Source organism: Eptesicus fuscus, unplaced genomic scaffold (genome assembly GCF_027574615.1).
Source record: "Eptesicus fuscus isolate TK198812 unplaced genomic scaffold, DD_ASM_mEF_20220401 scaffold_74, whole genome shotgun sequence".
NCBI classification, from domain to species: Eukaryota; Metazoa; Chordata; class Mammalia; order Chiroptera; family Vespertilionidae; genus Eptesicus; species Eptesicus fuscus.
Genome location: NW_026557638.1, coordinates 34,896 through 106,984, shown reverse-complemented (window position 1 = coordinate 106,984; position 72,089 = coordinate 34,896). Strand labels below are relative to the sequence as shown.

The following is a 72,089-nucleotide window of genomic DNA, read 5'->3' as shown; positions in this document are numbered from 1 at the left end:
CTTTCAAAGAACCAACTCTTGTTTTGTTGATTTTTGGTGTTGTTTGTTTGGTCTCTATGTCGATTATCTCCGCTCTGATCTTTATTGTTTCCTCCCTTCTGCTTACACTGGGCTTTTCTTGTTGCTCTCTCTCTAACTCTTTGAGTTGTTGGGTTAGGTAATTTATTACTATTGTTTCTTGTTTTTTTGTGGTAGGCTTGTAGAGCTATGAACGTCCCTCTCAGGACTGCTTTCACTGTGTCCCATAGATTTTAGATTGTTGTGTTTTAATTGTCATCTGTTGCCATTATGTTTTTTATTTCTTCCTTGATGTCTTTGGTAACCCAGTCATTGTTTAATAGCATGCTGTTTAGTTTCCATGTGTTTGATTTCTTTAGATTGTTTTTATTGTAGTTGATTTCCAGTTTTATGCCACTGTGACTTGAGAAGATGCTTGATATTATTTCTATCTTCTTAAATTTGGAGAGACTTTGCCTATGTCCTAAGATATGGTCTATCTTTGAAAATGACCCATGTGCACTTGAGAAGAATGTATATTCTGTGGCTTTGTGGTGAAATGTTCTGAAGATGTTGATTAATTCCATCTGGTCTAGTGAGTCATTTAGGATTGATGTTTCTTTGTTGATTTTTGTTTAGAGGATTTGTCCAATAGTGATAGTGGGGTATTAAAGTCTCCTACTATGATTGTATTGCTGTCAATCTCTCCTTTGATATCTTCCAGGAGTTTTTTTATGTATTTGGGTGCTCCTGTATTAGTTGTGTATATGTTTAAAAGAGTTATTTCTTCTTGTTGGATTGCTCCCTTTAGTATTATGAAGTGGCCTTCGTTATCTCTTGTTATGTCCTTCACTTTGAGATCTAATTTGTCAGATATAAGTGTTGCTACCCCTGCTTTTTTTTCATTTCCATTTGCCTGGAAAACCATTTTCCATCCCTTCATTCTCAGTCTGTATGTGTCTTTTTTTCTGAGATGGGTTTCCTGTAGACAGCAGATATATGGGTTTTGTTTTCTTATCCAATCAGTTACCCTGTGTCTTTTGATTGGGGCATTCAATCCATTTACATTTAAAGTTATTATTGATAGGCACTTATTTGTCGCCATTTTTATTCTATACTCCTGTGTTTCTTCTTCGCTTTCTAGTTGTTGTTGTTTTTTGTTGTTGTTGTTGTTTTTTTACAGCAAATCCTTTAGTATTTCTTGCATTGCTGGTTTGGTGGTGATAAACTCCCTTAGTCCTTTTTGTCTGTGAAGCTCCTGATTTCACCTTCAATTTTGATTGATAGCCTTGCTGGGTACAGTATTCTTGGATTCAGACCCTTCCTTTGCATGACTTTGTATATTTCATTCCATTCCCTTCTGGCCTGATGAGTTTCTGTTGAGAAATCAGTTGCTAGTCTGATGGGGGTTCTTTGTATGTAACTTTCTGTCTCTCTCTGGCTGCTTTTAAGATTCTTATTTTGTTGTTGGCGATTGCCAACTTAATTATAATGTGCCTTGGCATCAGTCTTTTGGGGTTCATTTTGCTTGGGACTCTGTGAGCTTCTTGGATTTGTGTGGGGTTTTTCTTCCCTATATGAGGGAAGTTTTCTGTTATTATTTCTTCAAACAGGTTTTCTATTCCTTGATCAGTTTCCATTCCTTCTGGTACCCCTATTATTTGTATGTTGTTTTGTTTCATGTTGTCCCGAAGTTCCCTTAGGCTCTCCTCATGCTTTCTATTTTTTTTTTTTTCTAGGAGCTGTTCTATTTGGGTATTTTTTTCCATCTTGTCTTCTCGCTCACTTATGCGGTCCTCTGCTTCTTCTAGTCTACTCTTGATACTTTCTGTTGAGTTCTTTACAGCAGTGATGTCATTTCTCATTTCTTCTTGGTTCTTCTTCATTTCCTCTTGGTTCTTACTCATATTGTCGAATTTGTCTTCCATTCTTTTGAGCCACCTTATGATCATTTCTCTGAATTCTTTCTCTGATAGGTTGCTTGCCTCGAATTCGTTTACTTCCTTTTCTGGTGATACCTGCTTTTCTTTCCTATGGGGGCTGTTTCTTTGTCTCCCTATGGTCTCTCTTCTCCGGATGTCTGGTTATATAGTTCTCTCTCTCCTGCATTGATTTAAAGGTACAAAATACAACACAACCAGGTACAACACACAAGGCACTGAACAGAATTGTATTCACGATATTAATAACCTCCAATAAAGGTGTCCCCCAGAGAAAGACAAATTAGGGGATAGGAAAGGAATAGGAAGAGTAAAAAGAACAAAAAAAGGAGTGTGGAAATGAATTTGGGAAAAGAGGAAAAAAAAAGAAACGAAAAAATAAGAGAGACAAGAATGATACTAAGAGAGAAAAGGGGAACAGACTATAAATATGGTGAGTAAACTCCAATTGAACAACCACTAATCCCAACAAATGCCAGCTACACGTCTCTGGAGATTAAAACAAACTACAACACCAACTAATATCAAGTGAGGCAAGGGAAAACAGAAGTAAAAAACAAACAAAAACAAAGCAAGCAAAAGAACCAACCAAACAAAAAAAGAATAAGCAAAACAACCTCATAAAAAAGCATACAAATTCAATCTAATCAACATTTAAGGAAACAACAACAAAAGGCCGGTAGAGAAATATATATATATATATATATATATATATATATATATATATATATATATATTTTAGTTAATGTAGCATAGAGAGAGGTGTGTATGGACTTCGGGCAAGGGGTTGGAAATTAGATATATAAATAGGCTGAAATCTTAGCAGAGGGTACACCGAAAGAGTAGGGAAAATCTAAAGCCAGAAAGGATTAAGATAAACAGGAGACCAAAAGGGGAAAGGTTAGGAAGAGAGTGATGGCATAAAGTTAGCGTTGAGATAGGGTAAAATGATGCTAAAGGAAAGATGCAAATAGAATGTAGGACACTAATCTCAAAATAAAACGGAGAGAAAATTAAATGACACTTAAAAAACAAGTAAAATAATAGTAATTTAATGCTGATTGAAAATAAAAATGTAATAATTAAAAAGGTGAAATTCGAGTGAGGAAAAAGAAAAAAATTAGTTTCTTAAGTAAAAGATGCAAAAAATGAAAATAAAAAATTAAAATTAAAAAATTTAAAAAAATACATTTAAAATAAAAAATAAGAATAAAATGTGCAGTAGCAGTGGTCATTCACTTCCTCTATCGTTCTGTTTGGTACGCCTGTTTCCCAGTCTGGGCTGTATTGCAGTTCCCTCCGTTCCACTGCAGTGTTGTAAGCCAGTCCTGATTTTAAAGCAGGCAGTGTCTTAAGTTCTCATAATTATTTTTGACTAAACCAGAGACAATTTGTGTTTCAACCCCTGGGTGGCAGTGTTTCTGGATTTACTTCCGGGCCTCTCTAGATTTTTTTTTTTTTCCTTTGGCACTCACTACCGGTTTGTGGAAGTGTGCGCCTCAGAGCTGCCTCTCCGATGGTCACTCCCAGCTCCGCTCCCCAGGTTCCGGAGAAACAACTTCCCCCTGCAGTCTCTCAGGGTATTCTCCAACTGAGTTTTCCTATGTATAGGACTTAGTAATCAGAATCAGAAAAAGCCCAAGTGTGTGGACAGTGGATCTCAGCGCAAGACTAAGCAGCCTACACTCCTTTGAAAAATTCTTAGTCTGACCCTCCTCGTCAGATCAAAGTGGGTTTCTTTTTAGAGATCCCTTCTGTTAGAAGCTCAGAGGACCCCCTTTCACATTCAGGGGTCAAGGCAGCTCGGATTTTTTTAGGCACAGACTTCCCCGGTCCTGCAGTTCCCGCTGTTCACTTGTTTCCCTCTCCCACCACCAGGATGAGAAACCTCACCTTATCCCCGCAAAATCTGACCTTTTCTTGGTGCAGTGAAGAGTTCCTTTGAATTCGTGTGTTTGCGCAGATTAGGGACCAGAGTTCTGGTGCTCACAGCTGTTCAGTGTTTGCTGTTGTCACGGAAAGTCAGGCCTCCAATAAAACCCTCCTTCCCTTGCAAGATGGTGAGGTTTCCTCCTCTGAGCCCACAGCTCTGGGAGGGAACCCAGCCGCTGTGGGTGCTGCACGGTTAGGGGAACCCTGCCTAGCACTCCTCCACCTTCTCCCGGAGTTTAGCTGTCCCTTAGCTTGCTAACAGACACTCCCCGTGCGAATCTCAGCTGTTCTTACTCCCCGCCCCAGGACCAGTCTTCAGTTCTGTGTTTAGTAGTGTACTCAGAACTATAAGTCAGCTTTTGTCTCCCCCTCCCCCACCCCGGTGTATTGGTGACACATAATCGTATTTCATGTGTGACAGTTTCAGTTTTATCCTTATGTCAAAGCTCACCAAGTAGTATGCATTAGAAAAGTGCCCTTTGTTGCATGTCAATTCTAATTCCTGGGCAGAAGAGCCTTGCCTCAGTGGCAGCAAATACTGGCAAACAGTAAAGACTACTGCTATCAGAACCAACAGGAATGCTGACTGGCTACAAAAGACATATTCTGAGACTGATTACAGGATTATCCTTCCTCTAGCATTGAGGTCTTCACTGTAGAGTAAATTTTGAGATGAACAAACTAGAAGGGCCAGGGGAATAAAAACACAAAAAACTGTTAGATTATGTTTTCCTGCCAATGACTTCAGCCACAGGAAACAGGTATGGAGGTCCTGAGAATGTCTGTACACAAAGATCACACAAGCCACAGACCTTTGATCATTTGTGGAAAACGTTCATAAGAGGCACTTTTCATCTAAGTCTGTAGTTTTTCCACTCACTATGAATACAATGTTTCTGTTCTAATGATGGTTCCATCTAAATATCAGAGTCTTACAACAAATCATACCAGCATATGAAATTCCGTACATCATGGCACATGGCACCTTTCCAATATGTGGGGAGGATTTCTGCTAAACATTATTAGAAATATATAATACATACTGTGACAGAGAATACAATCCACATTGTTCACAGAACAACAGCAAAGTCCTCCTCTTCATGGAGAACATTGACCTCACCAATAAAAGAGGCACCAGATTGCAAATTATAACCACAAAGTAATGCAATCTTTCTCTCAAGACCTTGGGCAGCAATATAAAAGAAGCTAACATTTGACAAAGAGGAATTTCCTGCTATCATGCTGTGCCTTCCAAAGCACAGAAAGTTTGGGAGCTCACCATATTTGTTTACTTCTACATGCTGACAGATCACAAGTTTTCTTTCAATTGTTGTATCGTAAACCAGTGAGTGAGACACAAGACACCTTAATTAGCCAATTAATTAGGATGTGTTTATTGTGCTCGGCCCAGAGGGAGGTGTTACGTTCAAATCTCTGAGTGAAGTAACACGTGAGGTTTTTCACATTTATACCTTTTGAGTTTCTCTATCTGGAGATTTTACAAAGGGCTCTGAGTATGTTATTGTTACAAACAGTTGTAACCTTGAATACGTAATGAGTTAGTACTTGGCATAAGAATATGGGATTATCAGTATTAGTCTGTTACGCTGGAAGGTTAGACACTTAAGTTTATCTTTTTATATTATTCCAACTAAAAACAAGTCATTTAATAAAATAAGAGACTGTCTTAAAGGGACATAGTTTATAATGACAGAGTTTACAGGACAAGGGACTATCTAACAATAGCAGAGAATTTCAAACAGAAGTTTTTATACAAGATGGAGGTTACTATGCTTCACAATCATCCCAGGGAGTGAATAGAACCAACAAAACTAATGATACAAAAGAAAAAAACAAAAACAAAAACAAAACACCTTTACAAAAAGATCATAAACCAGAGCAAAGGACAGCAAGAGGTTTGCATGTTAGTGGATTGGAACCTGAAACAATTCATCACAACATGATGTGAGAAGCACAATGTCCATAACAGACAAAGCACTTCTTATCTTAGGACAGGTGCCCTGGATGAAACCTGGTTCAGATCACCCTCCAGTCATAGAGAAAGGAATGAAGATCCAGCCAGGAGCGCAGAGTATTCGTACTTTTCTCAAGCAAAACTCCTGAACATGCAGGGATTGTGAATGCTACATACTCTTCAGGGGCCAGTTGGTAAAGGTGAAATAGCTTCTGCACAAATACTCCCAGTGACATCAGTAGGCTTGTAGGCAATGCAGCTCCTTAGAGCCCCACTTGTACCTGAAACTTATGAGGACTCTAGCAGAGGGTATGTGCTGACAAAAAGGGGCTCATATTCAGGTAAATGGGTCTAAAACCTTCTCCTTCGGTGTTGTTATCCTGAGTGAGAAAGATAAAATACTCCCTGTCCAATTAAAGCTTTTCTCCTATGTGAACTCTATGGTGTTTAATGAGGTTAGAGCTATCACTGAAGTACTTCCCACAATCACTACATTCCTAAGGCTTTTCTCCAGAGTGAACTCTGCAGTGTTGACTGAGGGCAGAACGTTGTCTAAAGGACTTTGCACAATCACTACACTCCTAAGGCTTTTCTCCAGTGTGAACTCTGTAGTGCCGAATGAGGGTAACTTTTTGTCTAAAGAATGCCCCACAGTCACTACATTGACATGGCTTTTCTCCCATATGATTTCGGTGGTGTTGAATGGTTGTGAGGATTTTCACTGAAAGAGAAGATTTTCACACATGAATCCCCAAAGAATGCTTTCTGTATAACAAATTCTGCTTGTAACTAAGTCAGGTGCAGGGTATATTTTAACACTGAGAAACAATGCTTACAACAGAAGGGCCTTCTGGCTTGCTGGAGCTGTCTTAGAAGCCCTGATCTGTGCCTCTCCTTCCACAGATACACTCTGCTCAGAAGTTGCCACCTTTTCTTCCATTGTATGACAAAAACCTAAAAACACAGAATGATAAGGAAATGAATGTTGTCGATGGTACCATGGGGATGATCTGATAGAAACATGTATTCTACATAATACACTGTTTCCATGCAATTGTCTGAAAGTAAGCAGCATGCAGGAAAGATTAATAAGAGGTTCCAGGGTCCCCAGGTCCAAGGACTAGAACAGATGTAAGACAGTCCCAGGACACCACAATTTCAGAGGTCATAATTTCAGGCAGGCAGGCAGAGTGGTTAGGGGCAATCAGGCAGGCAGGTGAGCAATTAGCAGCCAGCAGTCCCGGATTGAAATAGGGATGCCTGACCACCAGTTTAGGCCCAATTGGACCTTACTGGCAGTGAGACATCCCCCGAGGGGTTCCAGATTGTGAGAGGGTGCAGGCTGGGCTGAGGGACTCACCCCCTCCCCATGCACACATTTCATGAATTGGGCCTCTAGTTGAATATAATCATTTGCTACTGAAATATCTTATCATATCCTTGTTCAGTGTCATCATTTTGGCAGTTTAAAACTAACCACAATAAGGGTATTTACATGAGGGAAATTAACAAAGATTATGAACTTAGACTTCATTTAATGTATTACTGAATGCTTAGACTTATAAAAGAGTGGTGTAGAATGATAACCATGCATGTAAAACCTGTAAGTACAAGGTACATGTGGGTTTAAATTGTACATAGAATAAAAATTGAGAAAACCAGTTTTCCGTAGAGTATTCAAAACTTATCGTTCCATATAGCAAAGAAGTCAGTTGAGTTATAGAGGAATGAGTGAAATTCAAATATATATCTCAGATTGTGAACTGTCCTCATATTGGTTAAATAAATTATTTTAAAATAGGCAAAAATTCTGAGCCAACATTTTATCTTTATCTTTATCTTTATCTTTATCTTTATCTTTTATCTTTGTCTCTATCAAAAGAGATAAAGACAATATAAATAAATGTATGAAAAAATGTTCACCATCAAAAATTCTTATGGAATAGAATTAAAACAAAAGCAATTTCACATATAGGCAATTCCAGGCCTCCTATCTACACTAAAAGAGAAACATGCAAATTGACCATCACTCCGCTACACCCACCAGCCAATCAGGAGTATGCAAATCAGAAGGACAAAGATGGCCGCCACCCAGCTGCACCAGGCACTGAGTGGCCAGGCAGGGCAGGACACCTGTTATGAGAGAGAGGGCGGGGGTGAGGGTTCAAGGGATCTAGAGGAGCAGCATTCTGGCCGCAGCACAGATGAAGATGGCAGACTCTGGTTTGAGTCTACAGTGAAGATGGCAGACTCCAGCCAGACTCTGCAGCGAAGATGAAGAAGGCAGACCCTGGCCAGAGTCTGCAGCAAAGGTGGCAGACAAAATACCTGTGGCTTATACTCCATATAAACAAAGAATCGAAGGCCTGGTCCCAGGTGTCGTAGGGAAACCAATGCTGGAAGCCAAGGGAAGGAAGGCCTATTGCACGAATCTCTTTGTGCAACCGGCCTCTAGTTTAAAAAGATTAACCATCACATGTGATGCCAGAGTTGAACAAAACTCTGGAGTGAATTTTTATATACTGTGCCTGGGTGGGAAGGCAAAGTGCATTAGCATTTCAGATCACAGTTGTGCAAATGTTAAAATGTGAAACATTAGCCCTAGCCGGTTTGGCTCAGTGAATAGAGCGTCGACCTATGGAATCAAGAGTCCTGGGATCAATCCCAGTCAATTGTACATGCCTGGGTTGCAGGCTTGATCCCCAGTGGGAGGAGTGCAAGAAGCAACCGATCAATGAGTCTCTCTCATCATTGATGTTTCTCTCTTTCTCTCTCTCTCTTCCTCTCTGAAATCAATAAAAAAATACATACACAAATTTTTTTAAAAAAATATAAAATATTAACCTAGACTGCAAATGTTTGATTAGTAAAGATCTATAAAAATAACTGAACACAAATATTCCAGATTTATTTATAATACCCCAAATCTGGAACTAACCAATTTTATACAGAGATCAGTAGATAAGTACTTATCAATAGAATACAATACTACTCAGCAACAAAAGAAATTCAATCTTCACATAAGCATTTGTATTTTATCTCAAAATATCTCTGGCATTAAGGAAATCAGTATTTGTAAAAAAGTATACAGCTTATACTGCATATAAAATTATGAAAAATATGAAATAATCTATAGGATTCAAAATGAATGATTGCATGGAAGGCTGGAAAGTCAGAAAGAGAGATTATAAAAGGCCAGGAGGAAAATGTAAAGTGTAGGAAATGTAGGAGTAGAGTTGTTGGTATAAAAAAAATAACTAATATGTAAAAATATCAGAATAAACTCTGCTTCCACCGGGCACCTCATCTGGGTGGGTGTCATCCAGTGCACTGAAACATCCTGGTTCAATTCCAGGTGAGTGCACAGCTCCTCCTGGGTCACCAGTAAGTGTAGTGCAGGGGGAGCTCACGTATGTTTATCTCTCACTCTCCCCCTTCCCTCCTCTTTTCCTAGAAATAAATAAATAAATAAATAAATAAATAAATGGTATTTTTAATTTTTTTAAAAGCATAAGTGGTGTTGTTTGTGTACTCACAACTGAAAGTCTACTTTTGCCACTCCTTGAATACAGTGTCAGATTTCACCTGTGGTGGTTTCAAAGCTTTATTTCTAGGTCAAGTCTGTCAAAATAACACACATTAGAAAAATTAACTTTCTTGCATGTCAGTGCTCATTTCCTGAGAGGAACAGCTTTGCCTCAATGGCAACAAATAGTGCCAAACAGTGAACACTACTGGCATGGAAGCAACAGGAATGCTGACTGGTTACAAAAGACACATCCTGGGACTGATTACAGGATTATCCTTCCTCCAGCCTTGAGTTCTTACATATTGAGAAGTGACCTTGAGGGGAACACCTTATAGAAACCAGGGGAATCCTCAAAACAATTAAATTATTTTCTCTGCCAATGACTTCAGCTACAGGAAACGTTTTGGAGGTGCTGAGAATGTCTGTACACAAAGGACACAGCCAATAGGCACAGGAATATTTTTGGATTTACGTTCAAGAGACATTTTCGATCTAATTTACTGCAAATAGGCACAGGAATATTCTTTGATTTACGTTCAAGAGACATTTTCAATCTAATTTACTGCAGTCCCTCCCATCACTATGAATATAGTGTTTCTGTCTCAATAGTAGTTTATCCTCAGAGTCTTAAAACAAATATCACAAGACTATGAAATTTTGTACTCTATGGCACATGGCTCCTTTGGAGTCTGTGGGGAGGAGTTCCCCTAAACCAGTGATGGCGAACCTATGACACGCATGTCAGCACTGACACGCATAGCCATTTCTGATGACATGTGGCCGCATGCCGAGGATGAAACGTTTGCTGCTCCTGAGGATGAAACATTTGCGACTAGAGTCTTGGAGTTAGTTTTTTCCTCAAAGTGACACACTACACGAGTTATGCTCAGTTTTTTGTCGAAGTTTGACACACCATACTCAAAAGGTTGCCCATCACTGCCCTAAACACTGCTGATATGTATGTAACACATACTGTGAACAGAACATAATTCCTTTTGTGAACAGAAGGACAGCAAAATCCTCCTCTTCTGGGTGACCACTGACCTCACCAACAACCAAGGTACTGGGATGTAAATTAAAACTACAAAGCCATGCTTGCTTTCTTTCAAGGCCTTGAGCAGCAATGCAAGATAAGCAGGTTTTGGACAAAGAGTGATTTTCTGCCATCATGCTCTCCCTTCAGAAGCAGGGAAGATTTGAGGTCCCCACAATATCTGTTCACATCTACATGCTGACAGATCACAACAGTGCTTTCAAATCATGGCATGCAGTAAATAGAACCAACACAATGAAAGGGACAACAGAAATAACACCTTTACTGAAATATCATAAACCAGAGCCAGTGGGGTTCAGATTGGTTACTAGAACATAAGCTAATCATCACAGCACAATGTGAGAACCACCTTAAGAGGGATTACTTCTTTGCTGTAGATAAGTATTCTGGACAAACCCTGAGTCAGGCTCATTCCTGGATTAGAGAGGAAGGAATGAAGATCCTGCCAAGAGTTCAGAGTATTTCTTTTTGTATTTATTTATGTATTTACTTATTTACAAATCTGTGACTTTAAATTTTGCCAGTTGTTCCTTTATAAAAATAATTTTATTTATTTCAGAGAGGAAGGGAGAGGTAGAGATAGGAACACCAATGATGAGAGGCAATCATTGATCAGCTGACTCCTCGATGCACCCCAATGGGGATCAAGCCCACAACCCCAGCATGTGCCCTTGACTGGAATCAAACCTCGGACCCTTCTGCCTGCAGGCCAACACTTTATCCACTGTGCCAAACTTCCTAGGGTGTGTTCAGAGTATTGAGAATTTACTCAAGCACAAAAGAGCATGCAGGGTTTGTGATTGATTCACACTGTTCAGGTGAGCCTGGTGGTAGAGGAGAAATCACTTCAGCCTTAAACCTCACAGTGACATCAATCACATAGTAGACCTGGGCAGGAAAGCCAGTGTAGGCAGGTCCTGAAAGCCTCACTCGTACCTGAAACTTGGGGAATCTAGCAGAGTGTATGTCCTGATAAAAAGGGATCAGATTAAGATAAAAGTGTATCATAGATTCTCCTTAAGTGTTGTTATTCTGGGTAAGAAAAAGGAAACATTCCCTACACATTTAGGGCCTATCTCCACTGTAAAATCTCATGTGTCTAAGGCTACATTATTTGGCAAAAGATTTCCCACAATCTGTACACTCACAAGGCTTTTACCCAGTGTGAACTCGCTGATATTTATTAACATTAGCGTTACTTCTGAAGGACTTCCCACAATCACTACACTTATAACAATTTTCTCCAGTGTGAATTCTCTGATGTTGGATAAGTTTAGAACTCTTACTGAAGGACTTCCGACAACCTGTACACTCATATGGCTTTTCTCCATTGTGAACTCGCTGGTGTTTATTGACATCACACTTATATCTGAAGGACTTCTCACATTCACTACACTTATAAGGCTTTTCTCCAGTGTGAACTCTGATGGCAAATGAGTTTAGAACTATGACTGAAGGACTTCCCACAACCTGTACACTCATATAGCTTTTCTCCAGTGTGAACTCTCTGGTGTCTATTGACATCACACTTATATCTGAAGGACTTCCCACATTCACTACACTTATACGGTTTTTCTCCAGTGTGCATTCTCTGATGTTGAATGAGTTTAGAACTCTGACTGAAGGACTTCCCACAATATGTACACCAAAATGGCTTTACTCCAGTGTGAACTCGCTGGTGTTTATTGACCTCAGAACTACTTCCGAAGGACTTCCCACATTCACTACACTTATAAGGCTTTTCTCCAGTGTGAATTCTCTGATGTTGAATCAGTTTAGAACTCTCACTGAAGGACTTCCCACAACCTGTACACTCATATGGCTTTTCTCCAGTGTGAACTCGCTGGTGTCTGTTGAAATAAGACTTATATCTGAAGGACTTCCCACATTCACTTCACTTGTAAGGTTTTTCCACAGTGTGAATTCTCTGATGTTGAATCAGTTTAGAACTCTGACTGAAGGACTTGCCACAATATGTACACTCATAAGGCTTTTCTCCAGTGTGAACTCTCTTATATTGATTGAGGTTCAAGATTCCTCTGAAAACTTTCCTACAATTGTCACAATCATAAATCAGTTCTCCAGAACAGACACCATGACATTCAACAACTTTCTGTTTCTTGCTGGCAGCTTTTTCACATTCAGCCCACTGGTGATCACTTTTTCCACTGAGATATTCTTGGGAAACCTCACTGCCACATACATTGTGGCTCCTCAGTGTTCTGAGAGGCCTGGGGCTGGAGAAGCTCTGAGGGAGCTTGGACGTCTTCCCCAACCTCTCTCCTGTTTGAAGGCACCCCTGATAAATGAAAGCTACACCTGGTACAAATGAGGGCCTGTCCATAGCTTCTTTCCAGGAGGTCTCTCCACTGACAACCTTCTGTTGCTGGTGAGGGTTTGCACAGAAACAGAGGTCTCTCACACATGAGTCACTGAAGAAGCATTTGTGCTCAAAGTATTCTGCTTGTAACTCAGTCAGGTGCAAAATATCTTTCAACACTATGAAACACCGCTTACAGGAATGCAACTTCTGGATTGCTGGAGCTCTCTTAGAAGCCCTGACGGATGACTCTCCTTGTACAGATACACCCTGATCAGAACAGGCCTCCTCCTCATCCTTTTTATGCCAACAACCTGAAAACAGAAAAAAGGTGAGGAAATGAATGAGGACTGTGGTGACAGGGGTAAGTTCCATTACAAAAGTGTGTCGCTCATGACACCTGGGCTCCATGCAATTTTCAGATAAGAAGAGATGTTACTACCCCAGGCAGGCCACACTGAGGGTCACAATAATATCCTGGTGAGTGTTTATAAAAGTAAATATGTACCAACCCAATCTCATATTGTTTGAATTACTCTCGGCTCCAATTAATCTCAGGTCCACTCATCTTTCAAAGGACTTGGCCACTGAAAAATCATTCTCTCTCCCTGACACTCTACATGGCAACTCTGTCCTCTGCTGTGTTCTGACCCACATCCCAGAAACAGTGGCCCCAACAAGAAAGCCAGTCCTCAAACTCACACTGTCCCTTTTGAGCTTCTACTACCATTACCAAACTGACCATGATCCCCTGTATGAAAGTGATTTACAGTCCTGGAGGATGTGTCTTAGTTGGTTATGCACTGATCCATGCACTTGTGAGGTCCAGCCTGGGTTGTGGGCTGGATACACAGTAGAGATTGTGCAGGTGGCAACCAATCCCTGTTTCTCTGTCTCTCTCCTCTCCCTTCCTTTCTACATCTAATATTAATAAAAAATATATATGTGTTTTAAAAAACATACCTGAAGGTTGCTGATTCAGCTCATTCCTCACTCCAAGCCTTGGCACATTCTGGAACCTATGTCCTGGAGGACCTCACACTCACTACACTGGTTGCCAGAAACAAGGTCCACATCATGAAGCCCTACTCCTGGCCTTAGGAGTCTGAGCTTAGTGTCTCTTCAAAGTCCCCAGGTCCAAGGGAAAGAAGAGCAGATGACAGTTCCAGGACACTACTATCTCAAAGGCCACAAGTGTGTGAGGCACTAAAATAAGTTCCGCAAACCCTTGCAGATAATCAATTATGCATTTGCAGGATTTTGTGAAAAGAAAATGGTCTATTGAGAGCCTGGAAAACCTCTCCAGGCTCTATGGGATCAGGCTGCTCATTACCCTTGCCCAGTCCAGAGGCTAGGTGCCCTCCAGATGCTTGTATTATCTCAGGGCTCAGTCCTCAGTGCTCATGCTTTCCAGTTACTTTTTCATTTACAGGACTCCCCCTTCCTGTCCACAGATGTTGTCCTCAGTCTTCTAGTCTGTTCTTCCTCTGAGTAATGGTAGGAAAAGTTAGAATCTGGCCTCAGAAAATGTCCCGCTTTTTTCACAACCATGTATGGCCCCAGCTTTCTGAGAGTGAAAGAAAAACTACTTGTGCAAAACTACACCTCATCTTCTTTGTTGCCATAACACTTAAACAGGCCTGGATTTCCGAATGCTCCATTTAGTTGCACCATCACAAGGTGGCATTACAGCCTTCCACCCTCTTTCCCCATCAACCATGTGTCACCCACGAGGGACTACCAATCTGAATGCTGGGACCTGGGTGGCAGGACCTGAGAAGCGCTGGTCCCCAAGGCTGTAGGGTTAAATGGAGTCAAAATGAGTGAACAGTGTAAGCAGACGTGTCCAGGAGGCTCAGACACGCCAATATCGGTATGTTGGAGCACAAGAAGCCTCAGACACACACAGCACAGCAGGCATCTGCCTCCCAGGCCTCCTCCTAGTCCAGACCAGTGCCCTGAAGCCTGTGAATATTAACAGAGACCTAAACTGTTAAAATGGTCAGGGTGCATACAGGGGTTGCATGGTCAATTCCCAGTGTGGGGGTGGAGTCATGCATGAGGCAACTAATCAGCAATTCTCTCTCATCATTGATGTCTTTATCTCTCCCTCTCCCTTCCACTCTCTAAAATCAAGAAAAACATTTAAAACAAAGTATATACATATATGCATAGGCCATGGGCATAGACAATAATGTGGTGAGGGACTAGAAGCAGTGGCGGCAGGGTAGAGGGAGAAAAGGGGGCAGGAGTATGGCAGAAATTGGTAACACCTGTAATAGAGTCAGAAATCCTATATAATAAACAGCTAATATGCAAATGGTCTTCGCACCCACCTGCCCTTGCGCTGGGGCTGGGGGACATGACATCATACCAGGGTTCCTGAGGCCATGCCCATCGCCGGGGTTTGGGGCCTGGCGACCTGATTCCGCACTGCCCCCCGGAGTGGGGCTAGGGGACCTGAGGCAAAGCAGAGGACCTGAGGCCAGGAGACCTGAGTCCTTGAGCCCATCCCTTGCAGGGCTTGACTGGGGACCTGAGCCTGCACCCCCTGCCGGCAGAGGTTTACAGGGACCTAAGGCCGCGTCAGGGGACCTGAGGCCTCTCCCCTTGCCCCGGCGCCCAGCAGGGGTACCTGAGGCCAGGTCAGGGAACCCGGAGGTCGCGGCTGCATTCCCAGTCAGGACACCTGCAGATGGTGAGCTGGATCCCCACTGGAGGCATGCAGGAGGCAGCCTATCAGTGATCCTCTCTCATCATTGATGTTTCTATCCCTCTCTCCTGCCTTCCTCTCTGAAATAAAGAAAAATACATTTTTTAATGTGTGCTTTAAATCAATTATACTTCAATACCGGAAAGATGGCGGCGGAGGTGAAAGGCTGATCTGTTGCCTCGCATGGCAGTTTCGGAAATACAACTGAAACATGGACTGGTGAGGGTGGCGACTGCTGCTCACGTCTCCCCAGACTGGGCGGCTGCTCCTCTCAGTCAGCACCGCAGCCGGGGCCATGGGCTCGTAGGTGCCGCGGCAGCTGCTGTGGCGGCAGCCGTGGACTCGGCGCAGCGGCTCTCGGTGAAGGAAGAGACCATCTTTCTGCAGGAGGGGCTCATCCGCGCCACCGACCTGGCCGAGCTGCCCAGGGAGATCCTCGGGGCCCCGGTGGCCGCCAACACCGATTTGGAGGATTCTTAGGATTTCCCATCTTACATTCAAGTCCTCTAGCCATTTTGACAGAGGAGAACCAAGAAGGCGGCAAAGTTAAACAAAGGAACTGCGAACTGCGCCGCACACAGCAATTTCAGGGGCACTACTGGAGGACAGAGCGTCTGCCACCCAGATCCACAGGAGAGATGGCTGAATGGTAGATTTACAGCTAAGAGGGAAGAGGAAACCAGCGAAATCAGAGGGGATGAGGTGCGGAGGTGCGTGGGTCGGGCTGGTGGCGGGGGAAGGGGGCTTTTGTTCCAAACCTAGGGGAGATTAGCTCCCCATCACCCTGAAATCCAGCTTCTGGGGACGCGCGGGAGACCCAGACACCGGCGGGGAGAGGCGGGGCTCTTGCGGAGGTGCGCCTAGCAATCAGTGTTTGCTGCGCTGGAGTGCGGAACGAGGGGCTTAGAAACGTGGAAGGCAGAAGGAACAGACTCGCAGCCATTGCGGTTCGCCGCGCCATGGCCTGTTGGCGCCCTGAGACCCCGCCCCCCCCTGAGACCCCGCCCTGCCCTGAGACCCTGCCCCGCCCTGGGACCCGCCCCGCCCTGGGACCCGCCCCGTACGTTTTGAAGACCCGCCCCGCAAGTCTTGCAGGTGCACCTGCGCTCCAAGCAACGGCTTGTGCATGTGGGTGGCCTGCCCTCTGGCAGCTTGACCAGATGAACTGCGGTTCTAGTCGGACTGCTCCAGGGCCACTCAGACAGGAGGAGGAAACAACAGTTTTTGCTGTAATCCCTGCTGAGTGCCTAAGGCAGTAGCTGATCTACACCCCATTGGAGACCCAGAAACGAGGGCATCTAGTGGTCTCTGGGAGATGACACCAGATTTCAACCACGCGCATAAGGGACACATTCAACAGGCAGATTCAGTGAGCGCCAAAGCCTTGCTGCACCAAGACCCGGCCCATAAACGTGTCTCCAGCACAGCAAATCTTCCTTTGTAGACAAAGAGGGCCCTCCCAGTGACACCAACAACAATCAAGACTTAACTATACAAAGGAGGACCAAGATGGAGGCATAGGGCAGAAGCCTGATTGTTTCCTACCACAACAACTTTGAGACTACGACAGGAGACCAGAGCAGACACCATCCAGAACCACCAGAGGGCTGGCTGAGTGGATGCTCTACAACTAGAATAACAGAGCGGTATGCGGGATGATGCTGATGCCGGTGACCCAAAGACCACACTTTAAGAACTACGGCTCAGGCGACACAATGGCGGCCTGGAATGTGCTTGGCGCAGTTCCCCCGGCGGTCTCCGGCTGAGGGGACGGCTCCACTGGCTGCCGAGCACGGACAGACGAGCCCCTGGGAGACATGGGGTGGGAGACTCCACGCTTGCTGACCTCCGAGTCCTTCAAGAATCTCAATGCCCTGGAAGCGGCCAGGTGCGCATGCTCGGCGACCGGCCGCCGCTGCAGACCCAAGGGCCGACGCAGCGACACCGGACCAGCCCGCCGCCGTGCACCAGGCACACCGGAGCTTCGCCGAGCCGCCACCCAACGAGTTCTGCAGCGGCCGTCCTGGAGCTCTGGGAAAATGGTCGAAGGAATTGCTGAGAGGGAATTGACCAACAGGAATTGGGATCAAGAAGACGAAACCCCGCTGGGATCCGGGTGCGGGCGAGGTTGCGCGCCTCTGGGCTCGGGTGTGGTCACACGCCTCTGGGTCTAGGTGAGGCCTCACGTCCCTGGGTCTGGGTGAGGCCACGTGCCCCTGGGTCCAAGTGAAGCCGGATTCCGGGTCCGGGTGAGGCCATGTGCCCCTGGGTCCGGGTGAAGCTGGATGCCAGGTCCGGGTGAGGCCATGTTCCCCTGGACCCGGATGACGCTGGGTCCCGTGCCCGGGTGAGGCCACGCGCCCCTGGGTCTGGGAGAGGCCACGCGCCCTTGGGTCCGGGTGAGGCCATGTGTCCCTGGATCCGGGTGAGGCCTCGCGCGCCTAGGCCCGGGTGAGGCCACGTGCCCCTGGGTCTGGGAGAGGCCACGCGCCCCTGGGTCCGGGTGAGGCCACGCGTCCATGGATCCGGGTGAGGCTGGGTCCCGGGTCCGGGTGAGGACACGCGCCCCTGGGTCTGGGAGAGGCCACGCACCTCTGGACCCGGGTGTGGCTGGGTCCCTGGGCCCGGGTGAGGCCACGCGCCTCTGGGTCCAGGTGAGACCACGCGCCACTGGACCCGGATGAGGCTGGGTCCCTGGGACCGGGTGAGGCCATGTGCCCCTGGGTCCGGGTGAGGCCTTGCCCCCCTGGGTACGGGTGAAGCCGGATCCTGGGTCCGGGTGAGGCCGTGTGCTCCTAGATCCATCCGGGTGAGGCTGGGTCCCGGGCCCGGGTGAGGCCACGCGCCCCTTGGGTCTGGGTGGGGCCACGTGCCCCTTAGTCCGGGTGAAGCCATGCCCCTGGGTCCGGCCGAGACCAAACCAGAGGGAGTCGGACCTCCGTTACCACCATTTGTCCACCCTCCAGAGCTGAGGGGTCAGTGCTGACATGTACACATAAGGAACTGGTGGACATTGAAATTGGGTCTCAAAAGAACTGTTGGTCCAGAAAGAAACTCACTACAGACTGATTCATTTGCCTGTCAGCATAACTATTATTGCTCGTCTCACATTCAGTTCTTATAAGTATATATCTAGTGACGTATGATCTCGCTCATCTAGGGGAAATGATGAACAACATAGACTGAGGAACAAGAACAGAACCAGAAACAAGGAGGTATCAATCAGACTATCGGGCCTCAGAGGGAGGATAGGGGAGGGTGGGGGGAGGGGGGAGAGTTCAACCAAAGGACTTGTGTGCATGCATATGAGCCTATCCAATGGTTAAGTTCAACAGGGGGTTGGGGCATGCGTGGGGAGGGGTGTGGGATGGGAATGGGGGGATGAGGACAAATATGTGACACCTTAATCAATAAAGAAATTTTAAAAAAATCAATTATACTTACATCAATGTTTAAGAAATGATTAAAACTTGCCACTTCCCAATTATTTTACTATTTTATTAAGAAAGTTGTTGAGCATGTTTGTACCTACTGCATCAATATGTTGGAAATAAAATATAATGATTAGTACTAAAATATCTCATCAGCCCATATTCAGTGCTATCACGTTGGAGGTTTGAAAGTAACAATGATGATAGTATTTACAATAGAAAAACTGACAAATACTATAAACCTTAACTTAATATACTATTGTGTGCTTCAACTTAAACTGAATGGTGGAGAATGTTAGCAACATAGGTTAATCTTATAAGTGTAACATGCAAGTGGGCTTTAAATTATACATAAGATATAATTTTAGAAAAACAATTTTCCTCTCAGTATTCAAAACACATAGTTACAAGTGGCAAAGAAAGAAGTTCAGTCCTTGAGAAATGAGTGAGGTGAAAACAGATATTTTAGATGTTAAAAGGACTTCCTATTTATTAAATCATAAATTCATTTTTAAAACTGGCAAAAGGTTCTGACCAGATTTTTCAAAAAAGGAGATAAAAACAGTGTAAATAAATGCATAAAGAAATGCTCACCATAAAGATTTCTTAGGGAAATGGAATTAAAATAAAACAAGTTAACAATACTTATTTTCAGGCCTACAATCTAAAAATATTAAACATCACATGTGCTCCCAGGGATAAAGAAAAACTAGAATTTTCATTATTGGGTGGATGTGAAGGCAAAGGAAGGACCATTGTAGATCACAGGTCTGCATATCTTAAAAAGTAAAACACTCACCTGTACTGCAACAGTTAGATATGGAAAACATACATTTATATAAAAAATTGAAATATTCCCAGAAAATTTATAATACCTCAAACCCAGAAATAACAACAACAACAAAAAAGACAGATCAATAAAGTGGTTATTTACAGAACACAATACTATTCAGCAATAAAAAATAATTACCTTTTTACTTAAGCATTAGGTTTGAACCTCAAATTAACTATGTCGCATGAAAGGGTCACATACTTGTTAAAGAATGCACACATTATACTGTTTATAACATTATGAAAAACATGAACTGATCTTGGAAAGGAAGAAAAATCAATGACTGCATTTAGAGCTGGGGAAGGCAGGAAGAGAGATTATAAAAGGGCAGGAGGTAACTATAAGTGCTGTAAATAGGCTTAGGATTGTGGTTATGGAAATTAATACAATAGTGTCCCCCGCCTGGCGAGGCTTGAAAGGTTTGAACTGGCCAGGTCTGGTTCTAGCTCAAAGCTAGAGGGTGGGGGCAGTCATATCTGGGTCTCATGGGATTTTGAGGTGCATGTGGGTGGGCGGGGACTTGACTCTGGGTCCATGGTGCACCCCAGACTTGGAGGAAGATTTTCATATACATTTTAATAATTTTCTTTCATATCTGACACTTCTATTATAGAGGAAGGGCTAATAATAATATTAAAATATTTCCACTAATTAATCCCCTTTTAATGGGCACACTTTTCGTGCACCATGCCACTAATATATATATTCCTAAGGGACCAAACAACTGAATTACCTTTTGACCATTTCCTATGATGTGCACTGACCACCAGGGGGCAGATGCTCAACACAGAAACTGCCCCCTGGTGGTCAGTGAGTGCCCACAACAGGATCATCACTCAGCTGACTGACTGAGGAGCTCCAGATGCCAGGCTCACAGCTGGCGAGTCCAGCTGCAGCAGTGCCAGCCTCTACTGCCTCCATAGCAACATCCTACGTAGCAGCTGTAGCTGCAGCTGCAGGCGCAGCGGGGCAGGGATGAGCAGGCGCGGTGCCTGGCCTGGGTACAGATTTATTCATAATACCCGAAACCTGGAAGTAAACAATTTTATAGACAGATCAATAAATAAATAAAGTTGTTATCCATAGAATACAATACTACTCAGCAATAAAACAAATTCAATATTCACATAAGCATTTGTATTGGATCTCAAAATATCTATAGCAGTAAGGAAACCAGTATTTGTTAAAAAGTACACACCTTATAGTGCCTATAAAATTATGAAATATATGAACTAATCTAATGTAAAGGATGGAAAATGACTGATTGCATGGAAAACTGAGAGTCAGAAAGAGAGATTATAAAAGTCCAGGAAGAAAATGTAGAGTGTAGGAAACGTAGGAGTAGAGTTGTTGGTATGAAAAATAATACGTAAAAATAGCAGAATAAACTCTTCTTTCACCGGGCACCTCAGCAGAATGGGTGTCATCCAGTGCACTGAAACGTCCTGGTTCAATTCCAGGTCAGTGCACAGTTCTTCCTGGGTCACCAGTAAGTGTGGTGCAGGGGGAGCTCATGTATGTTTATCTCTCACTCTCCACCTCCCCTCCCTTTTTCCTAGAAATAAATAAATAAAGTTTTTAAAAATATATTTTTATTGATTTTTTACAGAGAGAAAGGGAGAGGGACAGAGTGTCAAAAACATTAATGAGAGAGAAACATCAATCAGCTGCCTCCTGCACACCCCCTGCTGGGGATGTACCCACAACCAAGGTACATGCGCTTAACCAGAATCGAACATGGGACCCTTCATTCTGCAGGCTGACGCTCTATTCACTGAGCCAAACCAGTCAGGGAAAAATAAAGTTATTTTTAATAATCCTACCTAATAATAGACAAATATGCAAATTGACCGAATCTTCGCTATAACCATGATTGGCCAGGAGGCACAGAGGGGTGGAACTCGGGGTGGCTGGGGTGGCCGATTGGGCCGTCGGGACGCTGAGCCATGGCTATGCTGCGGCAAAGAAGGGGCCTCTGGGGCAGCGAGCCCGTGCCCCGCTGCAACCATCAAAAGCGGGGGAGTTGGGTGCCTGTCCGCTCCAGCACCAGGCCTTTCAGAAGCCTCCGGCGTGGCAGGCACCCAGCTCCCCCGCGATTGAAAGCGGGGAGCTGTGTGTCCGCTCCAGCACCAGCGGATCCCCTGTCAACAAAAGCAGGGAGCAGGCTGCTAGCAGTGTCCGCGGAGCATGCTAGGCTTTGGGGGGCAGTGGATATGGCCTGGATGGCAGGTTAGGCCTAGGGTACCCTACATGTGCATGATTTAATCATGCACTGGGCCTGTAGTATTTTATAAAAGCATAAGCGGTGTGGTTTGTGTACTCACAAATTAAAGTCTACTTTTGCCACTCCTTGAATACAGTGTCAGATTTCACGTGTGGTGGTTTCAAAGCTATATTTCTAGGTCAAGGCTGATAAAATAACACACATTAGAAAAGAGCACTTTCTTGCATGTCAGTGCTCATTTCCTGAGAGGAACAGCTTTGCCTCAATGGCAACAAATAGTGGCAAGCAGGGAAGACTACTGCCATGGGAATCAACAGGAATGCTGACTGGTTACAAACGACACATCTTAGGACTGATTACAGGATTATCCTTCCTCCAGCATTCTTACATATTGAGAAATGACCTTGAGGGGAACACCTTATAGAAACCAGGGGAATCCTCAAAACAATTAAATTATTTTCTCTGCCAATAACTTCAGCTACAGGAAAAGTTTTGGAGGTGCTGAGAATGTCTCTAAACAAAGGACACAACCCATAGGCCCAGGAATGTTTTTGGATTTATGTTCAAAAGAGACATTTTCTATCTAATTTACTGCAGTTTTTCCCATCACTATGAATATAGTGTTTCTGTCTCAATAGTAGTTCAACCTCAGAGTCTTAAAACAAGTGTCACAAGACAATGAAATTTCAAAATTCATGGCACATGGCTCCTTTTCAGTCAGTGGGGAGGAGTTCCCCTAAACATTGTTGATAGGTGTGTAACACATACCATAAACAGAATATAATTCCTACTGTGAACAGAAGGACAGTAAAATCCTCCTCTTCTGGGTGACCAATAACCTCACCAACAACCAAGGTACCGGGATGTAAATTAAAACTACAAAGTCATGCTGTCTTTCTTTCAAAGCCTTAGGCAGCAATGCAAAAATAAGCAGGTTTTGGACAAAGAGTGATTTTCTGCCATCATGCTCTCGCTTCAGAAGCACCGAAGGTTTGACGTCCCCACAATATCTGTTCACATTTACATGTTGACAGATCACAACAGTGCTTTCAAATCGTGGCATACAGTAAATAGAATCAAGACAATTAAAGGTACAACAGAAAAAAAAAAAAAACACCTTTACTGAAATGTCATAAACCAGAGCCAGTGGGGTTCACATTGGTGAACTAGAACATAAGCCAATCGTCACAGAATAATGTGAGAACCACCTTAAGAGGACTACTTCTTTGCTGTAGATGAGTATACTGGACAAACCCTGAGTCAGGCCCATTCCCTAGTCAGAGAGGAAGGAATGAAGACCCTGCCAGGGGTTCAGAGTACTTATTTATGCATTTACTTATTTACAAAGCTGTTAACTTAAAATTTCGCCAGTTGCTCCTTTATAAAAAAGATTTTTATTATTTATTTTAGAGAGGGAGAGGTAGAGATAGGAACACCAATGATGAGAGGCAATCATTGATCAGCTGCCTCCTGCATGCACCCAACTGGGGATCAAGCCTACAACCCCAGCATGTTCCCTTAACTGGAATCAAACCCAGGACCCTTCTGCCTGCAGGCCAACACTTAATCACTGTGCCAAACTTCCTAGGGTGTGTTCAGAGTATTGAGAATTTATTCAAGCACAGGAGAGCATGCAGGGTTTGTGACTGATTCACACTGTTCATGTGAGCCAGGTGGCAGAGGAGAAATCACTTCAGCCATAAACCTTCACAGTGATATAAATCACATCGTAGACCTGTACAGGATAGCCAGTGTAGGCAGCTCCTGAAAGCCACACTTGTACCTGAAACCTACGAGGAATCTAGGAGGGTATATCCTGATAAAAAGGGATCATCCTATCTAATAAAAGAGTAACATGCAAATTAACCATACATCCACTACACCCACAAGCCATGCCCACCAGCCAATCAGGAGCAAATATGCAAATTAACCCAACCAAGATGGCTTCAGCCACAGAGACCAGGAGGGAGGCTTGGGTTTTCCCAGCAATGGAGGAAGCCAAGTTTTCCACTTGCCCTTGCCGGCCTAGGCCTCCACTCAAAGCTACAAAGTTTCAATGATAGAAGAGAAATACCATATTTTCTGGCGTATAAGACGACTTTTTAACCCAGGAAAATCTTCTATACGCCCAGTCATCTTATATGCCGGAAAATACGGTAAATCCAAACAGAAATGACAGCAGCCAGGGAGCTGGAAGAGCAAGAGGCTAGGGTTGTCTCTGGCAATGGAAGAAGCCAAGCTTCTGCAGCTCTGGCAAGCTTAGGCCTCCACTTAAGGCTACAAAGTTTCAATTATAGAAGGTATATAAGTCCCAACAGAAACGGCTGCTGCCACAGAGCGAGCAGAAGGCTTGGGTCCGCTCCAGGCTACCAAGTTTCAATTGTAGAAGATAAATAAATCCCAGATACCAGGCCCTCCGATTGGGTCGCCAGGGGGCGTGGCTGGCCTGCAAACCACCACAGGCCCCTAACCAAGGACACTCCACGCCCCAAGGAAACCCCCACCCTGATTTGGGACACCCTGCAGGGCAAAACAGCTGGCCCCTACCCATGCACCAGGCCTCTATCCTATCTAATAAAATAGTAACATGCAGATTGACCATCACTCCAGCACACATGATGGCTGCCCCCATGTGGTCAAAGATCCTGCCCCCATGTGGACACAAGATGGCCACCACAAGATGGCCAGCAGGGAAGGGCAGTTGGGAGGGACCATGCCTGCAAGGGAGAGCAGTTGGGGGCAATCAAGCCTGCAGGGGCAGGCAATTAGGGGTAAAGAGGCTGGCAGAGGAGTGAAGTTGGGGGCAACCAGGCCTGCAGGGAAGGGCAGCTGGGGGGGACCCAGGCCTGCACGGGAGGTCAGTTACGGGTGACCAGGACTGCAGGGCAAGGCAGTTAGGGGCAAACAGGCTGGCAGGGGAGCAGTTAGGCATCAATCAGGCTGGCAGGGGCGTGATTACTGTGTGATCAGGCTGACAGGCAGAAGCGGTTAGGGGTAATCAGGAAGGCAGGCAGGTGAGCAGTTGGGAGCCAGCAGTCCTGGATTGTGAGAGGGATGTCCGACTGCCCATTGGGATCGGGCCTAAATGGGCAGTCGGACATCCCTCAAGGTGTCCCAGATTGGAGAGTGTGCAGGCTGGCTGAGGGACATTCACCCCCCTACCCCATGCACAAAGTTCGTGCATGGGCCTCTAGTTGTTTATTACAGCAAAGAAGCCTGAAACAGCCTGAATTTCCTTGTAGGAGTGGCTGAGGAAGCCATGGTGTGTCCACACCGTGGAGTACAATGCAGCCATCAAGAAGATGAAGGTAGCCCGGCTGGTGTGGCTCAGTGGTTGAGCATCGATCTAAGAACCAGGAAGTCACGGATTGATTCCTAGTCAGGGCACATGCCCGGGTTGTGGGCTCCATCCCTGGTGGGGGGTGTGCAGTAGGCAACTGATCAATGGTTCTCTTTCATCATTGATGTTTCTGTCTCTCTCTCTCTGACACTTTCCACTTTTCAACACCCATGGTTGTCAGATATTATGGATACGCTTACTTTCATAATACCTTAGGTCCTCGGGTTACATCGGAGATCTGTTCCTACAGCATGATTTAACACGATTTTCACTGTAAGTCAGAACCCACCTACATAAGCACCTACGTCACTCACATGGAGCACAGACACAGCAGTAATGACGTGAAACAGTAAAAAAAGTTTAAAAGAAAGATAACAATTCCTGATCTTTATTTGTGGTAAATGAATAATAAAAAACATAAAGCACATATGTACATACATTGAAATGACAGAACTTTTCTTTTTATAAATAAATGGGCGATAGCGACGTAACCACAAAAATGACAACGTACGTTGAGTCTGACGTAGCCCGAGGACTGCCTGTAAAATGTAGAAGAGAAACATTATGAGGTATTTTTCAGGAAGTTTGGGTGTTGACTACACTACAGAAAAATCAGGTGTGCTCTTTATCCAACAAATGTAAAGATAGTTAAGAAACTTCTATTTTTACTAGAGATTTATTCTTAATCAGAAATCCATGTTCATTATATTTAAATTAGAAATAGGTCACTTTTGATGCAAAAATATATACTAATAAAAGGATAATATGCCAATTAGAGCGGACATCTATCCGACAAAACCACAGCGGCTGCGAGGCCCAGGGCTCAGGTAGCGGCAGGCAGGGGCAGCAGCAGTGGGGTGATGTGAGCGGTACCTTCCCCTGATAAGGCTGGTTGCCTCCTGCAGAGGGAGGCCTGACTGTGGCTTAGGCCCACTCCGAAGGACTTCCCACATTCATTACACTTATAAGGCTTTTCTCCAGTGTTCTAAGGCAGCAGTGGAACATGCCCTGAGGGCTCCTGGAATGTGAGAGTGGGCAGGCCTGGCTGAGGGACCTCCAGCAGTGCACAAATTTTTGGGCATCGGGCCTCTAGTATTAAGATAAAAGTGTATCAGATTCTCCTTCAGTGTTGTTATTCTGGGTAAGAAAAATGAAATATTCCCTCACATTTAAGGCCTATCTCCACTGCGAAGTCTCAGGTGTCTTATAAGGCTACAATTTATGGTAAATGATTTCCCACAATCTGTACACTCATAAGGCTTTTAACCAGTGTGAACTCATTAATATTTAATAACATTACACATACTTCTGAAGGACTTCTCACATTCACGACACTTATAAGGCTTTTCTCCAGTGTGAATTCTCTGATGTTGAATGAGTTTAGAATTCTCACTCAAGGACTTCCCACAATCTGTACACTCAGATGACTTTTCTCCAGTGTTAACTCGCTGGTGTCTATGGACATCAGACTAACGTCCAAAGGAACTCTCACATTCACTACACTTACAAGGCTTTTCTCCAGTGTGAATTCTCTGATGTGGAGTGAGGTTAGAACTCTCACTGAAGGGATTCCCACAATCTGTACACTCATGTGGCTTTTCTCCAGTGTGAACTCGCTGGTGTTTATTGGCATCAGACTTACTTCCAAAGGACTTCCCACATTCATTACACTTATAAGGCTTTTCTCCAGTGTGAATTCTCTGATGTTGAATGAGTTTAGAATTCTCACTCAAGGACTTCCCACAATCTGTACACTCAGATGACTTTTCTCCAGTGTTAACTCGCTGGTGTCTATGGACATCAGACTAACGTCCAAAGGAACTCTCACATTCACTACACTTACAAGGCTTTTCTCCAGTGTGAATTCTCTGATGTGGAGTGAGGTTAGAACTCTCACTGAAGGGATTCCCACAATCTGTACATTCATATGGCTTTTCTCCAGTGTGAACTCGCTGGTGTCTATAGAAATAAGACTTATATCTGAAGGACTTTCCACATTCATTACACTTATAAGGCTTTTCTGCAGTGTGAATTCTCTGATGTTGAATGAGTTTATAATTCTGACTGAAGGACTTCTCACAGTCTGTACTACACTCATATGCCTTTTCTCCAGTGTGAACTCGCTGGTATCTATTGACATCAGACTTATGTCCGAAGGACCTCCCACATTCACTACACTTATAAGGCTTTTCTCCAGTGTGAATTCTCTGATGTGGAGTGAGGTTAGAACTCTCACTGAAGGGCTTCCCACAATCTGTACACTCATGTGGCTTTTCTCCAGTGTGAACTTGCTGGTGTTTATTGGCATCAGACTTATTCCGAAGGACTTCCCACATTCATTACACTTATAAGGCTTTTCTGCAGTGTGAATTCTCTGATGTTGAATGAGGTTGGAAGTCTTACTGAAAGACTTCCCACAATCTGTACACTCATGTGGCTTTTCTCCAGTGTGAACTCGCTGGTGTCTATGGACATCAGACTAACGTCCGAAGGAATTCTCACATTCACAACACTTATAAGGCTTTTCTCCAGTGTGAATTCTCTGATGTGGAGTGAGGTTAGAACTATCACTGGAGGGCTTCCCACAATCTGTACACTCATATGGCTTTTCTCCAGTGTGAACTCGCTGGTGTCTATTGAAATAAGACTTATATCTGAAGGACTTCCCACATTCATTACACTTATAAGGCTTTTCTGCAGTGTGAATTCTCTGATGTTAAATGAGTTTATAATTCTGACTGAAGGACTTCTCACAGTCTGTACACTTATATGCCTTTTTTCCAGTGTGAATTTGCTGGTGTCTATTGACATCAGACTTATGTCCAAAGGACCTCCCACATTCACTACACTTATAAGGCTTTTCTCCAGTGTGAATTCTCTGATGTGAAGTGAGGTTACTTCCAATGTGAAACCCTATCTCAGACATTTCCATTGCAGTTTCTAGATTTTCAACAAAACCCATTTACCTCCCTAACCTGGTCAGAAGTTTTACCCAATGGAAGAGGTTTGCTGGGCAGCATCACCCAGATATCATTGTCCATCTCCAATCACTCGACTGGCATCAAGGGAAGTTCCAAGACTATAGTGTGTGGGGGGATCACTCCATGGGGGTGCAGCCTGACACCCCAGGCTGCCTCTGGGAGGGAATAGCTCTGGGGGGAGCACCTGCCTCCCAGGCCTACACCCCCCAGCTGCAGATGGGAGCTGATCGCTGGGGTCGGGGGGTTGTGGTGTATAGGCAGCCCGGGTGTCTCACAGGCCCACAGCCCAGGCAGGGATGGGCAGCAGATGGCACCGGCCTTGCATGGGTGCCTCGCAGGCCCACGGCACAGGCTGGGGCTGGGAGAGGATTGCTTGTGCCTCGCAGGCCCACGGCCCAAGCTGGGTCAGGCAGCAGATTGCACAGGCCTTGCAGGGGGCCAGGGCGGGCAGCAGATCGCATCGGCCCGAATGCCCTTGGCCTGGGCCGTGGCGGACAGCAGATCATGCTGGCTGTGCGGGGTGCCTCGCAGGTCCACAGCCCGTGCCGGGGTAGGCAGCGGATTGCGCTGGGCCTTGGGGGGGTTGAGGCGGGCAGTGGATTGCACCAGCCATGCGCGGGCACCTCCCAGGCACACGGCCCAGACAGGGTGGGCAGCGGATCGCGCTGGCTGTGCGGGGCGTCTCGAATGCCCTCAGCCGGGACTGGGGCGGACAGTGGATCACGCCGGTCATGTGGAGGTTGGGGCGGGCAGCAGATTGCGCCGGCCATGCGTGGGCGCCTCCCAGGCCCACGGCCCGGCCAGGGCGGGCAGCGGGTCATGCCAGCCGTGCACAGGCGCCTTGAATGCCCTTGGCCTGGGCCGCGGAGAACAGTGGATCGTGTCGGCCATTCTGGGGTTGGGCCGGCAGCTGATCACACTGGCCATGCGCAAGCGCCTCAAATGCCCTCAGCTTGGGCTGTGGCGAACAGTGGATTGCACCAGTCATTCTGGGATCGGAGCGGGCAGCGGATTGCTCCGGCCATGCGTGGGCGCCTCCCAAGCCCACGGCCCGGGCCTCGGCGGACAGCAGTACGAGGATGCCTAGCAGGCCCACGGACCAGGCCAGGGCTGGAGAGGATCGCGCCAGGGGGCACAGCCGTCTCCCAGGCCAACAAGCTGGGCCGCTCGCTGCCTGCTTTCAGCGGCAGCCTTCCCTGGGACTGGGGGACTCCGGCAAGCCTGAGAGGACTGGGCGCCGCCATCTGGTGTCTATGGGTGCCGCCATTTTTGTCATGGAGTGATGGTTAATTTTCATATTACTCTTTTATTAGGTAGGACTGAATATTTGTAATTTTTTGTTCTTAAGATTTTTACACCATAACAAAATATGTCCTTTTCTCATGAATTTATAATTTCAAAATGAAGGCAAAACAGTGTAAAATTGAGGGAAAGATCAGACTTTATTAATTAAGTGATGTCTTGATTTTTGTGAGAAGACTTTTATTTTTAACAATAAATATGGAAGCTGTTAGCAAACTTGTTTGGAAAGATTAATGTGTTGTGTATTAGATCTCCCCATTTTGTGTATGCCAGCGATCTGATCTTTGTCTTCTTAAGTTCCTCTACTTCATAGTTGTGGTAAAACTTAAAAAAAAATATCTACATTATCTCATAGCTTTCAAATATGTTTAAAATGTGACTTACAGAATATTACAAGTGATTAAAAGCAAAGCAATGTGAAAAATCTTACAAGCTAAATGGATCTTTAATGTCATAAGTGTTATTCCTTAATGGTGTACTTTGATTTAATTTGAGACACTTTAAAATGAATATTTTATTTGTGTTTGTAATAATTTTTGAAGAGCTTGGAAATAAAATTTCTGCTTAACTCATTATTTTCTATGACAGCAAAAAAAAAAAAAAAAAGATTCCAGGGAGTGAACTTCAATAAAAGGAGACTGGTTAGATATCATTGGCAGCAAACTCAGAACCCATTTCTGAGCGTGACCTTTGATAAATTCCTGCCTGTCTCGCTTCCCCCATTATTGCTGAAGACCCACATGTTAAGAATGTTGATTGGGAAGGATACAGGACTTGAAACATTACAGTATCCATGTTCTTTGAAATCAACATCAGTCACTACTCTACCTCCAAGTCTCTATCTTTTGCATTGGCCTGGTGAGTGCTCCCTCAGGTGGAGCTAACTCTCAAAATGGTGACATTAACACCAATGTTGATACTAGGTATCCATTCATTCCGTGCCTGAACTTGTGCTAAATGTGGCCGCTCCATAGTTCTCTCCATCCCCATTGGAGAGAACACAAGGCCTAATTTTCCCTCCTCATCCCAATGTTCCTGGGTGTCCAAGCTCACCTAGTAAATTATGAGAGCCCAGATGTCAGAAACTGATGTTCTGAGCAGCCCCAGGCACATTCCCTATTCAGTGTCATCCTAGCTTACACATGGGCAAGGGATTGACCTGCTCATCAGGAACCAGGAGGACCACTAAACTCCCCTATGCCTCTCCAGAGGTATCCAGTTATTCATTCCTAGGGGGGAATCAGGGACCTAGAATTCTTCCCCCCATATACACCCATCCACTGATTCCTTTCCAAGGATCCAAGATCTCCCCGATCATCCCCAAGGCTTAGAGTACTTCCAAAACAGCACCTCCATATTCTATACCTTCTTTCTGCCATCAGTCTTCCCCAATTCCCCACCTTTGTTCAGCCTGGGGTTCTATGAGCCTTCATTTCATCCATCCATAAGCCTGACATTGGACCCAAAGGGGTAAAATTGGCTTGGAAATTCAGGTGAGAAAGGTGCTCAGCCTGGGAAGCAAGGAAGATGAACATATTATCCACTAAATCAACCCTTTGGAGATTGCCTATGCATTTGCCTGTTGTTGGGGTGCACACATACACAATCTCACAGGGAACATACAGACACCATAAGCAGAGAAACACACAGGTATAGAATACCCACAGGCAAAGACAGGCTCTCAGGTGCAGAGCTTGTGCCCAGGCTCACACAGACTCAGACTACAGACTCGGACATCGCTTTGAGGGAAACACACACAAACACACAGATAAAAACACACCGGGCCACCAAGACAATGTCACAAGGCACACCAACACACACAGTGGACACACACAGGCACACACAAGAAGAGATATACATGGAGACAGAATAGTGACACAAAGAGAATAAAAACACACACAGATACAATCAGGCACACATAAAGTAGCAGCAAATTCACATATACAACCAATACCCACACATGCAACAGAAACTTTCAATTGCTGAGTCCTATTAATACACTGTTTGGAGGAAACATTAACAATTAAAGTGTTTCCTGGCCAGGTGGCTCAGCTGGTTGGAGCATCATCTCATAACACCCTACCCCCTAAAAAGATTGTGAATTTGATCCCTAGTCAGAGCAAGTGATCCATGTTCCTCTCACATCATTGTTTCCTCTCTCTCTCTCTCTCTCTCTCTCTCTCTCTCTCTCTCTCTCTCTCTCTCTTCCTCTTTCTCAAAAATCAATAAACATATCCTTGGCTGAACATTAAAAAAGCCAAAAATAATTAAGGTATTAATTTTGAAGAACATAGCATTAAATATAGATTTATCCTCTAAAACAGTTGTCTAATCATTTGAACTCAGGTGATGCCTGTCTTCTTTTACCTAAGCTAATAGAATCAATTTGTAAAACATGTACCTGGCGGGGAGAACATTGGCGGCACAGAAACCGCACCATCTTGAAAACCAGAACTGCTTGAGACTAGGATCCTAGCCTTGCCACCACCCATTCTAGTCTTGGTAGCAAACCAGGACCATACAGCCACTTTGGTAGGAGAACTGCGACCACAGCTGCAGACACCAAGACTCCAGATTTCTGTGAGTCACAAAGCTGCAGATTTCTGTGAGTCACAAAGCCAACACCCCTCCACCATCACCCCCACAGCAGTGGATAGGAACTGCCAGACCCCAGACTAATAATAGGGCTTTCTGCACACACACAGCAGGGGCAGCTCTACCTGACTTTAAGTCTTGGTGTTGGACACAGGAAGTTTGTTTCCTGAGAGCAGGCTCCTCGCCAAAGCAGGGAGACTGCTTGCTGCAACCAGATCCCCGTACCATGCAGGGCAGGGAAGACAGTGCTGAATTTGAGCCTGGATGTGCAAACTAGGGGAATTTATTTCCCGCAACTAGGCTCCGTGCCCAGACAGGGATGCTGTGCTGAATTTGAGAATAGGTGTGTGACCTTGGGGAGAGTGTTTTCAGCGACCAGATCCTGCACCCACGCAGGGAGACAGTGCTGAATTTGTGCCTGGGGGTGCAAACCCAGGGAGTTTGTTTCTCATGACCAGACCCTGCTCCCTAGCAGAGAGGCTGCACTGAATTTGAACCGAGACATGCAAACCAAGAAAGTTTGTTTCCCTCACCCAGGCAGGGAGGATGGGCTGAATTTGAGCAGAGGTATGCAACCTTGGGGAAATTGTTTTCTGTGACCAAATCCCGCACCCTTGGAGGGAGACTGCGCTGAATTTGAGCCTGGGGGTGCGAACCCTGGGAGTTTGTTTCCCAAGACCAGACCCTGCACCCAAGCAGGGAGAATGCGCTAAATTTGAACCTGAACATGAGAACTTGGGGAGTTTGTTCCCCAAGACCAGATCTGTGCACACATAAGGGGGCAGCACTGAATTTCAGCCTGGGTGCATGGACACGGGGAATTTGTTTCCCACAGTACACACCCATGGGACCAGACCCCACACCCACACTGAGCGGCAGTGCCACCCAACTTTGATTCAGGGCAAGTGCACACAGAGGCTGTTTTCCACAGGGCAAGAGTGGACATCCTGCCAACACAGTGCAACTGTGCAACATGGTCTCCCAAGCAGATCGGGGACCCTAAATCTCCATGCAAAAGGCAGCAATGAGCACCAGTGACTAGACTCTGTTTCTCATTGCATGCACCTGGGATCCCTGATTCCCAGTACATTCACACTAAGAGCAAGCAACTCCAATTCTTGGCGCATGCGCACACAGGGACCCTGTTTTTTGGTGCGAGGTAGCACCAAACAACAGAGACTCTTATACTCGATTCATGTGCACAGATCTGATTCACAGTGCGGACACAGGGAGCATCTTACTCCTGACACGAACTAGGGGACTTTGATTTTTTGCACACCTCAGTAGGTTCTCTGTTTCAACGTGATGAAGGCAGGGCCCCAGATTCTAGGTGCACACATGAGGCCACACTAAGCGCCTTTGACTCTGACCCAGGGCGAGCGTGACTCCCACCATCCCATAGCAGCTGCATGTTGTGGTGTCAGAGATCTTCAGCGCACTTGGGGGTGCAAAACCCCCACTGCACATGGCCCAGGCCCCCGCAACTTGACATTTGAACCCTCTGGTGATAGTCAGAATGGGGAGACAACGAAACAATCCCCAGAGGAAAGTGAAGGAGGAATACCAAGAAAGGAAATAAGTGAAACGAAAGCATGCAACATGACAGAAAAAGAGTGTAGAGTAATGGTCATACAGTTCATACATCTGATGGACGAGAAAATCAACAACCTATGCAAAAATCAAGAAAATATGAAAAACAATATAGCTACAATCAAAAACACCATGGAAGGCTTCAACAGTAGACTGGAAGAAGCAGAAGACTGAATTAGTGAATTAGAAGATAAAGTACAAAAACAAGCCCAATCTGAACAGCAACTAAAGAAAAAAATTAAAAAGCAGGAAAACCTAAGGGATCTTTGGACAATGCAAAACAAAATAACATACATATAATAGGGCTGCCAGAAGGACAAGATGAGCAACAAGGATTAGAATTTTTATTTGAAGAAATAATGACAGAAAACTTCCCTGATCTGGGGAAGAAAAAAGTTACACAAGTATAGAGAGTCCCAAGAAAGGTCAATCCCAAAAGACACACACCAAGACACACCATAATTACAATGGCAAATGTTAATCACAAAGAGAGAATCTTAAAGGCTGCAAGAGAGAGACAGAAAGATACCTACAAAGGATCCCCCATGAGATTATCAAATAATTTCTCAGCAGAAACACATCAAGCTAGAAGGGAATGGAAGGAGATATACAAAGTGATGCAAAGCAAGGGTCTGAATCCAAGAATACTCTATCCAGCAAGACTATCAATCAAAATAGAAGGGGATATCAGGAGCTTCGCAGACAAAAAAAGGTTAAGGGAGTATATCACTACCAAGCCAGCAATGCAAGAAATGCTAAAGGAAATGCTGTAAAAAGAAGAAATAAAAAGGTAAGAAGGAATACGGGCTCAAAAAAATAAAAATGGCTTCAAACAAGAACCTTTCAATAATAACTTTAAACGTAAATGGACTAAATGCTCCAATAAAAAGACTTCGAGTGGCTGAATGGATAAAAAAAACATGACCCATATATATGCTGTCTACGAGAGACCACCTCAAAACAAGGGACTCACACAGACTGAAAATGAAGGGATGGAAAAATATCTTCAGGGCAAATGGAAATGAAAAAGAAAAACCTGGAGTAGCAATACTTATATGAGACAAAATAGACCTCAAAGTGAAGGCCATAACAAGAGATAAGGAAGGCCACTTCATAATGCTAAAGGGATCCATACAACAAGAGCATATAACCCTGGTAAACATATATACTCCCAATGCAGATCCAACCAAATACCTTTAAAAAATACTCCTGGAAGATAACAAGGGAGAGATCAACAATAATACAACATTGTAGGGGACTTTAATACACCACTGACTTCACTGGAGAAATCCTGTAGAACAGTGGTCGGCAAACTGCAGCTCGCAAGCCACATGCAGCTCTTTGGCCCCTTGAGTGTGGATCTTCCACAAAATACCATGGCCTGGGTGAGTCTATTTTGAATAAGTGGCATTAGAAGAAGTTTATATTTTAAAAATTTGGCTATCAAAAGAAATTTCAATTGTTGTACTGTTGATATTTGGCTCTGTTGATTAATGAGTTTGCCGATTACTGCTCTAGACAAAAAATCAGCAAAGATACAGCAATCCTAAATGACTCACTAGATCAAATGGACTTAAGTGATATCTTCAGAACATTTCACCCCAAACTCATGGAATATACATTCTTCTTAAGTACACAAGGGACATTTTCAAAAATAGACTACATATTGGGTCACAACAAAGTCTCCCCAAATTCAAGAAGAATTAAATCATACCAAGCATCTTCTCAGACCACAATGGCATAATATTAGAAATAAAGTACAATAAAAACAATCCAAAACACTCAAACTCTTGAAAGCTGAAAAATATGTTATTAAATATTGATTGGGTTACCAATGAGATCAAAGAAGAAATAAAAAACATCCTGGAAACTAATGACAATAAAAACACAACAATTAAAAACCTATGGAACACAAAGAAAGCAGCCCTGTGAGGGAAGATTATAGCTCAACGGGCTTACCTCAAAAAACAAGAAAAAAATGGTAGTAAATCATCTAACTCTACAACTCAAAGAATTAGAAAGAGAGCAACAAGAAAATCCCAGAGTGAGCAGAAGGAAGAGGATAATAAAGATTGGAGCAGAAATAAATGACATAGAGACCAAAAAAATACAAAAGATCAATGAAACCAAGAGCTGGTTCTTTGAAAGGATAAACAAGATTGATGAACCTCTAGCCAGGCTCACCAAGAAGCAAAGAGAGGACTCAAATAAACAAAATCAGAAATGATAGATTTCAAATAACAACAGGCCCCACAGAAATACAAAGGATTGTTTAAAAGTACTATGAACAACTCTATACTAACAAACTAGACAACCTTGAGGAAATGAACATATTCCTAGAAAAATATAACCTTCCAAAACTCAATCAGGAAGAATCTAAAAATCCCAATAGGTCGATAACTAGGGAAGAAATGGAAGCAGTCATCAAAAAGTTTCCAGCAAACAAAAGCCCAGGGCCAGACGGCTTAACAGGAGAGTTATACCAAACATTCAAGGAAGAACAAAAACCTTACCTCCTCAGACTGTTCCAAAAATTTCAAGAGGAAGGAACACTTCCAAGCTCATTATATGAAGCCAGCAGCACCCTAATACCAAAACCAGATAAAGACAAAACAATAAAAGAGAATTACAGGCCAATATCACTCATGAACATAGATGCCAAAATCCTCAACAAAATTCTAGCAAATCATATCCAGCAGTAAATCAGAAAGATCATACACCTTGACCCAGCAGGATTTATCTCAGGCATGCAAGGATGGTACAATATCTGCAAATCAATAAACGTGATACATCACATAAACAAATTGAGGGAGAAAAATCACATGGTCGTATCAATTGACAAAGAAAATGCATTTGACAAAATCCAAGACCCATTTTTGATAAAAACTCTCAGCAAGGTGGGAATAGAAGGATCATACCTCAACATCATAAAAGCCATATATGAAAAACCCACAGCTAACATCACTATCATTGGCAAACACTAAAACCATTTCCCATAAGAACAGGAACAAGACAGGGATGCCCATTCTTACCACTCCTGTTAAACCTAGTACTGGAAGTACTAGCCATTGCTATCAGACAAGAAGAAGAAATAAAAGGCATCCAAATCGGAAAAGAAGAAGTAAAACTGTCCTTATTCGCAGATGACATGATAATGTACATAGAAAACCCTAAAGATTCCATAAAAAAATTATTAGACTTAATAAATGAATTCAGTAGGGTAGCAGGATACAAAATTAACGCCAAGAAACCTATGGCCTTTCTATACACCAATAGTGAACTTATAGAAAGAGAGACTAAAAAAGCAATCCTATTTGCCATCGCACGAAAAAATTAAGATACCTAGGAATAAACTTAACTAAGGAGGTAAAAGGCCTATATGCAAAAAACTACAGGAAACTAAAAAGAGATAGAGGAAGACATAAACAAATGGAAGAACATACCGTGTTCATGGATTCGTAGAATCAACATCATTATAATGTCCACACTACCCAAAACAATCTATAGATTCAATGCAATCCCCATTAAAATATCAATGACACATTTCACAGACCTAGAACGAACTTTCTAAAAATTCATCAGGAATAAAACAAAAAACAAACAAAACAAAAAAACTCGAATAGTTGCCGCAATCCTGAGAAATACGAACAAAGTAGGTGGGATCTCAATAACAGAATTCAAGCTGTATTACGAAGCAACTGTTCTCAAAACAGCCTGGTACTGGCACAAGAACAAACATATAGATCAATGGAATAGAATAGAGAACCCAGAAATAGACTCAAACCACTATGCCCAATTAATATTCGACAAAGGAGGCATGAACAGACAATGGAGTCAAGATAGTCTCTTCAATAAATGGTGTTGTGAAAATTGGACAGATACATAGAAAAAAATGAAACTACACCACCAACTTACACCATACATAAAAATAAACTCAAAATGGATAAAGGACTTATACATAAGACAGGAAACCATAAAAATACTAGAGGAATCCACAGGCAAAGTAATCTCAGACATATGTCGAAGGAACTTCTTTACTGATACTGCTCTTTAGGCAAAGGACTATAAAGAGAAAATAAACAAATGAGACTACATCAAAATAAAAAGCTTTTTTGCACAGCAAAAGAAACCATCAACAAAACAACAAGAAAGCCCACTACATGGGAGAACATTTGCTAATGTTATCACTGATAAGAGTTTAATCTCCAACATTTACAGGGAACTCATACAGCTTAACAGAAGGAAGATAACCCAATCAAAAAATGGGCAAGGACCTAAATAGAAACTTAAAAAAAATACAGAAGGGAGACTAAGAAACATATGAAAACATGCTCAAAGTCACTAATTATCCGAGAGATGCAAATCAAAATGACAATGTGGTACCATCTCACACCTGTTAGAATGGCTATCATCAACAAATGACAGTTGCTGGAGAGGATGTGGAGAAAAAAGGAACACTGGTGAACTGTTGATTGGTACAGCCACTGTGGAGAACAGTATGGAGTTTCCTCAAAAAACTAAAAATGGAACTCCCATTTGACCCAGTGATCCATCTCACTTCTAGGAATATATCCAAGAAGCTAGAAACATCAATAAAAAAAAAATATATGCACCCCTATGTTCACAGCAGCACAATTTACCATAGCTAAGATCTGGAAACAGCCTAAGTGCCTATCAGCAGATGAGTGGATTAAAAAAACTGTGGTATATCTACACAATGGAATACTATGCTACACTAAAAAAGAAGGGATTCCTACCATTTGCAACAACATGGATGGAACTGGAAAGCATTATGCTAAGTGAAATAAGCCAGTCAGAGAAAGATAGATATCAAATGATCTCACTCACCTATGGGAAATAAGGAACAACATAAACTGATGAACAAAAACAGATCCAGTGACAGGGAAGCATCGATCAGACTGCCAAACCTCAGAGGGAAGGTAAGGGATGGTGGGGGTAAGAGGGAGAGATCAATCAAAGGACTTGTATGCATGCATATAAGCTTAACCAGTGGTCACAGACAACAGGGTGGGTGATGGCATGCGTGGGTGGTGTTTGGGAAGGTAATTGGGGGATGAGGACAAATATGTAATATCTTAATCAATAAAGAAGTTTAAAAATACAAAAAAACTGTATATGTAGAAAAAAACAGCACAATACTGCCAACAGTTTTATTTATAAAACCCCAAACGTGAAAATAAACAAAAGCATATACAGATCAAATCATAAGGGGATTATCTAAATAATACAATATTTCTTAGAAACAAAAAATTAACTATTTACATAAATATCATTGGTAAATCTCAAAATAACTGTGTAGCATGAAGGATGCCAGTGTTTCTTAAAGATTATACACCTTATAATGCCTACAAATAATAAAAATATGAATTAATCTATTTCAAAAGAAGTTATAACAGTAAAGCATGGAGGGTTTGGGAAGCAGAAAAGAGTATAAAAGTGTAGGAGGACCCTAGCTGGTTTGGCTCAGTGGATAGATTGTTGGCCTGCGGATGGAAAGGTCCCAGGTTCAATTCCAGTCAAGGGCACATACCAAGGTTGTGGGCTCGATCCGCAGTGGGGACAATAGATCTAAATAGGATTCAGGAGGAAACCAATCAATGATTCTCTCTCATCATTGATTCTATCTCTCTATCCCTCTCCCTTCATATCTGAAATCAATAAAAAATACATTAAAATAAAAGGGCATGAGGTAAATACAGGGTGTGGCAAAAGTAGATTTAGAGTTGTTGGTATTGAAAATAATTAATAAATGATAATACAAGTATAAATGCGACCATATCCAGGGTGGTTCAGTTAATTGACCATCTTTCCATTCACTAAAATGTCACTGGTTCAATTTCAGGTCAGGGCACATACATTCCTGGATCCCCTGTAGTGGGCTTACAGGAGCCGAAAGATTGATGTTTCTGTCCTCCTCCCTTCCTCTCTAAAAGTTAATAAAAACAACATTTAAAATATGTAATATAGGAGAAACCAAGATGGCGGCATAAGGTAAACACCTGTACTGCTGCCTCGCACAACAATTTTAAAACTCCAACTGGAAGACAGAGCGGACATCGTCCAGAGTGGAAATTCTACAACTAGAAGGAAAGAGAAAAGAACACTGAGACTCAGAGGAGCTGTGGAGGTACGGAGACCTGTGCTCGTGGAAAGGGCAGGCAGCTGAATACGCGGCTAGCTTTCTCGTTTGGAAGGAAAACAAAACCTCCCAACTGCACTGCAATCCAGCTCTGGGTGAGTCTTTGGGTACCAGACTCATTCGGGGAGAAACTGGACTGTCTGGCAATGGGCGAAACTCGAGAGCAGACTTCTCTCAGAGGTGTGTGCAGCAATTGCCACGGGACACTGAGACACAGGGCCCTCTTAGGGCAGGGCTGATGGGAAACCAAGGCTGAGTGCTCCACCCTGAGACTCTGCCCCATCCATGCTCAACACAGAAGCCCTCCCAGTGGCTAGCTCTCTCCTTTGGAAGGGAACAAAAACCTCCCACTGTACTGAAATCCAGTTCCAGGTGAGACTTTGGGTACCAGACTCATAAAAGAGAGAGAGCAAGATACTGAAAACCTATTTGAAAAAAATAGTGACAGAAAACTTTCCCCACCTGCTGAAAGTCCAGGAAGCACATAGAACCCCAAACAAAAGGAATCCAAAGAGGACCACAAGACACATCATAATTAAAATGCCAAGAGCAAAAGACAAAGAGAGAATATTAAAAGCAGCAAGAGAAAAACAGTTAGTTACCTACAAGGGAGCACCCATACGATTGTCAGCTGATTTCTCAACAGAAACTATGCAGGCCACACAGGAGTGGCAAGAAATATTCAAAGTGATGAACAGCAAGAAACTACAACCAAGATTACTCTACCCAACAAAGATATTATTCAGAATTGAAGGTCAGATAAAGAGCTTCACAGATAAGAAAAAGCTAAAGGAGTTCATCACCGCCAAACCAGAATTATATGAAATGCTGAAAGTATTATTTAAGAAGAGGAAGAAGAAAAAGATAAATATAAAAATTATGAACAACAAATACGTATCTATCAACAAGTGAATCTAAAAACCAAGGGAATAAAAAATCTGATGAACAGTAATAACTGGTGAATATAATAGAATCAGGGGCATAGAAAGGGAGTAGAATGACAATTCTCGGGGGGAAAGGGGAGTGGGGGTGCGGGAAGAGACTGAACAAAAAGCGTACACTTATGGATGAGGACAGTGGGGAGGGTAAGGGCAGAGGGTGGGGTAGGAACCTGGTGAAGGAGAACTATGGGGGGAAAAAGAGGAACAATTATAATAATCTGAATAATAAAGATTTATTAAATTTAAATATATATATATATTTATATATATATTATATACATATATATAATATAGTTATTTAAGAACAGAGAATAAACTGTATTTTGCATACTCACAACTGTAAGCCTACTTTTGCCTCACCATGGATATGTGTAACAGAGCTTATTTCACCTGTGAACATTTCAGAGCATTATCTGTTTGTTCAAACTCACCAAGTAGTACACATTAGAAAAGTACATTTCATTGTTTGCCAGTGATACATATACCTAAGTAAAGGTTTAAAAAAGCAGATCCAAATAAAAACCTAGGTATCCCTCTGTTGTTAGAAAATTAAGTTGAGTAGATAGAAGATACCTGAGCTCTGGACGCCCCATGTACACAACAGTGCCTCTTATCAATGGAGTGCGTGTCAAAAACATAGGTTAGAGGGGGATGTTGGCCATAAAGAGAGTGTGAGTGATCTGATACTGTTCTTCTCAGGAAATAGCCTGTAGACCCTCCAGTTGTTCCTCTAAGACACCAAAAACATGGAAAAGATAAATATAAAAATTTACCTTCTTGACCCCATCCCCAAGGTGCTGAGGCCATCACTTTTCACAATCTGCTGCACATAGTTCTTTGAAAAACACTTATCTCACACAGCTTCATTCCCAGAGGCACAACTTCAAAGGTAATGCAAATTTGCCATGGTGTGGGTAATTTATTTCCTAATCACCTTCTTTTCCAAAATTATAGTTCACCACCTCCATAATCTATTTCTCCCTTACCCTTCTTCCTTACCCATGCCAGTGGAGATTTACAATCCTGGTAACACTGGCAAACAATGAAATGTACTTTTCTAATGTGTACTATGTATGCTATCTCATTCCCATCAACCAGTGTTTCCTCCCAACAACAAAAGTCAGGTGTTTAGTTAAATGTCACTCTTTACAGGCAATTACCTAAAATTCACCTTATTGTTACATCCAGGCACCACCAGAAATAGACTCTTCCTTCGTTCACTCTTATGTCAATGTCATGGTCCTATGGCAAGAATTCAGATTTGCTCTCCAAGTACACATCATTCTTTCTACCACAACTCTCTCAAACTTGCACTTCCATAGCCCCAGCCCCCATACTCATCTGCTGGATTTTACTTATTACTCATCATGTATGGTCCAGAGGATGGTTGCCAAATTGAATAAGGATCAAGTACTGCTCAGACTCTGATAGTCCACACTCATAGAGGCAGCCTTGAGTCCTGCTATGTAGGCCTCTATCAATGACCTTTTTTTCTTTGAACCTCAACTATTAAGAACAATAATCAGATCTCAGACATCCATAGGCCACCTCCTGTGATGTTGCACTTGATGTCCCTTCACTAGTCACAGCCAACATCTCTCACTTAACCTTCACTGAAGTCCTAGCCCCAATGGCCCTCTGCATCATGCCCAGTGAGTCTCACAGATGACCACTCAAGCCTCATAGATAATCCACAAGAATGACTGCAACTTCCCACAGCCAGGATACACCAAGGATCACAACAAAATCCTGATGAGAGTTTCAAAAAGTTGGTATGTACCAGCCCTAGTCTCACCTTGTTTTAATTAGTTTCCGACCTTGGCCACTGAAAAACCATTCTCTCTCTCCACACTCTACATAACAACCTCTGTCCCTATGCTGTGTTGTGATACCCACCTCCAACCAACAGTGGCCCCAGCAAGAAAGCCAGACCTCAGGCTCACACTGTCCCTTCTAAGATACTACTACCATTACCAACCTGACCATGATTCCCTGTATTAAAGTGATCTACAGTCCAGGCTGATGTGTCTCATTTGGTTGAGCATAGACCCATTCACTGGTAAAGTCACATGCTTGGGTTGTGAGCTGGATCCACTGTAGGTGTTGTGCAGGAGGCAACTGGCCCTTGTTTCTTGCTCATCCCAGTTTCTCCATCTCTCTCTCTTTCTCACTTCATTTGTACATATAAAATCAATAAAAATATATATGTACTTTAAAAAACATACCTGCAGGTTACTAATTCAGCTCACTGTTTACTTCAAGCCTTTGCACATTCTAGAACCTATGTCCTGGAAGAACTCTCACTTATTACACTGGTGGCCGAAAACAAGGTGCACAACATGAAGACCTAGTGATGACCTTAGGATTCTGGGATTAGTGTCTGTTCAAGGTACCCAGGTCCAAGGGGGCTACAAGAGTGGCTGACAGTCCCAGCGCATCACTATCTCAGAGGCCACAAGTGTTTGAGGCCTTCAAATAAGCTCCAAAAATCCATACACCTAATTGATTCTGCATTTGCAGGAATTTGAGAAAAGAAAATAGTCTGTTAAGAGCCTGGAAACCACCAGGTTCTATGGGCTCAGGCTGCTCAGTACCCTGGCCCAGCCCAGAGGCAGGTGCCCTTCAGATGCCTGTATTATCTCAGGGCTCAATCCTCAGTGCTCACTCTTGCCAGTTACCTTGTCATTTCGAGGACTTCCCCTTCTTGTCCACAGCTGTTGTCCTCTGTCTTCTAGTCTGTTCTTCCTCTGAGCAATGGTAGGAAAAGTTAGAACCCTACCTCAGAAAATGTCCCTCTTTTTTTCACAACCATCTATGGCCCCAGCGTTCTGAGAATGAAAGTAAAACTCCTTGTGCAAAACCACACCTCATCTCTTTGTTGCCTTTACACCCACAACAGGCCCAGGTTTCCCAATCCTCCCTGCTCAGTCGCACCATCACGTCATTACAAGGTGGCACTGCAGCCTTCCACCCTCTTCCCCACCAAAACCATTTGTCACCCACGAGGGACTTACCATTCTGAACGCTGGGACCTGGGCGGCAGGACCTGAGAGGCACTGCTCCCCAAGACTGGAGGGTTCAGTGGGGTCAGGCTGCAGGAACGCTGTGAGCAGAGAGGATCCAGGAGGCACGGAGACGCCAATTTCGATCTGTTGGGGCTCAAGGAGCCTCAGACACACCCTGCACAGCAGGCAGCTGCCTCCCAGGCCTCATTCTACTCAGTCCAGTGCCCTGAAGCCTGTGACTCTGTGAACTAACAGCAAAAAAGTTTAAAGTCCACTGGGAAGAGGAAGGCGGAAGTCCCGCCCTAACCGGATGCATTGGCACCAAAATGCCATTTAGCTCCGCCCACATGAGTGCAGTGCCTTCTGGGTAATGTAGTTTTCTCAACCGCCCAGGCCAATACTATGACTAGGTGGCAGAGAGAGTGAAGTCTGGGGTTGGACTATATGGAACCAGAGGCCTGGCTAACTGGAGCAGACTAACAGATCTCCAAGGGGAAGGAGGTGGGGAGGAATGCAAGAGATCCACCAAAGCATATACACAGAGGGGGAAATGGGAGACATGGATAATACTATCAACAATAAAATATATATGTATTTTTGTAAATTTTAAAATAATGTATTCCAGCTGATGTAGCTCAGTGGTTGAGCCTCGACCTATGAACCAGGAAGTCATGGTTCTTTTAATTTTATTTTTATTTTTTAATTATTTATTGTTTAAAGCATTACATATAGTATTACATATAACACCTCTTTCCCCCTTTGAGATCTGCCTAGCCACCCCCAAGACTCAGCACATGCCCTTGTCCCCCATAGTGTCTGTGTCCATTGATTATGCTTATATGAATGCATATAAGTCCTTTGGTTGATCCCTTAACCCTTCCCTTCCCTGACTTCCCTCTGAAGTTTGACAATCTGTTCAATGCTTCTATGTCTCTGAATTTATTTTTGTTCACCAATTTATGCTATTTATTATATTCCACAAATGATGAGGTCATATGATTCTGGTTCTTTTCCTGGTCAGGGCACAGACTTGGGTTGCAGGCTCTATTCCCAGTGTGGGGGTCGAGTCATGCATGAGGCAACTAATCAGCAATTCTCTCTTATCATTGATGTTTTTTTCTCTTTCTCTCCCTTCCACAATCTAAAAATGAACAAAACTATTTTAAACAAAGTATATACATATATGCATAGGCCATGGACAGAGACAATAATGTGGTGAGAGACTAGGAGCAGGGGAGGCAGGGTAGACGGAGAAAAGGGTAGAGGAGGATGACAGAAATTGGGAAAATCTGTAAGAGTCAGCAATCCTATATAATAAAGAGCTACTATGCAACTGGTTGTCGCACCCTAGTGCCCTGCACCCTCCTGCCCTCACACCCTCATGCCCTCACGCGGTGTAGGGGGACCTGAGGCTGAGCCAGGGGATCTGAGGCCATGACACTCGTCCCTGGCCCTGGGCCCAGGGACCTGAGGCCATGCCCCACGCCCCAGAGCCAGGGCTCAGGGACATGAGGTCGGGCTGGACTACTTGAGGATGCACTCGCCACCCCAGTGCGGAACCCGGGGGACTTAAGGCAGTGCCCCCCTCCTCGGTGCTGGTGTCAGGAGACATGAGACAGGGCTGGGGAACCTGAGGCCACACACCCCTCCCAGGCGCCAGGGCTGAGTGACCTGAGGCTGTGCTCCCCGCATCATCACTGGGACCCTGGGACCTGAGGCCAAGTGGGAGGACCTGAGGCTGCGCCCTCCACACAGGCACGGGGGCCGTATGACATGGGGCCTGGCCAGGGGACATGATGCCAAGTCCCACACCTCAGTGCTGGGGCTGGGGGACCTGAGGCCATACCCCCTGCACTACAGTGCTTAATGGGGGTTGGGCCAGCTGGGTCTTGGTCTCCTGCAATTTTGAGGTGCACCCAGGTGGGAGGACACTTGACTCTGGCTGGCCATCCAATCTCCTGCAAGCCCTATCCCATCTGGCCCCATCCCAGATCTGCCCCCCCCCAACCCACCCCAATCAGGGCGGGGCCTGCCTGCCCACAACCCACAGCCCTTGCCCAGGCCTGCCCCACCCTCAATCAGCACCCCAACCCCAATCAGGGGTAGGGTCCATCAGCAAATTACCCATGGCCCCTTTCCCCAGCCAGCCCGGCCCTGATCAGGCCCTGATCTGGCCTCATGCCAGCCAACCTCCTGCCATCTTCTCCTCCTGACAGGCCCAGCCCTGATCCACCCTGATTGGAGAGGGGGCGGACTCTACCCATGCACGAATTCGTGCACTGGGCCTCTAGAAAAAAATAATAGTGTGCACAGCCGGTGGGACTCAGTGGTTAGTCGTGTACACATCAACCAACGTATCACTGGTTCCATTCCAGGTCAAGGCATATACTCAGGTTGTGGGCTCCATCCCAGTAAAGGGAATGCTGGGGGCAGCCTATCAATGATTATCTCTCATCATTGATGTTCCTTCCTCTCCCTTTCTCTCTCAAAAATCAATAAAGACATTTGAAAAATGAACAGTGTTAAGATTGATTTGACTCAACAACAACAAAGCAATTGTGGGCCATCACGTTTTCTTCCAAGTCTTGTAAGCAAAATCATGCCTTGTTCTGTCTTTATACAGGATGTCGCAGTCATAACTTTTAGGGAACAGGAACCAGCCTGGAGCTGGTCTCCCTCAGATTGGCCTATAGTGTTTGAGTTCTTGACTTCATTCAGAAAAGATTTCACAACAGGAGTTCAGAGATTTTGAGGGAACATTTATAAAAGATGGGGATAATGAAAAAAATCTAGGGCTTATGATAGAACAAGGAAAAGCAGAAAGACTAGGTGGGGCTCTTTTGGTCCTCTAGAAACACTCCTGTGAGATCACTGGAGAATCAGAGAAAAGAAGGCCTTGAGCACAGGTCCAGGGAGTTAGCCAGGATGAGCTGCCGTTGCTCATTGCTGCCTTGGTTGCAGGTCGAGCGGGATTCCTTAGAAGCTTAGGAGAGCCAGGCTGTTGTGGTTCAATGGTTGAGCATTGACCTATGAAACTGGAGGTCATGGTTGCATTCCCAGTCAGGACACATGCTCAGGTGGTGGGCTGGATCCCCATTGTGAGGCATGCAGGAGGCATCCTATCAGTGATTCTCTCTCATCATTGATGTTTCTATCCCTCACTCCTCCCTTCCTCTCTGAAATCAATAAAAATATTTTGAATGTATGTTTTACATCAGTTATACTTACATCAAAGTTTAAAAAATGATTAAAACTTGCCACTTCCCAATTATTGTACTACTAGAGGACCGGTGCACAAAATTCATGCATGGGGGGAAGGTCCCTCAGCCTGGCCTGCACCCTCTTGCAGTCTGGCACCCCTTGGGGGATGTCTGCCTGCCAGCACGGGGAGCGGGCCTAAGCCGGCAGTTACACATCCCTCTTGCAGTCTGCGACCCCTCGCTCCTTGCAGTCCACCTGCTTGCTGCTCCCTACTGCTCAGCTTGTTGCTCTTTAGCGCTGCCACAGAGGCAGGAGGGGCTCCTGCCACTGCCACTGCACTCGCCAGCTGTGAGGCCAGCTTCTGGCTGAGTGGCGCTCCCGCTATGGAAGCGCACTGACCACCAGGGGCAGCTCCTGCATTGAGTGCACATCATAGCGACTGGTCGTTCTGATCGTTCCACCATAACCATCACTTAAGGCTTTTATTATATAGATTTTATTATGAAAATTCTTGAGCATATTTCTATCTCCTGTATCAATAAGTTGGAAATATAATATAATGATTTACTACTGAAATATCTCATCTGCCCATATTCAGTGCTATCACGTTGGAAGTTTGAAAGTGACGATGATGAGAGTATTTACACCAGAAAATTGACAAATACTACAAACCTTGACTTCACTTAACATACTGTTGAGTGCTTCAACTTAAACTGAATGGTGGAGAATGTTAGCAACGTAGGCTAATCTTATAAGTGTATCATGCAAATGGGCTTTAAATTGTACATAGGATACAATTTTACAGAAACAATTTTCCTAACAGTATTCAAAACATAAAGTTCCAAAGGGCAAAGAGAAGTTGAGTCCTTGAGGAATGAGTGAGATGCAAACAGATGTGTTAAGTGGTGAAATGAATGACTTCCTATTGATTAAATCATGAATTCATTTTACAAATTGGCAAAAGTTTCTGACCAGACTTTTCAACAAAGGAGATAAAGACAGTGTAAATTGCCAAAACCGGTTTGGCTCAGTGGATAGAGCGTCATCCTGTGGACTGAAAGTTCCAGGTTCGATTCCGGTCAAGGGCATGTACATAGGTTGTGGGCACATCCCCAGTAGGGGGTGTGCAGGAGGCAGCTGGTCGATCTTTCTCTCTCATCGATGTTTCTAGCTCTCTATCCCTCTCCCTTCCTCTCTGTAAAAAATCAATAAAAAATATATATATATATTTAAAGACAGTGTAAATAAATGCATAAAGAAATGCCCTCAATAAAAATTTCTTAGGGATATGGAATTAAAACAAAACAAGTTAACAATATATATCCAGGCCTACAGTTAATATTAAACATCGCATGTGCTCCCAGGGATAATAAAAACTAGAATTTTCATTATTGTGGGTGTCTGGGAAGGCAAAGAAAGGACCATTTTATTTTTTATTTTTTTATTTTTATTGATTTTTTACAGAGAGGAAGGGAGAGGGATAGAGAGTTAGAAACATCAATGAGAGAGAAACATCATTCAGCTGCCTCTTTCACACCCCTCCACAGGTGACATGCCCATAACCAAGGTACATGCCCCCTACTGGAATCGAACCCGGAACCCTTCAGTCCACAAGCCAACGCTCTATCCACCAAGCCAAACCGGTTTCGGCAGAAAGGACCATTTTAGATCACAGCTCTACATATTTTAAAAAGTAAAACACTTACCTATACTGCAATAGTTAGATAAGGAAAACATACATTTGTACAAAGAACTGAACCCAATATTACCAGAAAATTTATTTATAATACCTCAAACCTGGAAATAGCAACAAAACAACAACAACAAAAAAAACATAGATCAATAAAGAGGTTATTTACAGAACACAATACTAAATAGAAAAACAAAACAATTAACATTTCACATAAGCATTAGTGTTGAACCTCAAATTAACTGTGTAGCATGAAAGAGTCCCATACTTGTTAAAGAATACACACACTATACTGTTTATAACATTATGAAAAATGTGAACTAATCTTGTAAACGAAGGAAAATGAGTGACTGCATTTAGAGCTGGGGAAGGCAGAAAGAGAAATTATAAAAGGGCAGGAGGTAAATGTAGGGTGTGGTAAAGTAGGTGTAGAGTTGTTGGTAAGGAAATTAATAAAATAGTTAGTAAATAATAACACAAGAATAATCTCTTCCGGGGCCATTGTACTTCAGTTGGTTGGGCACCATCCCTTGCCCTGAAAGCTCAGTGGTTCCAGTCCAGGACAGGGCACATGCCTATCTGGATGCCCTGTAGGTGGCAGATAGGAGGCAGCAGTTCAATGTTTCACATATCTCCATGTCTCACTCTCTCCCTTCCTCTCTTTCTAAAACGTCAAATACAATATTTTTAAAAAGGAAAATGACTTATATAAAACAAGTGACCCATTGCACGAAATTTGTGCATAGGGGCAGGGGGGCCCTGTCTGGCCTGCATCCTCTCCAATCTGGGACCCCTGTGGAATCAGGTCTAAACCGGCAGTCGGACAACCCCCTCTCAATCCGGGACTGCTGGCTCCTAACTGATCACCTGCCTGCCTGCTTGATCGCTCCTTACCACTCTGCCTCCTGGCCTGCTTGCCCCCAACTGCACCCCCATGCTGGCCTGCTCACCTCCAACTGGTCCCCTCTGCTGATCTGCTCTCCCTCAACTGCCCCCCTCTTCTAGCCTGATAATCTCCAACTGCCCTCCCCTCCTGGCCAGATCACCCCTACCCTCTGCTTTGGCCCCATTACCATGGCTTTGTGCGGAAGGTCGTCTGGAAGGTCTCATGGTCTATTTAGCATATTACCCTTTTATTAATATAGATAGGATATGGCATACTGCCATAACTATAACATATCTACCAGTATTACTCTATGATAATACGTACTTCATGCCATAGGAAGGCATCCAATACATTACATTGTATATGTTGTAATTAGTAGGAAATACTGTATTCGTAGCAATAATATACACCCTGTGACTTCCCTTCCTGATTTGGGAATGGTTCCCCAGCTCTTTGAACGTTTCCTGGCCACTAATGTTTTGTGGTTTGTTTGTTGTTGTTGTTGTTTTTGTCATTCAGTGTAACTTTGTTTACTGTTTATTGCACATGATTTGAGGTCTTTAATTCCTAACCACCAAAGATTCAAAGGACTACTTTTTCCAAGAAGTTTAACATTAATATTAGTGAATTCATGTATTCATGTGTTTTTATTGTATACATCTGAATTATTCACATTGTCATAGATCCTGAACTCATAAGCGTGGACCATGCATAGGCTGGCAGCAAGCCAAGCAGCCACTCTGCAAGCAAACAGATACTCTGCATGAGGAGAAAAGACAGCACAACATTTAATGTCCAGCCTGAGTCACCTAAGAATGTTATATATATTGACTTCTTATTTCATATAGTATTGGGAACTCAACTGCTTGGTTGGTGACAGGGTTGACCTGGTTTCAGGAGGATTATTCCTTAAATAATTAAGGAAAGGGAGGCTCAATCTTTCTTCTTGGTTGCTTGCTCCTCCCCCGTACCTTCATCTTTCTTCTCATCCTCAGCTTCTTGGGCATCTTCTCCTCACCTTCACCTCCTTCTTCCTCCTTTTCATCCTCAAATTCTTCCTTGGCACCTTCTTCCTCTTCCTCAGCCTTTTCCTTCTCCTCCTCTTCAGCTTCTCCTTCAGAGGGGGGTTCATCTTTAGCTTCTCAGCTTTTGCAGCCTCATTGGTCTCCTCCACCTCTATCTCCTCCTACTGGACGTGGCTGATGTATTAAGAAGAGAAGGAGTGAGTGGACATCAATTAGGAGCTAGTCTGTAAACCACAGTAGGCAGATCATTAAAAGACCTGTGAACTCTGGAAGTAGCCACTTGTTATGCTTCCCATGCTGGTGAAACTAAGCCAAGTCTACTCACCTTCTAAGAGTTTCCTGTAAGCTGCAATGTCAATGTCCAAAGCCATCTTCACATTGAGGAGGTCCTGGTATTCTTTTAAATGTCATGCCATTTCACTCTTTGTAGTTCTAATTCTCTGATTTGTTGATTGTGTCCTGCATAGTACTAATGTCGGCGTTTTGCTTATCCTCCAACTCTGGCAGCTGCTTTCCCAGAGCTTCATTCATGCCCAGGCTTGTTCAGTCTCCAGGGTCTTGGCCTTGAGCAGGCCATGGCTCTTGGACACCTCGTCCTTGGCGGTGTGCACAGCGTAGGTGTTCTTGGCAGCATTCTCTGTCAGCATGGTGAAGCGGCTCTTGTACCATTCTTTGGCATTCTACATGTTCTTGGAAGCCAGCTTCTCGTACTAGGAGCAGATGTCCTTGAGAGTGGTGGAGAGGTTGGACTTGGAGAACACATCCATCTCCACGGAGATCTGAGCGAGTGTACTGGATCTGCGCCTGAAGCTTGGCAATCTCCTCTTCATGCACCTTCTTCAGAAAGGTGATTTCGTCCATCAGGCTGTCGATGCGCTTTTTGAGCTCAGCACTGGCGAGAGCCGCCTCCTCTGCACATTTGCGCATCTCCATCAGCCAGCACTCCATGTCCTCATGGTTCAGCACCTCTTCCTGGTAGCGCGCCTACAGATTTCTCCCAATCCTTTTCGAACCTCGGTGCCTCCTAACTGCCCACTGCCCTCTCCTCGCCAGGGACAGGGCGTGGTGAGCTGGGGCACAGGCATCCCATTTTCATTAAAATGTTCAACCTGGGCCTGCTCCACCAGTGTCTGCAGGCGGTTCAGGGGTAGAAAGTGATCCCGGAGATACTGCCCGCCTGGCCTGCCTGATTCCCAATTGAGGCCCGGAACTCTTGGGCAGCTTATGGCGCTGCCCGCCCCAATCTCGGCCCAGACCTGCAGGTGACATCTGGCACTGCCCGCCCCGCCTGCATATGCAAATTTACCCGCCATCTTTGTTGGGTTAATTTGCATATCAGCCCTGATTGGCTGGTTGGCATAGCGGATGTATGGTCAATTGGCATCTTTCTCTTTTATTAGTGTAGATAAGAGAATAAACTCTGTGATTTGCATTCCCATATCTGTAAGACTACTTTTTTTTAAATTTCTTTATTGATTAAGATGTCACATATTTGTCCTCATCCCCCCATTTCCATCCCACACCCCTCCCCACGGATGCCCCAACCCCCTGTTGAACTTAACCATTGGTTAGGCTTGTATGCATGCACACAAGTCCTTTGGTTGATCTCTCCCCCCTCCCCCCACCCTCCCCTATCCTCCCTCTGAGGCCCGATAGTCCGATCGATGCCTCCTTGTTTCTGGTTCTGTTCTTGTTCATCAGTCTATGTTGTTCATCATTTCCCTTAGATGAGCGAGATCATGTGTCACTAGAGATATACTTATAAGAACTGAATGTGAGACGAGCAATAATAGTTATGCTGACAGGCAAATGAATCAGTCTGTAGTGAGTTTCTTTCTGGACCAACAGTTCTTTTGAGACCCAATTTCAATGTCCACCAGTTCCTTATGTGTACATGTCGGCACTGACCCCTCAGCTCTGGATGGTGGACAAATGGTGGTAACGGAGGTTCGACTCCCTCTGGTTTGGTCTCGGCTGGACTCAGGGGCACAGCTTCACCCGGACTCAGGGGCACGTGGCCTCGGGATCCAGCTTCACCCGTACCCAGGGGTGCGAGGCCTCACACGGACCCAGGGGCACATGGCCTCTCCCAGACCCAGGGGCACGTGGCCTCACCCGGACCTAGGTGCGCAAGGCCTCACCCGGACCCGGGATCCAGCCTCACCCGGATCCAGGGGCACACGGCCTCACCCGGACCCGGGATCCGGCTTCACCCGGACCCAGAGGCGCGTGGCCTCACCCGGACCCGGGATCTAGCTTCACCTATACCCATGGGCACGTGGCCTCACCCGGACCCAGGGGCGCGTGACCTCTCCCAGACCCAGGGTCGCGTGGCCTCACCCGGACCCAGGGACGTGTGGCCTTACCCGGGCCCGGGACCCAGCCTCACCCGGATCCAGGGGCACACGGCCTCACCCGGACCAGGGATCTAGCTTCACCTAGACCCAAGGGCATGTGGCCTCACCCGGACCCAGGGACGCGTGACCTCTCCCATACCCAGGGTCGTGTGGTCTCACCCGTATCCAGGGGCGCACAGCCTCACCCAGACCCGGGACCCAGCCTTACCCAGATCCAGGGGCACACGGCCTCACCCGGACCCAGGATTCAGCTTCACCCAGACCCAGGGGCGCATGGCCTCACCCAGACCCGGAATCCAGCTTTACTTGGACCCAGGGGCGCATGGCCTCACCCAGATCCAGGGGCGTGTGACCACACCTGAGCCCAGAGGCGCGCAGCCTCTCCTGGACCCGGGTCCCAGCGGGGTTTCTTCTTCTTGATCCCAATTCCTGTTGGTCAATTCCCTCTCAGCAATTCCTTCGGCCATTTTCTCAGAGCTCCAGGGCGGCTGCCGCAGAACTCGTTGGGCGGCGGGCTCGGCGAAGCTCCGGTGTGCCTGGTGTGCAGCGGCGGGCTGGTCCGGTGTCGCTGCATCGGCCCTTTGGTCTGCAGCGGTGGCCGGTCGCCGAGCATACGCACCTGGCCGCTTCCGGGGCGTTGAAATTCTTGAAGGACTTGGAGGTCAGCAAGCGCGGAGTCTCCCACCCCATGTCTCCCAGGGGCTCATCTGTCCGTGCTCGGCAGCCAGTGGAGCCATCCCCTCAGCCGGAGAACGCCGGGGGAACTGCGCCGAGCACGTTCCAGGCCGCCATTGTGTCGCCTGAGCCGTAGTTCTTAAAGTGTGGTCTTTGGTATCACCAGCATCAGCATCATCTCGCGTACCCCTCTCTTTTATTCTAGTTGTAGAGTATCTGCTCAGCCAGCCCTCCGGTCGTTCTGGATGGTGTCTGCTCTGCTCTCCCGTCGTGGTCTCAAAATTGTTGTGATAGGCAACAATCAGGCTTCCGCCCTATGCCTCCATCTTGGTCCTCCTTTGTATAGTTAAGTCTTGATAGTTGTTGGTGTCACTGGGAGGAATTGTCCTCCAGGCTAATTGGCCGTGAGGACCCTCTTTGTCTATAAAGGAAGAGTTGCTGTGCAGGAGACACGTTTATGGGCCGGGTCTTGGTGCAGCAAGGCTTTGGCGCTCACTGAGTCTGCCTCTTGAATGTATCCCTTATGCGAGTGGTTGAAATCTGCTGTCATCTCACACCGACCACTAGATGCCCTCGTTTCTGGGTCTCCAATGGAGTGTAGGTCAGCTACTGCCTGAGGCACTCAGCAGGGAAAAGCCTCTGTGCTCAGCTTGGATGGGGCGGAGTTACTGGGTGGAGCCTACAACCTTGGCTTCCTGTCAGCCCTGCCCTATGAGGTTCCTGTGTCTCAGTGTCTCTCTGTACTCCCTGCAAACACCTCTGAGAGAAACGCGCCCTGGAGTTTCGCCCGCTGCCAAACAGTCTAGTCTCTCCCCTAATGAATCTGGATTCCCAGATTCTCGCCTGGAACTGGGTTTCAGTGTAGTTGGAACTGGGTCTCAGCGCAGTCTGGCGCTTTTGTCTCCTTCCCACCAGGGCAATTCAGCAGCACAGGCAACAGTCCCTCCTCTGCGCACCTTTCCGTGCGCGCCTCTGTAGCTCTGCCTTTTACAGCTCCTCTGCCTCCGCCCCATAGCCCAAATTCATTCCCCCAGCGTGCGCCTGGCTTCCCAGGGTTTTGCCCGGAACTGGGGTTCAGTGCAGTCGGAACTGGGGTTCAGCACGGTCCAGAGCTTTTGTCTCCTTCCCGCTAGGGCAATTCAGCGGCACACTCAACAGTCCCTCCTCTGCGCACCTTCCCGTGTGCACCTCTGGAGCTCTGCCTTTCGCTGCTCCTCTGTGCCTCCTCCCCACAGCCCAGATTCATTCCCCCAGCTTGTGCCTGGCTTCCCAGGGTTTCGCCCGGAACTGGGGTTCAGTGCAGTCGGAGCTGGGGTTCAGCGCAATCTGGAGCTTTTATCTCCTTCCTGCTAGTGAACACCGGCCAGGCCATCAGCCGCCCCTTCCTCTCCAGCTCCGTCCTCCCCGCACGCACACGTGCTCGTGTCTACGCCCGTGTCTCCATACCTCAGGCTTTTACGGCTCCTCTGATTTTCTTTGTGGTTTTCTCTTTCCTTCTAGTTGTGGGCATTTCAGTCCGCCAGCTTTCCTGTGGTTCTGGATGATGTCCGTTTTGACTTTTAGTTGTATTTTTGAAATTGTTGTGCCAGGCTGTAGGTTAGGTGTTTAACCTATGCCGCCATCTTGGTTTCTCCTCTGTAAGACTACTTTTGCTACAACCTACACATGGGTGAGATATATGATTATTTCACACGTGACATTTAAAAAAAATTTATTGATTGATTAAGGTATTACATATGTGTCCTTATTCCCCCATTAACCCTCAACACCCCCATTCATGCCCTTAACCCCTTGTTGTCTGTATCCATTGACCAGGCTTATATCCATGCATATAAGTCCTTTGGTTGATCTCTTCCCCGTACCCCCACGCTCCCCTACCTTCCCTGAGGTTTGACATTCTGATCAATGTTTCTCTGTCTCTGGACCTGTTTTTGTTCATGAGTTTATGTTGTTCATTATATTCCATAAATGAGTGAGATCATGTGATATTTATCTTTCTCTGCCTGGCTTATTTCATTTAGCATAATGCTCTCCAGCTCCATCTATGTTACTGCAAATGGTAAGAACTCCTTCCTTTTTACTGCAGCATAGTATTCCATTGTGTAGATGTACCACAGATTTTAATCCAATCATCTGCTAATGGGACCCTTAAGCTGTTTCCAAATCTTAGCTATGGTGAATTGTGCTGCTATGAACATAGGTGTGCATATATCCTTTCTGATTTGTGTTTCTAGTTTCTTGGTATATATTCCTAGAAGTGGGATCACTGGGTCAAATGGGAGTTCCATTTTTAGTTTTTTGAGGAAACTCCATACTGTTCTCCACAGTGGCTGCACCAGTCTGCATTCCCACCAGCAGTGCACGAGGGTTCCTTTTCCTCTGCTTCCTCTCCAGCACTTGTTATTTGTTGATTTGTTGATGATAGCCATTCTGACAGGTGTGAGATGGTACCGCATTGTCGTTTTGATTTGCATCTCTCGGATGATTAGTGACTTTGAGCAGGTTTTCATATCACATGTGACATTTTTACAGATTTATCCATATGTCCAAGCTTACCATATAGTAGACATTAGAAGAGTACATTTTGTTGCATGTCATTTATAAATAGATTTAATAAAGCCTTGAACAGTACTTCCAAATAAAGTCCTGGATATCCTGTCTTGTTAGGAAATTAAAATCGCAAAAGTATATAGGCTCTACCATCTCTCTCCTAATCTCCGGGGAGGACCAGCCTTGCAAATATCGGCAAGCAGTGAAGACTTTTGCCATCAAAATCCATAGGAATGCTGACTGGTTACAAAAAATACATCCTTGGACTGATTATAGGATCATCCTTCCTCAGCTCTGATGTCTTACCAGTTAAGGAAACCTTGAGGTGAGGCCAGGGACTCCTACGAACTCTTGATTTTTTCTGCCAATGACTTCAGCCACAGAAAACAGATATGGAGGCCCTGAGAATGTCTGTTAGCAAACATCACACAAGCAACAGACCTTTGATCATTTTTGGAAACTGTTCAGAAGGGCACTTTTCCTCCAGTTTACTGCAGTCTTTCCCACTCACTGTGAATATGGTGTTTCTGTCCTAATGGTGGTTCCATTTAAACCTCAGAGTCTTACAACAAATGACACCAGCCTATGAAATTTCATACTAAATGGCACATGGCTGTTTTGAAGTCTGTGGGGAGGAGTTTCTTGAAACATTGCTGAGAATCATGTATACTTATTATGAACAAAGAATCTATCGTATATAATAAAAGGGTAATATGCAAATTGACGCTAACTGGGGAACAACCGACTGCTATGACGCACACTGTCCACCAGGGAATAGACACTCAGACCAGTAGGTTAGATTGTTGCTGGGGTCTGGCTGACCTGTACTGGACAAGATGGCCCAGATTTGCCCCAATCTCCGGCTAGGTCGAGATACCCCACCTGTGCACAAATTCATGCACTGGGCATCTAGTATAATTCATATTGTTCACACAAAAACAATAAAGAACTCCTATTCTTTATCACCATTGAGCTCCAATCACAGAGGCACCAGGCTACAAATTAGAAGCACAAAGTCACGCAGACTTTCTTTCAAGGCCTTGGTCAGCAATGCAAAATAAGCCAATATTGCACAAAGAGTGATTTTCTGCCATTATTATGTGCCTTCTAAATCACAGAAAGTTTTGGAACCCACAAATGCTTAGTCATACTAATTTACTCTCTTAAAGGAAACATTAAGAATTAAGGTGCTGCCCTGCTCAGGGTGCTCAGTGGGTTGGAACATCCTCTCATAAAGTACACACCCAAAAACTGATAGCCTGCTTGATTCATGGTAAGGGCACTTAACTAACTAGGTTGCAAATTTGATCCTTGTTCAGAAATTAAAGAGGAAGCAATTGACCCATGTTTCCTTTTTTATCAAGGCTTCTTCTTTCCTCTCTCTCTCTCTCTCTCTCTCTCTCTCTCTCTCTCTCTCTCTCTCTGTCTCTTTCTTTCCTTCTCTCTCTAAAATCAATAAACAACTCCCTGGGACAGAATTAAAGAAATTAAGGTGTTGATATTTTAAGTACATATGGTTAAATATAAAGCTATCTCTCTAGAATGGTTATCAGAATCACCTGAACTAAGTGGAAGTCTATCTACTGTCATGTAAGAGGCTAAACGAATCAATATCACGAATTCCAGAAAAAACCCACACTATTAGTGTCATAGTCATGATCCCCTCCTTGTTTTTATTTAAGCCATTAAATCTGATGATTTCTAATTAAAGTAATCTCTTTCAGCTTTTAGCTTTTAGGTTAGTCTGAGTGATAAAAATTAACTTTCCCGTGGAGAAGCTGTTCCTGAGGGATTCCAACATAACGTTAGACACTGGAGTGAGCAGAGCCCATGGGGAACTAGAAAATGTGCTTTCCGTAGTGAAACCCATGTTTTAATGTCTATAAATACTGCCAGTGACACAAGAGACAGGAGGCAGCCAATTTGCAGTCTTTCTTAAAGCAGAGAATCCTTTGGGGATCACATGGAGGCTGGTGTTGGGATTCAAAAGATGATTTCCTGAGACAGATGTATTGTAAATGTCTAAGGCTCCTCAGGATCACACATAGTATTTCATCTATTGCATATCCTGTGTCCTCCAGCCAGTTTTTTGAAATTCTGTGGAAGCTTACCATCACCACTGTCTCCTTGTACATTTCGGGGTTTGTCATTTTCCTCTGGAGAACTATCCTTATGTGAGTAAACTAAAGCACCTTACAGATGCACTTTTACTCATAAATAAGCAAACATGGTTAAGCCCCTGGATTCTTTATGTGCATTCAGGATTGTAAATTTCCCTCTGGCAATGATTTTTCTGAAGGGGCTGCCCATCAGTCCTTCTGAAGGCAGCCTGGTCCTGGAGGCAAACTGTGAGGCCTCCTGAGAAGGTCAAATCCTACCATGGCCCCCAGATGCACCCAGGACCCCCCTTTCTAATTTCAGTTGTCCAAAGCAGCCACAGTGATCTCTCTTTATCTCCCAAATGGGGGGAGAGCAGGCACACTCCTAGCAGGCCTTCCACTGGACTTTGCCACCCCTTCCCAGATTTTTTCTCAGGGAGGCCCCCACTGAGCACCACTGGCTTCACTTTATTCCTGAGATCCTGTCACCTGTCACAGCTGTCCTGTTCATTGTCAGTGGGCTGTCCTCCACTAGGACACCAGCACCTAAGGGGAGGGGACTCTGTAACTTCGTTGTCTGGAACAGTTGGGTGAACATTGTCCATGCCCTCGGTCCTTACAGGTCTCAGATGTACCCGCCCTTGGCTGCTGCCTCTACATCCAGTCTGATTCCAAGTCTCATTCCTAGAGCCTTCCCTCAGCCCACCCTCTCAAGGACTCTGCCCCTCTCCAGCTCTGTCCCTGACCCCAACCTCTCTGCTCCTTCACCCACAAACCCCAGCAGCACACTATGCCCAGAGTTCAGGGTTCATCATCTCACTTGAGAAGCATGCCTCATCTTTAGTGGAACATCCCAGGCACAGCCAGGAAGGAGTGTAGAGGAGTGGGCTGTGCAGGCAGTAGACCAGTCTCAGTGCAGGAGGGTGGATTTTTACCCATGAAGAAAACACCAGGGACACATTCTCTCTCTAGATTGATAAATATCAGAACCCTCTTTGGTGGCTAAATTTCAAGACACTTGTAACCCAGGACAGCACCACCTGGCTTAGCAACCTGAAATCCCACTGCTGGGCAATAGGGAATCAGCCTCTGCAGAGACAGCTCCTCTCCCTCCCTGGGCATGGCAATGGCTGGAGCACTTCATTACAGTGGACTAGGTTCGCCCTGCCTGGGTCACAAGTTTTCTTGGAGCACATGCTGATTCCCAGGTCATGAGCCCCCAGGAACTCCTGCAGCATAGCTTGCTCCATTTCCCACTCACCATGGCCCCAAAGAGCAGAGAAACCACCGGCCTGGACTAGGACTAGGCAGGGCCTCAGAACCACACACATGGCCCAGCACCAATTCTTTCTGGCAGCTTCCCTGGGCCGTTTTGTGCTCACAGCCTTGATACCTGAGAGGAATTGGGACATTTCATCCCACTGAATCTGAAATAGGTCAGTCTCAACATCAGCTGGAAGGTGCAGAGACCACAAGGGCATATCCTGGAGGATAATTCTCCTGGTGCTTTTAGTCACAGAGATCACACTGATGCCATCATCCCCTGGGGGAGAGTGTGCAGCTCAGCATTGATTCCCCACCTGCTGCACTGACAGCAATGGTAGGTTCCATACTGTTCTCTGGGTCATTGCCCGCTCTGCCCTCATGAGAACCCTGGCTGCTGGTCACCACAACCCTGGGTTGTGCTGGTGTTCACAAGTGTGTGGACTAATTGGGTGATTAAAAAAATAATAATAAAATAAAAATAAACATATATATATATATATATATATATATATATATATATATATATAGAGAGAGAGAGAGAGAGAGAGAGAGAGAGAGAGGGGGGAGAAAAATATATATAGAGAGAGGGGCATCCATTTTGTTTTCCATTTTTTATACATTTTGTTTGGTCCTTGTAGTCACCCCAACTGGGGTTGGAACTTGCAACCTTGGCATTATTGAGATGATTTTCTGACCCACTGTACGGTCAAACATATGTGGAATTTTAAGTAAAATAATCCAATAATGTACCTGAGAATAGATAGATACAAAAAAACCATCATGATGACAGATAGTGCTGTAAGGCTGGAATAGAGTTCGTGGGGTTCCGTAAGTATCTTTTTCACATGGATATATTTCATGTAAGCTGCTTCAAAGGCAGACTATATTTTTGTTTCAGTTATTTTTTGTGCCAAAAAGTTATTTTTATGCCACTGATAAGGGCCTGAGGAGCTTAGTTTCAGCGATGCAGGCTTGCAGAGAGATACCAAAAGAGCATGTTTCTTTTTTTTCCTTATTTAATGTGCATTTTAAATTAATTCTACTTAAGTCAAATTTTAAAAAAATGTTTAAACTTAGTGTTTCCCAATAATTTTACTCTTTTATTATTAAAGGTTTTGAGCATATTTGGTATTGCTATATCAGCATATTGGAAATAAAATATAATGATGTGTTACTGAAATATGTTATTATATCCATGTTTAGTTCTATCATTTTGGCAGTTTGAACCTCACAACGATGAGAGTATTTACACCAGCAATGTTAACAAAGATTACCAATGTATATTTCACTTAATGCTCAGACTTTTGGTGGTGAATGTTAACAATGCAGATGAAATTTGTAAGTGTATGGTACAAGGGCATTTAAATTCTACATGAGTTAAAAATTGAGAAAAAAAATTTCCATTGCAATATTTATGATTACCAATATATACTTCACTTAATGCATTACTGAATGCTTGGATTTAAATAGGAATGGTGGAGAATGTTAACAATGCATTGCCCTTTCAGTAACTGACATTTTCAGAACCAACAAGTGCCATTACAACCCAGGTCACTGACTGGTCATTGCAAATATAGGAGTTGGGGCACCCCAGTTGCACTGGAAAATGACATCTCTCAGATTTTGGATGTGTTGTCTTCAACTGATCTCTTGTTTTATGATATTATTTCAGCCCTAACCGGTTTGGCTCAGTGGATAGAGCGTCGGCCTGTGGACTGAAAGGCCCCAGGTTCGATTCCAATCAAGGGCATGTACCTTGGTTGTGGGCACATCCCAGTAGGGGGTGTGCAGGAGGCAGCTAATCAATGTTCATCTCTCAACAATGTTTCTAACTCTCTCTCCCTCTTCCTTCCTCTCTGTAAAAAATCAATAAAATATATTTTAAAAATATATATTATTTCAGGTATTTTGATGCTCAGAATGCTCGCTGAGGTGAAAATTATTCCTGAAGATCAAAAAATTAACAGATTTATATACATACTATTTAAATTGATTTTTAAAGAGAGAGACAGAGAGAGAAACGCTCATTGGCTGGCTTCTGCATAGACCCACACTGAGGACCGAGCTGGCATGCTCCTACTGTGTGTCCTCACTGGGATTGGAACTGGAAACCTTTCTGTGCATGGGAGCATGTTCATCCAATTGAACCACACCTGGAGGTTTATTTCTTGTTTTCCCTATGAAAATATCACAATATTAAAAGAAAAGCAGGTGTTTGTGGCAAGTTACTCTATCAGGGGCTTGACCCATCTGGGTGCAGGAGATTGGAAGAACCCATGGGTGACAACAGGTAAGTGGTTGATGGTTTATTACAAACAGAACAGCCCAAACCTGGCTGGTCGGTGGCACCTTATTTACCCGCTCAGACAAAAGAGGTCTCATGCCAATTAGTGGTGCTCGAGCTAAATTAACACAAACAGGTTAGGTAAGTGTGCTCTTATGCAGGATATATAGTGCTACTGCTGAGTGATTGTGCCCACACATACATAGGGCATAAGCGGCCTTTGCCATTGTAATACTGCTGTGTCCTTTCCTGTATGCATGGGCATGGCAAGTTGGCCTTGAACCTCCGGCATACTCTGGACAGGGCCCCTACAGCAGACTAGCCTATATAATAAAGAGGAAATGTGCAAATTAACCCTCACACCCTCAAAAGATGGCTGCCTATGACCAGGCCAACAGTGGGATTAGTGAGGGATGATGAAATGACTGAATAGCAGGATGCGTGGGGTGACCAGGTCGGCAGGATGTGAGAGGAGGCCAGGCTGGCAGTGGGGGAGCATTAGAGGGTGACAAGGCCAGCAGGGGGGGGGGCAGTTAATGGTGAAGAGGCCGGCAGAGGGAGGCAATTGGGGTCAGCCAGTCCAGCAGGGGGTGCAGTAAGAAGCAAATAGGCTGGTGTGTGGGGGCAGTTAGGGGCAACCAGGCTGGTGTGTGTGTGAGGGGGAGGATGACCTGGCTGGCATCGAGGGGCAGATAGGGGTAACCCGGCCGGCATGCAGAGGCAGTGAGGGGCAATCAGGTCAGCAGGGGGGGGCAGTTAGGGACAACCAGGCAGGCAGGCAGGCAGGTGAGCAAGTAGGAGGCAATGGTCCAGGATTGTGAGAGGGGTGTCTGATTGGTGGTTTAGGCCTGGGATCAGGCCTAAACTGGCAGTCGGGAAAAAAATGGCGACCGGCAGGTAGGTAGGGAGGGTGAGCGTGTGATCGAGTGAAGGAGTGACTGAGGTGTGTGTGGACGTGTGTGGCTGTGTGTGTGAATGAAATAGGGACAGTTGGACCCTGCAGTTCTTCCAGGGGGCATCCAATCCAGGCAGTCCTGGTTGGCAAGACCCCGCGGCTGCTGCAAACACTCCAGGGAGGACACCAGTGGCACAGAGACCCCGCCATTTTAAGAACGGAACTGCTAGAGACTAGAATCCTAACCTTACCACCACCTAGTCTGGTCTTGGAAGCAAACCTGGTCACTACAGCCACTCTGGTAGAAGACCTGCCATCCCAGCAGCAGAAGCGAGAACCCTGAGACCTCCATCTGCAAAAGTGCGCCGCTGAGGGCGGTAAGTGCAACCTCCCCCTCCCCAGTGCCGGAGCTCAGGACTCGCCCCGTCCCCAGCCCATAGGCACCCGGGCACTCCACTGCCCAGGCAGTGTTGGGGAACCACTGAGAGCCCCTGAGGGGGTGATTCTGCACAGTCAAGGGTGCGCGGCCCTACAGTGGAATCTCTGAACTGCCTCTTCCTAAATAACTGCCCAGGGACACCCCTGTGGTGCAACTTCAGTGCCAGGGGGCTTCAGAGCTTTGCGCCTTCGGGCGCGCCACCAGTTCGCGCACACTCCAGGGCTGGCAAGCTCAGGCCCACAGCAGGGGTAGGCACCCTGAGCCCATATATCCACAGGGTCCTCTGGAAAGCTGCTTTGGGCCCCTGCTGGGTGTGATTCTGTACAGTCAAGGGCGCGCTGCCCAACAGCAGAAAATCTGAACTCCTTTCTCCTGAATAACTTCCCACATACACCCTAACTGTTCAACTTCAGTGCCAGAGTCGCTCAAATTGCGTCAGAGGTGTGCGCCAGCGGGCGCGCCACCAGTTCGCGCACACTCCAGGGCTGGCAAGCTCAGGCCCACAGCAGGGGTAGGCACCCTGAGCCCACATATCCACAGGGTCCTCTGGAAAGCTGCTTTGGGCCCCTACTGGGTGTGATCTGTACAGGCAAGGGCGCGCTGCCCAACAGCAGAAAATCTGAACTTTCTCCTGAATAACTTCCCACATACACCCTAGCGGTTCAACTCCAGTACCAGAGTCTCTCAAATTGCGTCAGAGGTGTGCGCCAGCGGGCGCGCCACCAGTTCGCGCACACTCCAGGGCTGGCAAACTCAGGCCCACAGCAGGGGAAGGCACCCTGAGCCCATATATCCACAGGGTCCTCTAGAAAGCTGCTTGGGGCCCCTGCTGGGTGTGATCTGTACAGGCAAGGGCGCGCTGCCCCACAACAAAAACTCTGAACTCCTTTCTCCTGAATAACTTCCCACATACACCCTAGCTGTCTAACTTCAGTGCCAGAGTTCCTCAAAGGGCGTCAGGTCAGTGCGCCTGCAAACACACCTCCACAGAAGGGAATATACAACAGGCAGGCACCCTGAGCCCATCTACACACAGGGTGCTAGTGGGAGCCACTGGGAGATCTCCCAACAGACGGTTCTTGGGTGCCACTGTGAGTTCCCACTGGACACGCGCGATTTCAACTAAGGGTGCAAGACAGCAAAAACTGGGACACTCCACTCCAAAGATGCTGACTTTTAGACACCACAGTTGTGCCTCTCAAGCTTCCAGGCCTACATAAAGAGAACCCAAGTGGCTCAAGTAGGGAGCTACACTAGATTATCAAGCCCAGGAGAACTGAGAGATTATACCAGTAACACCATCACCAAAAGATCCTGGGTAGCAAAGCAATTGGAACTACAATTAAAACATTACAGGAAAACATGGGGAGACAGAAAGGAAATTCTCAAAGGAAGGAACAGGAAGAATCACCAGAAAGGGAGTTAAATGAACTTGAGGCTAGCAGCTTAACAGAGAAAGAATTCAGAGTATTCGTTATAAGGATGTTTAAACGAATGGATGACAAATACACACAACTCAATGAGAGCTATAAGGAGCTGAATGAAAATGTCACCAACATGAAAAGAAACCAAGAGGAGATGAAGAACGACATAGCTGCAATAAAGAACACAATGGAAGGCTTAAAGAGTAGAGTAGAAGAGGCTGAGGACCGCATCAGCGAATTAGAAGACAAGGTAGGAAAATACACACAAACACAGCAGCAATTGGAAAGAAGACTTAAAAAGCAAGAGGAGAGCCTAAGGGAGCTTCGGGACAACACAAAACGAAACAACCTTCGAATAATAGGGATAAAAGAAGGAGAGGAAGAGAAGCAAGGAATAGAAAACCTATTAGAAGAAATAATGACAGAAAACTTCCCTGATATTGGCAAGAAAAAAACTATCCAAGTCCAAGAAGTACACAGAGTCCCAAACAAGTTGAACCCCAAAAGACCGACACCAAGACACATCATAATTAAACTGACGAACACCAACGACAAAACAAGAATCTTAAAGGCTGCCAGAGAGAAACAGAAAGTTACCTACAAGGGATCTCCTATCAGAATATCAACTGATTTCTCAACAGAAACACACCAGGCCAGAAGGGAATGGAATGAAATATACAAAGTGATGGAAAACAAGGGACTGAATCCAAGAATACTATACCCAGCAAGGCTATCATTCAAAATTGAAGGTGGAATCAGAAGCTTCACAGACAAAAAAGGGCTAAGAGAGTTCATCACTACCAAACCAGCAATGCAAGAAATGCTAAAGGGGCTGCTGTAAAAAGAAGAAAGAGAAAGGCAAGAAGAAACACAAACACTAAGGAAAAATATGTCAACAAACAGGTACTTATCAATAATAACAGTAAACGTAAATGGATTAAATGCACCAATCAAAAGACATAGGGTAGCTGAATGGATAAGAAAACATGACCCATATATTTGCTGTCTACAAGAGACCCACCTTAGAGCAAAAGACTCACACAGACTGAGAGTGAAGGGATGGAAAAACATTTTTCAGGCAAATGGAAAGGAGAAAAAAGCTGGGGTTGCGATACTTATATCAGATAAAATAGACCTCAAAGTAAAGGCTTTAATAAGAGATAGGGAAGGCCACTACATAATACTAAAGGGAGCAATCCAGCAAGAAGATATAACTCTGGTAAACGTATATGCACCCAACGCAGGAGCGCCCAAATACATAAAAAATCTGCTGGAAGACATCAAGGGAGAGATCAACATCAATACAATCATAGTAGGGGACTTTAATACACCACTGACATCAATGGATAAATCCTCTGGACAAAAAATCAGCAAAGAAACAGCAATTCTAAATGACACACTAGATCAGATGGACCTAATTGACATCTTCAGAGTATTTCACCCCAAAACCAGGGAATATACGTTCTTCTCAAGTGCACATGGGACATTCTCAAAAATAGACCACATATTGGGTAACAAGCAAAGTCTCCCCAAATTCAAAAAGATTGAAATCATATCAAGCATTTTCTCAGACCACAATGGCATAATATTAGAAATAAACTACAATAAAAACATTCCAAAAAATTCAAACACTTGGAAACTGAATAGTATGCTACTAAACAATGATTGGGTTATCAATGAGATCAAAGAAGAAATTAAAAACATCCTGGAAACTAATGACAATAAAAATACAACATTGCAAAACCTATGGGACACAATGAAAGCAGTCCTGAGAGGCAAATGTATAGCTCTACAGGCCTACCTCAAAAAACAAGAAAAAATGTTAATAGATCATCTATCTCAACAACTCAAAGAATTAGAAAGGGAGCAACAAGAAAAGCCCACAGTGAGCAGAAGAAAGGAAATAATAAAGATCAGAGCAGAAATGAATGACATAGAGACCAAAAAAACAATACAGAAGATCAATAAAACCAAGAGCTGGTTCTTTGAAAGGATAAACAAGATTGATGAACCTCTAGCCAGGCTCACCAAGAAACAAAGAGAGAGGACCCAAATAAACAAAATCAGAAATGAAAGAGGTGAAATAACAACAGACCCCACAGAAATACAAAGGATTGTCAAAAAATACTATGAACAACTCTACTCCAACAAACTAGACAACCTGGAGGAAATGGACACATTCCTAGAAAAACACAACCTTCCAAAACTTACTCAGGAAGAGACTAAAAATCTCAATAGGCTGATAACTATGGAAGAAATTGAAGAAGTTATCACAAAGCTTCCAGCAAACAAAAGCCCGGGGCCAGACGGCTTCACAGGGGAGTTTTATAAAACATTTAAGGAAGAGCTAAAACCTATCCTCCTCAGACTATTCCAGAAAATTCAAGAAGAAGGAACACTTCCAAGCTCCTTCTATGAAGCCAGCATCACCCTAATACCAAAACCAGGTAAAGATAACACAATGAAGGAGAATTACAGGCCAATATCCCTCATGAACATAGATGCCAAAATCCTCAACAAAATTCTAGCAAATCGAATCCAGCAATACATCAGAAAGATCATACACCACGACCAAGTAGGATTTATCCCTGGGATGCAAGGATGGTACAATATTCGCAAATCAATAAACGTGATACATCACATAAATAAATTGAGAGATAAAAAACATATAGTCATATCAATTGATGCAGAAAAAGCATTTGACAAAATCCAACACCCTTTCTTGATAAAAACTCTCAGCAAGATGGGAATAGAAGGATCATACCTCAACATAATAAAAGCCATATATGACAAACCCACAGCCAACATCATACTCAATGGGCAAAAACTAAAACCATTTCCCCTAAGAACAGGAACAAGACAAGGATGCCCACTCTCACCACTTCTGTTCAACATAGTGTTGGAAATACTAGCCATTGCAATCAGACAAGAAGAAGAAATAAAAGGCATCCAAATTGGAAAAGAAGAAGTAAAACTCTCCTTATTTGCAGATGACATGATACTGTACATAGAAAACCCTAAAGACTCCATCAAAAAATTACTAGACTTAATAAATGAATTCGGGAGAGTAGCAGGATACAAAATAAATGCTAAGAAATCTATGGCATTTCTATACACCAATAATGAACTTACAGAAAGAGAGACTAAAAAAGCAATCCCAATTACCATCAAACCACAAAAATTAAGATACCTAGGAATAAACTTAACTAAGGAGGTAAAAGACCTATACGCGGAAAACTACACAACACTGAAAAAAGAGATAGAGGAAGACATAAACAGATGGAAGAACATACCATGTTCATGGATTGGTAGAATCAACATCATCAAAATGTCCATACTACCCAAAGCAATCTATAATTTCAATGCACTTCCCATGAAAATACCAACGGCGTACTTCACAGACCTAGAACGAACTTTCCAAAAATTCATCTGGAATAAAAAAAGACCCCGAATAGCCACAGCAATCCTGAGAAAGAAGAACAAAGTAGGTGGGATCTCAATACCAGATTTCAAGCTATATTACAAAGCCACTGTTCTCAAAACTGCCTGGTATTGGCACAAGAACAGACATATAGATCAATGGAATAGAATAGAGAACCCAGAAATAGATCCAAATCACTATTCTCAATTAATATTTGACAAAGGAGGCATGAACATACAATGGAGTCAAGACAGTCTCTTCAACAAATGGTGTTGGGAAAATTGGACAGATACATGCAAAAAACTGAAACTAGACCACCAACTTACACCATACACAAAAATAAACTCAAAATAGATCAAGGATTTAAACATAAGACAGGAAACCATAAAAATACTAGAGGAATCTACAGGCAGAAAAATCTCTGACATATGCCAAAAGAACTTCTTCGCTGATACTGCTCCTAGGGCAATGGAAGCTAAAGAGAAAATAAACAAATGGGACTACATCAAAATAAAAAGCTTTTTCACAGCAAAGGAAACCATCAGTAAAACAACAAGAAAGCCCACTACATGGGAGAACATATTTGCCAATGATATCAACGATAAGGGTTTAATCTCCAACATTTACAGGGAACTCATGCAGCTTAACAAAAAGAAGATAAACAATCCAATCAAAAAATGGGCAACTGATCTAAATAGACACTTTTCGAAAGAATACAGAAGGAAGGCCAAGAGACATATGAAAACCTGCTCTAAATCACTAATCATTAGAGAGATGCAAATCAAAACAACAATGCAGTACCATCTCACACCTGTCAGAATGGCCATTATCAACAAGTCAACAAATGACAAGTGCTGGAGAGGATGTGGAGAAAAAGGAACCCTTGTGCACTGTTGGTGGGAATGCAGACTGGTGCAGCCACTGTGGAGAACAGTTTGGAGTTTCCTTAAAAAACTAAAAATAGAACTCCCATTTGACCCAGTGATCCCACTTCTAGGAATATATCCCAAGAAACTGGAAACATCAATCAGAAAGGATATATGCACCCCTATGTTCATAGCAGCACAATTCACCATAGCTAAGATTTGGAAACAGCCTAAGTGCCCATCAGCAGATGAGTGGATTAAAAAACTGTGGTACATCTACACAATGGAATACTACGCTGCGGTAAAAAAGAAGGAGCTCTTACCATTTGCAACAATATGGATGGAGATGGAGAACATTATGCTTAGTGAACTAAGCTAGGCAGAGAAAGATAAATATCACATGATCTCACTCATTTGTGGAATATAATGAACAACATAAATTGATGGGGAGAAAATAGATCCAGAAACAGAGAAACATCAATCAGAACGTCAAACCTCAGGGAAGAAATTGTGAGATAACCAGAAACCAAGAATGCCTGAGAACGCCTTTCTAGCCACGCTAGCAATCATCAGATGTACGGTAATTTTACCTGGGACAAGAGGGTAAGTATTTTGATCTTATGTTTCTGACCCTTCATGAGTAAGACCCCTTACGTGGGCTGATCCCCTGACTAATGTAGTTACCAATAATACCAAACACCCTGGACATATAGGAGGTCCATGGGTGGGGCAAAAAAGTATAAATACACAGGGGTCTCCACCCAGCTTCCCTTTTGTAGGACACGAAATCAAAACAATGCCCCTTTGTGTATACAATTAAAGAGAGGTTTCTGGCTTGTGTGGATACCAAAGAAAGGGTGTCACTACTATCACTACGTGCCCCTGGTAGAGGTACAAAAAATGTAACTAAGACCTTGTCTACATAAAAAGAAATGGACAGCCAGTTTGAAAGGGAATTCCCATGGATGAGAACAAAGAATATCCTTGCATGATATTATTCTACACTATCATTAAAATTTATCCCCAGATTTGGATCACCCCCAATACTTATAATAGTTCCTCGCACCCTTGGGAATAAAAAAAAAAAGTCATCTGTTTGGTGCTTGGAGACAAACTTAACACATCTCTTGATACTTTAGAATTACTACAGCATAATATATAATTATCCCAAGCAAACGTACAAACTAATTCTTGGAATGTCTGGCAGCAATTTAAAAAGGACATGTAAGGATTTAACCCTTTTCGTTGTGTGGAGGGCCTCCTGGGAGGGCACCTGAGCACTCTATATTGGTCCCTCTTACCCTTTAGGCCAAGAGAGACCCTCTTGACAAAATTCAATTGCTCACAGCTGTTGCATGAGCTCTCTGTTCATGTCGAGGTTGAAGTCTCGTTATGGCTGGTACCATGGATCTGTCTCTCACCCAGTAGGGCGAACTGAGCCCCCCCTGGAGAAGAAACCCGGGTTCCAAAAGATATGTGATCAGGGCTGGGGCCCCGCCAGCAGGCGAGGGGATCCCAAGACAGGAGCTGGGCATGGAGGCCACGGGGGCATAGGCTACCAAGGAGACAAAACTGAACCTCACGTCACCCTGCCTGGCCCCGGAGGATGGCTGGTTAGCCAGAGACGGGTAAGATTCCTCAAGGAAGGAACAACCTAAGACAGGCACAGTCGCAGAGGGGCCATCAGGAGAGAATTTGGGGATCAACAGAGGTGGGGCACAGACCCTCACCCCCCCCAACATTGCAGGGGCCTGAATCCTAGCCCCTTCTGAGGGAGGTCTCCTGCCCCCATGGCTGCTTCGTGCTTCCCATGCCCAGCTCAGATCAGGACCCAGGTGACCGACAGAGACTTGGCCGACAGCAGCTGCCCTCTCACTCCAACAAGAATTGTTTGAGTTGTCTTGTACCCATGTTGTGGGGAAGGGGGTTTATGATATCTAAATCCAGCCTACCACCAGGAATGCTCAGGACCTACTCAAGAAGGCAAATAATCCCTTCCACCAATATTTACAGGGTAAAACAAGATTATTGTTAGAGTAATAAATTTGACAGTAAAATAGTAGTCAAGTTTTCAGGCAAATTTAAATTGGCCAGTTGAAACAAGTGAATATTCTAGAAAAATAACTCTACTGGACAAAAAGGTGTTCCTAAAGTATCAACTAAAATCTTTATTTGTACTTCATCTCACGATAAAATTGTGCACCATGTAATGAACCTAAAACAGTAATATTATAGTACAAAAATTAAAATTTAAAAGCCATCAAGACTACATTATAGAATTTTCAAAAGCCTCCTAACATTTAAATCAAAAAAGGAGGGGATAGTAGAGTAATATCATGTAAGGAAAAATATCCTGTAAGTAAATGACATCTAGAAAATTAATACTTTAGAAAATTAATTGTAAGGCTAAAAGAAAGACACCCATGAAAAACACACAAGGTGATAAAACAAGCCAGAGGAAAATCATTTGGGCAAAAATTGAAAAAGGATCCCCAGTCAAATTTTTAGAAAATATTCCTTTATTAACTTTTGGTCGAGAATATGTTTGTATATTTTCAGAAAACAACTCCGAGACCATGTGGATTCTAGCAAGAGAAGAATCGACAGGACTACTCCAGCCATGAATACAGAAGAGAAGCAGTCCAGAGACAGAAGACGCTGATGTGGCCTTCCCATAATAGCAGTTAGCAGCTGTGCATCACTGCAGATTGCCCAGGACCAAACCAGACAGAGTCGGACCTGCATTACCACCAGTTGTCCACCATCCAGAACTGAAATGTCAGTGCTGACATGTACACATAAGGAACTGTTGGACATTGAAATTGGGTCTCAAAAGAACTGTTGGTCCAGAAAGACACTCACTACAGACTGATTCATTTGCCTGTCACCATAACCATTATTGCTTGTCTCATTTTCGGTTCTTATAAGTGTATTTCTAAGAGCACATGATCTCACTCATCTAGGGGAAATAATGAACAACATAGACTGATGAACAAGAACAGACCCAGAAACAAGGAGGCATGGATCAGACTGTCGGGCCTCGGGGGGAGGGTAGGGAAGGGTGGGGATAAAGGGAGAGATCAACCAAAGGACTTGTGTGCAGACATATGAGCCCAACCAGTGGTTAAGGACAACAGGGGGGTGGGGGCA

General features: G+C 44.5%; 1 long non-coding RNA gene and 1 pseudogene across 2 annotated transcripts; both read right to left on the bottom strand.

The window, feature by feature from the left end:
- LOC129148515 (nicotinamide phosphoribosyltransferase-like) overlaps positions 1 to 11,951 on the bottom strand; it is a 23,177-nt pseudogene extending 11,226 nt beyond the window's left edge.
- A 13,722-nt stretch (positions 11,952 to 25,673) lies between these two features.
- Positions 25,674 to 44,137, bottom strand: LOC129148516 (uncharacterized). Of its 2 annotated transcripts, none has more exons than XR_008555486.1 (3): positions 43,871 to 44,137; positions 43,535 to 43,684; positions 25,674 to 25,826 (listed from the first exon to the last, which is right to left on the bottom strand). It is a non-coding gene; the product is annotated as an uncharacterized LOC129148516 (long non-coding RNA). The 2 variants fall into 2 exon arrangements; XR_008555485.1 differs by having other exon boundaries at positions 43,535 to 43,603.
- Between the last annotated feature and the right edge of the window lie 27,952 nt (positions 44,138 to 72,089).